The 72,089-nt window shown below is 39.1% G+C and overlaps 2 long non-coding RNA genes across 2 annotated transcripts; both read left to right on the forward strand.

Moving 5' to 3' along the window:
- Positions 1 to 13,805: 13,805 nt before the first annotated feature.
- LOC308188197 lies at positions 13,806 to 15,147 on the forward strand. The gene is made up of 3 exons (XR_013945225.1): positions 13,806 to 13,886; positions 14,603 to 14,705; positions 14,784 to 15,147. It is a non-coding gene; the product is annotated as an uncharacterized lncRNA (long non-coding RNA).
- A 20,155-nt stretch (positions 15,148 to 35,302) lies between these two features.
- LOC308188195 lies at positions 35,303 to 56,459 on the forward strand. Its single transcript, XR_013945223.1, has 6 exons — positions 35,303 to 35,684; positions 41,872 to 41,924; positions 42,031 to 42,103; positions 43,494 to 43,603; positions 49,336 to 49,829; positions 54,057 to 56,459. It is a non-coding gene; the product is annotated as an uncharacterized lncRNA (long non-coding RNA).
- The last annotated feature ends 15,630 nt before the right edge of the window (positions 56,460 to 72,089 follow it).

The raw sequence follows: 72,089 nt of genomic DNA on the forward strand, positions 1-72,089 counted from the left end.
CACGCGAACCTAGGGAATTAAGGAATGGCTAGTGTGGCATGAAAGAAAAGAGAAAATCTTCTTTGGGGACCTGCTGTAAAAAAACATTTTTTCTCAAACATGTTTTTGAGTTTCTTCTCATGTGGTTATAAAATTGAAAAGCATTCTTTAATCAGGAAAAAGTGTCAGAGATCAGAGGATGCCATTTTCCAGGGAGGTTAGCAGCTCTAGTCTGAGCTATGTTACAGTGCCAGCATATAAACTACTGCCAGCATAAAAACTCAGCCACAACATATACTTAGGATGAGGCTGCAATACTGTGCAGCCTGGGCATTCAAAAATCACACCAGTTTTCTTCTCCCACCTCCAGTCATTAGCTTCAGTAAAAATCAGATGAAGTAGCATAAAAATCCTTGCAATTTTTTAATGTATTTATTTGGAGACAAGGCTTGCATTTTCACTTTCTCCTCCCTGTAGTCACAAGAGTAAGAAAATTCCATTATCAACACTGAAATTGAAGAATTTTCTTGAGATTAAGAGCTTCTAAAGATTATGACTTTAAAGAAAAATTCCATATGCTCTAAGAATTAGCAAAACTGAAATCTATTAATTAAAACTGAATAGGCAAAAAAATTCTATGAAGACAACATACTCCAGGCAAAACTGGAGGAATCTTGCAATATTTATATAAAAAAAAACTTCAGGAATAACATTCTCTAATTAACTTACAAGTATATATAATGTCTTAGTATATCTGCTGCTTAACTGTGTATACACACAGGCTGTTTTCTCCTTAAATAGGGATTCTTTGACATTGGCAAGGAGTCAGATCAGCATATGATATTAATTAATTAATAAAATGTACTGCTGATGCCCTAGCTGTGTAAAAACTGTTTTCTGTTTAGAGAGTCAAAATATTTCATGTATCTGAAATTTATTGCAACAAGATAATTCATCTTTTTCTCAAATACTTGGACTCCATAGCTACCTTGAATAGTACATTAAATATGCTTAGAATTGTTTTCTGGTGTTAAGGACATTTGGCATGAACTGACTCAAGTACATTAATACCTCTTAGCCTCCATTGCAGGGTGCCTTGCATCCAAACTGCCTATTGAGAATGATCCTTGGTGCGTGCTAACTCAGTTCCCAGAAAATCTCAGGTGGGAACTCATCAGGCTGGGACCAAAAGCATGGCCAGGGACCGCTGTAGCAGCTTACCTGTATAGATGATTGAATTCCAGTCCCTGAGGACACTTTCTGGTGCTGTTTCATTTATCAGTATAAATGTAACATCTGTTTGGAGCAAGAAGACTGAATCTTATTGCTGATTCTTTTCTTGTGAAGATTTGCATTGCTAGAATGAATGGCATCAGATGAACCAGAGCTGAAAGCAACTGGAGCTGCCAAAAAATCCAGCTTTCTAAGAATTTGGGGGATTTTCTTTTTTATTTTTTTATAAAAAATCACTCTGATTCAAACCCTCATATCTATTTTCTTTGTGTTAACAAGAAGCATGCAGCAATTCCTTGGATTTTGCTCGCTCATGCAGAGCCCTATTAGAGATAAAGCAGGTCAACAGTCCTGGCCTTCTCTATCTCAAATAAAATTTGTAATATCAAGCAGTGTATTCTGGACTAAATGCTAGAGCATCCATAGAGTCTTAGCCAAGCAATCTGACCTCATGTAATTCCTCATGACCCTCAGTACAAGACAGAGTGGGGTACATTGGGTCAATATGTGAAGCTGTAACCTGTGTTTTGCATTACTCGGGGATGATACATCACATATTTAAACAGCAAAATTACTATTTTCTTAAAGCGTTTTCAGTGTGGATGCACTCAAATAGTGTTTAAATAATTGGGCTAAATACATGGATTCCACTTTTTTTTTTTTTTAAACTTTAAAAGAGATTATAACTGAGGTCTGCAAAGGTATGTTGGTGCATAATTTCTTTAGGTGGTAGGCACTTAGTTACTACTGGGAACTAAGAGCCAAAATAACAGTTACAGACATAAATCTGCTCCTTAACAACTTGTAACCAACAACTGGCAATCAAACTGACAAATTCAACGCAACGTGCATAGCAGCAATGGGGTGAAACAAGTCAAAACTGTGATTCTCTGAAAAGGAGCACTGTTATCTAGGTGGTAGTAAATGTTTTTTTCACTGTCCATATATATATATGATGACTTGATGTAAACGCCTTGCCTTTGAGACCTCATTTTTAACTGAATTTGTCATTATATTGTTTCCTGTTGGCTTGATATTCAACATACGGACTTGTTCCCAAGCTGCATGTGTTTTAAATATAAGACTCATGGATGTAAAAAGAAATACGACTTGCTTACAGAATACCCACATTATTCAGGTACAAAATAATTTTTTTTTTTTTGAATGTCACAGAATTTCCATTCAAATAGGACTGTGCAAATTTGAACTTTCAATGCTATGATGTTTTCCCTGGAATACTGAGTTGTCCCATGTGGGTCTCAGCCCAGTGTATAAAGCCAGACAAAGTAATTTTATGTACTGTGACTTATTTAATCTCTTTTAATGGTAACATGGTCATTTATTTTATGTTCCTTCCAAGCCTGTTACATTATGGGTTCTCTTCCCTTAATATAAGTCAGAGATGTACCTGTTAATGATTCAGCAATGCTTTTGCTACAGTTGCTTCAGAGGAAGTAGAAAGATGTGGCTTCTTTTAAGAGTATTTTATGAGTATTTGTCAATTCTCTGGGTTGATCAACACTGTTTTGTGTAGGAATTGAGTTGGCCCAACACTTGAGGTCACATTTTTGCTAATATTTAAATACCGAAAGAGGCAAGCAGGAACCCAGTAAAATTTACACACGGTCAAACTTCATAAAGGACTAGATTCATAGACAGATGAAGACTGATGAAGATTGTGATGTTCTTTAAATCTGCATGCTGTATCAGGGAATGCCTAAGATGGTGGGCAATAGGAATTGCTGAAAAGATGAGAATAATTGAAAGACAGCCTGTGCACTGAATTTCATATAAGTAGTTACCTTTGTAGAATGGACATGGTCCAACAGCCTGCTTGGATTTTACACCTAAATAGTCCTGCTAGCTACAGGCACCGTCTCACATGATTTATATTCTCTATGCAATGATTGAGCTACACCTAAAGTCTGAGAGGTAAATTTGCCCCCTTGTGTTTTATATCTTTTTTTTTCGCTAGTTCTGCTTCTATTCCAAATCAGTTGAAGAATCAATTGAAGTCAATTCATATCTTTGGTATTGACAAGACCACCTTTTGCAAAAGGCAATATCTGTTTCTGGGCACTGTACAAAAACCTGTCCCAGCCAAGGAGCATTAATGCTAAGACTAAGCTGACTGCAAATGTTATTGAACTTTCTAACTTCCAGAAGGTGACTGAAAATAATGTTCATCATTTCCCACAGGTACTGGAGGATATCAAATAAAATTATCAAGTGTCAGTTTAAGAACGCACAACACATAGTTAAACTGTGGAACTTATTGTCACAGGATATTCTGGAAGTCAAAAGTTTACGTACACTTGAAAAGCAACTAGACAAATTTATGGGAGAACAATTCATTCAAGGGCTATTAAACACAAAATGTGTCCGAGCCACAGAGTGCTGGAGGCTGGGAGAGTATGACAGGGAAATATCACTGTATGTAGCCCTCATTATTTTTATTACTGTGTTTTTCTAGCTGTCTGCTTTTGACCACCTTGATAGAGAAAATACTGAGCTGGATTGACTTTTACATTCCACAGCATGGCCATTCTTACATTCTTCTCCTAGGAAGTGAGAAGAAAGCATCACCCAGACTAAGCAAAAGGACGGAATAACAATTTAATCATCAATTTCAGTAGCATTTATAAATAGACTTGGTTCCTAAATCAGTTTTCAGCAAACATCTTGTGCCTCATACAAAGAAAAAGACGTGTTTATTACACCTGTTCTACCTTGAAAGACCTGGATTTTCTCAGATGTGATTAATTCTCAGTCAAGAACAGAGGGAATTTTTGTGTGCTCTGCAGTCCTTTCTCAACATTTCTACCTGGAGAGTGCAAAATTAGGAAAAATGCTGTGCATGTCTTGGGAATAGTTCAGTCATCTGTGCAGGAGCAAGAAGAAAAGGGAAACCGTGAAGGGTAAGTGGCTCTGAAGTAGAGTACAGAGATGAGGGTCAACAGGCTTAAAGGTCTAGAGGGCAAGACATATGAGGAGCAGCTGAGGTCCCTTGGGTTGTTCAGCCCAGAGCAGAGCAGGCCGAGGGGAGGCCTCATGGCGGCCTGCAGCTCCCTCACGAGGGGAGCGGAGGGGCAGGCGCTGAGCTCTGCTCTCTGGGGACCAGCAATAGGACTCAAAGGAACCATCTCTAGCCATGCTAAGAGCTGTCATGGCTGTGGTGTAAATCCATGGGCACCAATGGCCTGGTTCTTGTCAGGGCTGAATTTGGCCTAGTACACTCCTGTACAGAGTTAGGCACATGCCATCCTTTCCTGACTGGGGCTCCATCTCCTACTCGCTATTTTCTTTTATAGATGCTAGATTTATTTGTTAATTATTATTTAAATTGTGAGAATTGTTTAGAAATAGCTTGTTTTCTTTTTATAGCTCATTAAAGTTAAACTTCTGGAAGCAGTATACAGCAGCAATGATAAACAGACTTTAACTGCTGTTTCCTAAGATGGTTTCTTTAATGGGCTCATAAATACAGTTGCTGGTTGTTTATTCTTTCATTACTGGGATCTATGGTTTAACGAAAAACCTCTGGTGAATCTGCAAATATCTACATTTACATTTGTAACGGTTATAGAAAACTTGGGTGTAGATTAACTCCAGGCCAACATTCCTCAAGCTTGAGTCCATAATGCCACACGATGTCTAGAGCTTGGAAGTGCAAATGGAGATGACATAACTCTTCCTCCTTGCATTGCCATGAGGAAATCAGTCTGGAAGCAGGGAGCAGAACAAATCAGGCAGGGGTTTGTTAGGCTCCTTAAGACCCATATGATGGGTGGTATCTGAGGCTCCATCAAGTGCAAGGTCATCATATACTACTAGCTGTCTTCATTTCTAGCACTTAAATCATTTTAAAAGAAGATAAATAACTTACTGTTAATCTTCATGAATACAGTTCTTTTCATTAATATTAATGAGTACATTATCGTAATATGACATTTACTTGTAAGTGGAATGACACCTACTGTGTACAATCAAATGCCATGTTAATGAGAGGTGTGGTCCATTTCATTGTGAAGGAGAAGCAAATTTGCCCATTTCTGTGTGAATGAGAGGGGAACATATTCCAAGACAGACATTAATACGTGCTGTTAACGTGTAATTAAGCTGTGGGCCATGCTATAGGGGAAAAACTTAAGAAGTCCTTCTTTAATGTTGCTTTACACCCTTTAAAGCTGAGTTCATATTGCTGTCCTTTAGGGTAAACAAAAGAATCAAGGAAAGGTGAAGAAAAAGTTAAAAAAAATTGTCTGGCTACTTCTTTTTCTTTCTTAATTTAAGCTTTTGGTGTGCAGGCACTTGCACAGCAAGTATCATGGTTATGTATATATGCATCTGTAGTGCCCAGTAGCACAAAGCCTGCTCCCCTCCTGTGCCTTGAAATTCTCTAGCTATGAAAGCAAAAGTACATCACATAATAAGATAATCACTTTTTTTTTTTTTTTCTGTTTACATTCATTCCACCATTTCCATTTTCCTTTGTGGTCCCTGGCCCCTAGTCTTCATTTTGATGAAGATCTTTTGCAAGAACTTGCAGAGTACATTAAAGCTTTGATATGAAATTCTGCCTTGCTTCCGAAGTGTCTCATTTCTCTTCTCGGAATGAAAGCAAAGCTATAGGCTCTCATGTTGCATGATTATTGAGTACCTCCAAAGGTCTCCACCAGTGGCATCTCCTCCATACAGTTCCTCACATTCTCTATAAGTGATTACATTCACAGTAAGTGCAACACATGGAATCCTATATTCCCTAATCACAGGAGTTTCCTGGAATACAATGTTAAATTTCCACAACTATGGTTATTTTAAGCTTTAAGCCCTCACAACAGCTAAAGCAGGATAATTATACAGAAGTAATTAAGACATTCTGCACACTGTAAATCTCATTGAGCAGCTTGTTTTCACCGTGAGTGTTTTCTTCTGGTGGAAACTTTTCTTGTTGTCTCTCTCTGCCTTTTTTTTTTTTTTTTTCCATTTTGAAAACTGTTTTATATATGCATTTTTAGAAATCTACTTGCAAGTCTATTCATATGCAACTGGTTGTGTAATTTACTTGTAATAAGTACTCAGTATATATGGCATGCAACACTATTTTTTTTTTTTCTGGAGTATTTTATGGATTCCTTCTTTTTCTGGTGTTGAAGCAAATATGTGAAATGCTGTAAAATCTGCAACACCAGTAGAACATCATATAGTAAAGAGACAAATGTCATTGACTTCTGGATGGTTTGTACTGAAGGTTTCTAACTGGTCTCCAGACACTTAAAAAATGCTATCATTGACTTGCACAATTCTGTGGCAGATCTGAGAGAGAGCTCCAAGCTACAGACTTTCCATCAGCACATTCTTTTTCACCTCAGCTGTAAGTTCCCTGTCTCTCTCCTTTTAATAGTTATATTACCTGGTTTTAAAAGTCAGGTAATGAGTTTAATTTAGCAAAGCTCATTATTTCCACAGCAGAGGATGCCATAGAATCAGATAATGATGAAAATACTGTTTCCAGGATTAGTAACAAGATTGCCTCAGTCCAGACATAAGGCTTAATACCTTTTTGCTGGCTTCTTTTTTGTATTGTACAAGCCCAAGGCCTGGAAGGAATGGGAAATATAGGCAAGAAAAACAATGGCAAGCAGCTGGGTTCTGTGTACAAAACACAATGCCAAAATCTCATGTCTTACTATATGAAAGCTCTGACAGCTGCTAGGACCAACTGCTTTGCTACCAGAGCCACACAGGGTAAACAACAGCTAACAGTACTATTTAAAGCTATTGAAAGTATTTAATTTCCCAGATTATCTATGAAAGGCATCAACAACGTATTTTGGGAGCCATCCTACTCACTTGGGCTAGTTCATCATTAAAGGGGAGAAAGACCATTAGTGCTCAGAAGGCTTTTCCCACGTTTATTTTAATATGTTGTTTCCGCAGCAGATCACAAATCATTAAGCACTTTAGAAGAGTTCTGCCAGATGAATAGGCAAAGGTTTGGAGGACAAGAGACAGAGGTTTGTACTCCAATCTATTTTGACTTGCTGGACTACCCGGATAATTCTTTCACTTCTCTTCTGCTCTGTTCCCTTTCTATCTATTGGTATTGAGAAGTCTTAGTGCAAAGGAATGATCTCACTGTGTGTTTGAAAAGTTTCAGATGCAACAGATCTTCAAGTGTGACTTGGGCTTCCAGAAGCTACTTCCGTTTAAATAATAACAACTTCAAACCAGCAATAATTCCATTGCTACAGAATAGACTGAAGGTGCAAGGAAATGCAGGAAATCTTTCCACTCTTTGCCCACATCCAGGGGATGCTGTGGGAAGACCCCTGGGCACAATTACTGCTCCTAGGTTGCCCCAGCATAAAGGAAGGACTGAAGGAAGAATGTCAACTCTTTACCCTGGTTACTTGTGCCAGAGTTCTAGCTGTAGGTTATGTGTAAAGGCAGCCTTTGCACGATCCAAGGAAATGCAGTGTTCCTCTCTGGAAAATGATAAACTTTGTAGTGATCCCATAGGAGCGATTCCATTGCTGACCACACACATAACAACTTCGCGGATTTGGGTATCGCTGTTCCCCCATTTTGCAAGAAGTCTGGGTATCTATAACTGTGTATGAAGAGGAATTTTTTAACCTAGGAGTCTCAATCACAGGAAAAAACATAATTTTCAAAACACTTTTTTTTTTTTTTTTTAATTTTTTTTGGAGTGTGTATTATGGCTGCAGGATAATGCTTTGTCAAATGATCCTTTGTGGCTACAGGGGTAATATTTTATAGTCTGCAGACAGCAGCCTGGACTGAGACCAGGCTAAATTCATGGTACAGTCTTCCCTGTCTGTTCCAAGGAGATGCCATACTGTGTTTTTGTCTGTGTGCCTTTTGGCTATCTGTTCACCACTCACTAGTTCACTAACTCACACCATCCCTATCTGTTAATTAACTCACACCATCCCAGAGATGCCTTGGAAGGCAGCCTTTCAGTACTTGAAAGGAGCTTATAAAAAAAGATGTAGAGCAATTTTTTGCCTGGGTAGACAATGAAAAGACAAAGGGGAATGGTTTTAAACTGAAAGAGGGGAGATTTAGATTAGAGGTTAGGAGGAAATTCTTCACTTAGAGGGTGGTGAGGCACTGGAAGAGGTTGCCCAGAGAAGCTGTGGATGCCCCATCCCTGGAGGTCTTCAAGGACAGGTTGGATGAAGCCTTGGCCAACCTGATCTAGTGGGTGGCATCCCTGCCTATGGCAGGGTGGTTTTGAACTGGATGGGCTTTAAGGTCCCTTCCAACCAAAGCCATTCTACGATTCTATGATTCTGATTCTATGATTCTATGAATGCAAGGCATCTAGCTCACCTTTACAACATCTAATTCATATATTCAACACTATAGCAATGATGCACTTTTCAGCCATGAGAGCATTCAGCAATGGTCAGATGGGTAAGCTCTGTAAAATAACAAAATCGTTGCACGGTGCTTGGATAAAGTCAGGCTAACAGATGTCATCATTACTGATGATCAAGAAAATTGAACCAGCATTCAAGCATCTGTGTGAGGGTGGCATTACTTGCCATAGAGAAAGAGAATTACCTATCCATCAGTGGGGAATATTAATCCAAAGACTATCTCCTTAGGTGTAATTTGCATACGAATCAACTTAGAAAGGGCAAAGGAGAAAGATTGTTTTATTAGCGATAGGCTGGGTGGTATTAATCTGAGAGCTGCAGAGAATTCTTAAACACAGAGCCGTGTTATGTCAGAAAGAAACATAATCAGCTGAAAGGTTATTTGCTGAAGAGGAAGATTTGTCTTTTAAGTGTCCTACATCTGTAAATAATCTAACTGAAATTTCATCCTTACAGATTATGTGGTATTTCTTTATCAGGATGTTCATTTTAAGATGGATCTTTTATAAAACAACGAGAGTTGATATGTTTATTCAAACCTCAATCTCTCAGTTCCTGGTTTTGGTTCAGTCTTTTTATGCCACATTTAAAAATACCTTTAGTATGTGAGACTTTGTTTATCCCAAACGGTTTAGAAACTTTCTGAAAATAATGAGCTAGATATCCAAATATCTTTGCTTGTAGGGGACATATAAAGCTTACATCACCTAAGCGTCGTCACCTTTCTGGATTTTAGTAAGGCCTTTGACACTGTCCCTCACAGTATCCTTCTGGATGAATTGTCCGTCTGTAAGATAAACAGGTTCACGCTATGTTTGGTGATAAACTGACTTGACAGTAGAGCTCAAAGTGGTGTTGTGAATGGGACTACATCTGGCTGGTGGTGAGTCACCAGTGGTATTCCCCAGGGCTCAATTCCAGGGCCAGTCCTGTTCAGCATTTTTATCAGTGATCTGGATGCGGATGTGGAATGCACCCTCAGCAAGTTGCTGATGATACTAAACTGGGAGGTGCTGTTGACTCCCTGGAGGGTTGGAAGGCTTTGCAGAGGGACTTAGATACATTTGAACACTGGGCAATCTTCAACACCATGAAGTTCAACAAAGGAAAGTGCTGGGTTCTGCACCTGGGATGGAGCAATGCTGGACACAGGAACAAACTGGGAGACAAGTGGCTGGAGAGCAACTCAGCAGAAAGGGGTCTGGGGGTGCTAGTGGCAGCAGGCTCAGCTGTCACCTTGATCAGTCTCTTAAAATACTGCTAAGATTTCACTCCCTAGGTTATGAAGCTTTTTTGTGTCCCTCTTCTGTACCTAGTATAAATTTATCTTACCTGTTAAAATAGTTGGAGAAAGGAACCACACACATTTTCTCTTACAGCAACCTATCATGGTAACGTCGGTTCACTCTCCTACTGATTTCTTCATTGTTTATACATAAAAGGAAACATCTCCTTTTTTACTCTCAAGCTTCTAGGAGTTCATGGAGACCTGACTTTGCACCCCATCCTATCAACCCTTTCCAAGTCACTGTTTTCCAAGTTTAGAGATATATTAATTTGCAGGTATGGTTCACATAATACAAATCCAGTAGAATCCTTTCAGAAACACTAAAACACATGATGATGTTTTTTCACTGTCTCTTTCCTGGAGATCAGTAAGCCTGTTCTTAAGTCATTTAGTATGTGCACCACTAATAATGTGTACAGTTAATTTTTTTTTTTTATCTGAATATCATATGGTACTTAGTAAAATGTTTTAATAAATATATTATCAACTGCGTATACATGATTAAGTCACATAAGAAAATCATTTTAGTTTCATGAGCTTTTCTTATAAAAGTATATTGACTGTTATTAATTATATTTCTAACTTTAACTTTCATTAATTGAATCCCATATCAACTTTGGGATTTCTCTGCTGGAGAGTAATATCAGATTAACAGTCCCACAGTTACCTAGATAATCCTTTTTGACTCACTGAATATCATTGAGAATTAAACCTTGCTCCATACTAATGCGTTTCAAGATTTATTTTTAGCAACCATCAGAATTCTGGGGATCTTGAAAATTCCTTTCAGGACTTCTGGTTGCTTCAGATTTAAGTTACTTGAAAATTTGGACTTTCAAGCATTTAGCCAGTTGATTCCCCAGATTTCTTGAAGGCTGTCGCATTCTCTGCCCAACATGACTTCTAGCTCCCTCGGCTGATGAGCGGCTTTTCTCACCTCCACCTGGCAGGCTGCTCTCAGGTGACCTTTCTATTTGGCTGTCTGCCTAGCAGCCTTGGTGGGAAGCCAATCAGTGGGTGAGCCAAGCAGCTGTCTTGCAGGTGGGACTCGTGTAAGTTCCTTGAATGATTTCCTAAAGAACCAGCTAACTGGAATCGTTCTATTTTGCAGGAGAGTAAGTTTGTAACACAGAATTAAATGCCGTGAATTTCTCACCAAATATAAATTCCTTTTTCTGGTCAGGTCATGGCATGTTCTTCGTATGCAGACTGAACAAACAAACAAGCAAACAAACAACAACAAAAAAACAAACCACCCACACCCCCCAAAAAACAAGTCTTTCCAAACATTTCTTTCACATGGAAATTATAAAACAGTAAGCAGAAAAACTTCAGAAAGGAAAGTGTCTGCTTTTCTGATCCCTCAGTACATGCTTTAAGATGTCAGATCTAGGGGGCCAGAATCCTGTCATTTGACTTGGAGCATTATTTCACACATTTCTTGAAATTGTATCTATATAATAGTCAATCTGTTAGGGGGAGGAAAAGAGAGGGAGGGAGGGAAAGAAGGTGGGAAAGAGAGATAGAGATGACATTCAGGCAGTTTCTCTTCTGCCTTCTAAATCCACTAGTAATAAATAGAAGGAAATACTGGATTTCTGTAGGCACCAATTTTTAGATACAACTGAAAGAACAAACACAACAAATAGGAGTCAGCTTAAATGCCTTGTTTTCAATATTTAGGGTTTAACCTGTATCAACCACTTGGAATTTCCTTCGAAAATCTTAAATAAATCCTGATCAGTTTCATTCTGGTTCTATATATCACTTCTGGTCTTCTGGAACTTTTTAAAAAAATGAAGATCCAGTGTTTTTTATCTGAATACATATTCATGTGTTTTATAAAGGAAGGAAACATCATTAAATGTATTTTGCAGAATAGGAAGTGTCTAGAGATGAAATGAAATGATGCATGGACAGCACAACAATAAACTCTGTACTGCTGAACTGGGAGTTATGACTGCAAACTGTGTACATAGTTTTGACCCATCCCAAAGAATCTGTGAGGAGTGTCCTGGCAGAGGACAGAGCTCTGAGGCTTACCTGAGGAAAGTTGTTGTGTTTTACTTTGTTCTGTTTGATGGGGAGAGAAAATCTACACCCCCAGAGAGTCAGCTCAACATTTCTGTTTGCTGGCTGAACATCAAGATGAAAGGTTTCCCTGCTGTGCACTCATCTCTTATTGCAAGACTGGTCCAGAAGACAAGAATAAAACAAAGGGCAAAGCAAATGGCCCAGATGAGGACTGCTACGGGAAGTCAGATACCAAAAAATATAATATCAATAATGATGCCAAAAGAGGAACAGAGAATGAAAGACCAGCTGAGCACAAATGAGGAAACAAAGAAAACAGGAAAATGGAAGAGATAATGACTAGAAGAAAGACAGTTACTGGGATGTATTGAAAATACTTCCCAAGCAGTGCTTAAACTCACGCTGTTGTTTTGAAGAACAGTTTGCTTGGATCACGTGCTCAGAAACTTGTTTTAGGTACCCCTACCACTGTGGGTAGATTTACACAGATAAATGGAACGAATTTAACCTCAGCGTACAGTCACTACTATTTCTGTCCGTTGGGGAAATGTCACCATTTTTTATTTGTCTCATGCCAGTTGCAATTCTTAGATCTGCAGCCAACTTTCTGTATCTTGAGGACAAAAACACACTTGAAAGTTGTCCTAAACATGTTACGCACTCATTTTCCATCTGTACTTTCTTTTACCATGACTGTAAACCATACTGGGAGGGTTACTCATGGTAACAGGTAAAACAGCTCAGGCTTCCTGTGCATGCAGGGGACTATCTCTCTAGCACTGGGGATCCCAGGCTCTTAGAGGCTTCCCCACCAAAGAACTCCAAGAGATCATCTTATGCCTGCTCTTGAATGTACATTTCCATTTAAACATTGCGGTGGAAAATGAAAATGGGCTTTGATCCAAGTCCAGCATATGGACTTGGCTATATGGGCTTAGGTCAGTGATTAAAATCCCCGAGTTCTTAGTCTTTTTTTGTGCCTGTCTTAGCAGGTTTGTCTTCTCCTGAGCTGCATGTTTTTTTTTTTTTTTTTTTTTTTTTTTTTTTTTGACAGAAAGCATTTCCTCTAACGTGAAATGCAGCAAGACTTGCAGGAACAACTGGCCTGATACTCCCTCATCTTTGAAACAGAGGACAGAAAAAGAAAATAGACAGTTGCACAGTAGAGTGTTCATTTGGCCATTAATGACATCCTCCAGAAAACAGCTACACTGTTGATTTAGCCAGCGACGCAGTATCTGCCTCAGATTTGCTTCTTCCCTATTTATTTGATAAATTGGCACTTCCAGCATCCTTCTCCCTTTGGCGGTCCAAAGCCCCAGTGAGTTTGATCACTTTCACTCTTGCTAATTCCATGCTGAATGCAGACAATATTTGTGTGGTTGTTTCTGATACTGTGAAGCTTAGTTGAGCAGCTACATGAATTTTGTTAGTCAGCCCCATGGTAAGTGTCCAGCATGTAGTAAGCATCTTTGCTTGGCTAACAGAGACATGAGCTATGTGCAATACTCCACAGATAGAGTCTCTCCATCATCGTAATTTTGCTGGAAGATAAAGATCTGGTGGTTTAGTTTGGTTGTTTTGTTTTTCATTGCTGCTCTTCACGTCATAATTTAATGTATTGATGCACTTAAATTTGCCTCCCTTTATAAAATACACAAATATGTATTCAGATAAAAAACACCATTTTTTTTAACAAGTTCCAGAATAATTTAGCTGCTGAAGCATTTCATTTCATGACTTCTATGTTTTATGTATTTCTGTGTGTGTGCATGTGTTTGTGGTGCAGTTCTTGTCTTAGTGTTATTGACCCTGAATATCTTTGTTTTTAACATTTGGTTCATTCATTTTAATATTTACCAGGGACGTAGGGCAGAGTGGAAGGGAAGAGGAAACCCTGGCAATAAGAATGACCCCGTTTCGGAGAATTTGTTTATGTGGCAGTAAGTAAAGTTGTGCACTGAGCATATTTTCTGTAAGCATATTCTCAGTTTTCAGTGATGTACCTCGTACCCTAAGCAAGGGAGAGGATAAACAGTAGGTCCAAATATCAGATTAATTTGAATGCTAAATGGATATTCACTGGCCCTCAGTCAATATGGTGTATTTATGCAAATATAACTGAGGTGTCCCAGCCTTCTGCTGTCCAACAGCAAAACAGCTTCTGCAGTGCACCAAGGGCAGATGATCACACAATCACAGAATCATGGGATAACTGTGGCTGGAAGGGGACTCTAGTTAAGTCCCCCTGCTCAAAGCAAGGCCAGTTAAAGAAGTTTGCTCACATCCTTTTCCAATTAGTTTGAATATCTCCAGGGATGGACATTTCACAGCCTCTTTGGGCCCTTTTAAAAAATATGACCATCCTCATGGTGATTTTTTTTTCCCAGTAGCTAATCAGAATTTCTGGTGTTTCAGCATGTGTTCATTGCCTTTAGTGCTATTGCTGTGCTACTCTGAGAAGAGTTTGGCTCCATCTGCGCTACACCCTCTCATTAGGTATTTGTAACACCGCAGTAGGAAAGCAGTAAGATCTCCAGTGAGCCTTCTCCAGGCTGAACAAACACACCTCCCCCAGTTTTCCTTTGCGCTTCAATTGCTCAAGCCCACTGACCATCTTCATGGCCTCATGCTGGACTTGCTGGCCTCGTATTTTCAGGTCAATTGGCTTCAGTGTTCCTGGGCACCTCCAATTAACTGCTGCAGACATGGAGAGTGATTGAGCAGCACGATATGAGGCTAATGTCATCGCAGTGCTCCAGGTTAGTAGGTGGTGTGTGACAAAATGATTCAGAGAAAAAGAAAATCCTTGAATGATGGGAACTACGTTATGCTCATAGGTCTGTGTCCCTCACCTGAAGCATGACCTGGGAAGGAGAGCATGGACTGCTAATCCCATGTGGGATGGGTAGGAATGAACTTGTAGCCATCAAAACTTGATAGTTGCAATCACTGCTTGAAGGTGGAATTATTAATCTGTTGCAACCTTCGGTGATTTCTAAATAAAATGCTTTTTACCCAAATAATTCACACACACATCTCTTTTCTACATTTTGTTCTGGGTAGGGGAACTCAAATGGGATGGTGAATGCAAATAAAAGTTCTCTCCTTTCCGCAATCTCTCTTTAAAGGAAGCCTATAAACCTGCTTTAGTGCACATGTACTCTTGTTTATACTTAATATTTTCTATTTTTTTCTTTGTTTTCTCCCTGCTGTGGTTTAGTTGAGAAAAAACGTAACAAATGTGATTTCAAACAGAACAGAAATTATGCTCTGGCTAAAAACTCCCCAAAGAAATATAAAGCATTAAGGCAAACACACATCTGCTTTTGAATAAAGCCAAATCCTCCAAGCAATGTTGAAAGGTATTGTCAAAGTCATTAGTGTACTAAAAATGAAGTCAGGTAACAAATTGGATTTTTAAGGAAAATAGGTAGAAAAAGTGACTTTTGAAAATCTGAACATAATTCTTCCTTCTAAAATGTTCAAATTTACATGGCAAAAATTAAATGTTGAGTTCCTCAGCATCATTTTAAGGGTTCCCAGTGAATAGTTGTTAAAACAAATCAAATGACAGTGAAAACTGAAGAGCTGGTCTATCTGCACACAAAGTCAATAGTAGTTGTTGGCAGGGTGAGCCCTGCCAGCAGTTGGCAGGGTGAGCCCAAGGAAACAAGGGGTCACAGCTCCTGAGGACGTGCTTGGAGGTTATAAGTAAAAGTCAACCTACGTAGCTTATTTCTGAGTTGCATTTATTGCAATGCCACCGTGATGTGCCAAAGAGGCCTCTGGGGTACCAATTTTATGCCAAATTTATCCTGCTAATGATCAGCTTGTGGAGTTCTGCTGTATTTGCTACATTACAAATAACAGTGAAGTGATGTCAATACTGGAGTAAAAGGGGAATGTTTTTCACATGCTCTCTCTTCTGTTCTCAGCTTCAACATTGTAAAGCAGGAGGTACTTAAATAGCACCAAATAAGTATAAATAAACTGAGTCGCATGATCTGTGCTTCTTTTCTCCTGCTTGTGAACTGTTACTTGGCTCAGCACATCCACTGGAGTATTTAGGAAGCAGGTTTTGATATATCTGGTGGTTGAGGGGGGCGGGGGGGAATAACATTTTCAGCTTGGCTCATGACTGATCTATCCAGCATGACAAAAAGCTAAAATAAATCACATTTAAATCGTTAAATGTTTAAATGTTAAATCCACCAAGAGACCTTGGTGTTACAGAATATGCTCTCTGTATCTGCAGTTGTCCAGTGTGCTTGGATTAAGTATCTACAGTCTCTCTAGCATGTTTGAGGACAGAAACCACTTAAGAAATGAAACCTAAGCATGTAACAGAAGAGTAGTCTAGCAACATTCATATACTTGAACAAAGGCTCTCCTGAGCTTTCTCAGCTGAGAGGAGGAGACTTGAATTTGGCCTGCACTGGGACCTGTGTGTTAGATACTGTGTCGAGGTGAATGCTTCTATACAAGGATGTGGAGGTTCTTAGTTCAATAAGTACTTTGTATTTCGGAAAATTTCCACTGAAAAGAATGAGAAAACCTTTCACCCACATAGTCTGCAGCTGAACACTGAATTGCAAATTTCCTTAGGCACATTATTTACTTGGACCTGGGCCTGACTCATTCTAGGTGACTGCAGACTGACTCTAGATTAAAAAAAAATATATATATATTTTGCTCATGTGTGTGCAGCACTTGGTGTCAGTGAGCAGGAATAGCAAAGCAGTCTTTGCAGATTAATAGTGCAGAGAAAGACCTAATCAGTTATTTGCACAATGCTTTGGTTTGAGATTTTGGTTTCGATGTGCTCAGCATCATGAAGAGTTAAGGAGTGACCATTTTCAGAGATTGCTCAGAAGGAAACCTGAGATACATATGGATGTTTTAGGCACTTCAAGGGTTAAGTTGGAAGCCAAAGAATGTTTGGGAATCTTTCTTTTAGACTTCTGTGCACGAGGTGGAGTAACCGCATGGTTAAGTCTCCTTATCCATTTAACTTGGGCACAGAAAAAAACATATTGCCCTTGAAAGTCACTGTTTGTGCTATTCATCTTGGACTTAGAAGGGCCTCCACGGGGAATGCCAGTGCTGTTAAATACAAGAGGTCAGTGATTGATCAAACCCAAATAGTACAGAGGGGCTCACATCAAATCTGCTGAACAGATCCATCTTAGAGGGCACTAGTCAGAGTGGTCTGAAACAGCCACGGAGTGAGATGATTATTTAAGCCTTGTGGTGAATCAGGGTCCAATGCTCTATCTCCTTCCCTGGCTCTCTTTACTGAAGGGGTGGGTATGTAACCTTGTGGAAACATGCTTGGAAATGTTTGTAGTCAGAGAGGCCAGCAGTCACAGAAAGATCTGAGCAGATAAACTCTCCTGGCTTCAGAAAAATTGTGGCTTCATGCAAGCTGCCTCTTGGAAATGGTTCCCTCCCTGAGTGTCTCAGCAGACAGGCTGTGCTCAGCAACTGTTTGGAAAACTGAGTTAGACTGAGACAAACTCATTCCAGGAATGTTTCGGCAGTTTTGTAATACAGATGGTTGTGTTTCAGTGCCTAGACTGTGCCCTGGGCAGTCTTTAATAGTCCCAGCCTTAGTGACCAACGCAATGTCACAGTGTCTCCAGATCTGGAGCCTGACTGGGTCTCAGCTCCATAATAGCAGACCAGCTTGCATCTCTTGTTCTTGTGCATCCATAAGAGCATCCAGATTTTCTTCCCAAGGTACCCTAAAGAAACCACCCTATCCGCCAACATGGATATCCAGGACACTAGGCTGTGAGCTCTGTGGATCACATCCTTACAGAGTCCACACAAGAAGGACTCGGACAGGGGGACTTTGCCATCTAAGTTTCTTCCCCTTTGCAATGCACTAGGACACAACCTGCAAAAAACAGAGCTTAAACCTGGGCTTAAATGTACCCACATTTACACAGAAAGTATGAGCTGAAATAGGGAAAAGAACCCAGAAACCCCATTTTCTCATGTTAGTACCTAAACACTGAACCATATCCTTCAGATAGCATTAATTCTTCCTGTACTTCCCCACGCAGTGCAGATTTGTTATAGGACAGCCTTTCTGCTACATGCAATTTGGGGGGCAAGAGCAGCCCTCCAAGGCCATCTGCAAACTGCTGAAATTAAATAAGGTTAATCCATTTATGAAAAAGTGAAATGGAAACATAATTTTAATGTGTTCCGTGATATGAAGCAAGTGAGCTTTGAGAACTTGAGCTTTGCTGTTACCTAGAAGAAATAAATTCAGCAAAAACTCAAATCCCATTTCCATATATATTGCTGGTCTTATCAGTGTTTTGTCTAAAATGTTAAAGTAATCTTAATTATCTGAACTACAATCAAAAATAAAAGTCAGCACTGTGCTCCATCTTATTAAAATTCAGGGTTGGGATAATGTTACTTTGGAAAAACCTCTTGTGTATGCCATAAATTAAACTTCGAAGATTCAAATAAATTACTTTCCCAGCCAAATTATTTTCTCATGTGCAAAACAGGAACATTGGAAAACTTTCCTTATAATGGGTACACTTCGAGCTGATCTCTGAAAAGCAGTAATTAATACAAATGAATATACATAGATTTTTCAAAAATAATATCTATGAATTGATGCATGTGGTTCAGAATGCAAAAATCATTCTTAGCCTCCACTGATTGATTTTAAACACTTCATTCAGCTGTACATATACATCAGTTTCTCTGTGATGAAAACAGCTATTGCAGTAAAATGTGAACTTGCAAGGTAAAATAAGTGTACTGAACTAAACTCTTTCTGTCATTCCCCCTGGTGAGGTAGGAAATGTTATAAAATTTCTCCCAACATACTTCTGCATTCCTAAGAATTTTGATTTTGGCTGTTCCAGTGTTTCAAGTGCAGAAGGTAGACATACACCTGGTAATCCACCTGCTCTCAATTTATACACTGCTTTTATCCCTATATGAGTAGTACATGCTTATATTCATGAATTTGCATTACAAGCAAGGCTTCATAGCCTAGATTATGTATGCACAAAAGATGAGAGGTGTTCCTTGTGGTTAGGTTTTTCAATAGGCATTAAGGTGAGAGAAAGGAAGTATCTCTATTTTCTTTCTTTAGACATAGACTTCTGCTTGCAGCAGAGGCAGGAATCAAGCCCAGATCACAAATCCAGTCTTTCACCCCAGGATTACACTTCCATCCTCTCTCTATGCATGGGTAGCATTTCCATATTTCATCACATTAATGATTGCTTACCACAGTAGCATGCTGATTATCCTGTCAGTTAAACAGAAAATCCAGGTTTATATCATTTGCAATGAAATTAAAATGCCTACACTCTTGACAATAGATTGTTGTATTTACATTACCATTCTGATATCCAGCTGCACCTGGATCAAATGAAACCCTATTTAAATTGAATGACAATATTTTCTTAAGACCTATGAGACTATTACTAGGGACTTTAAATGAGTCGATCCAGTTTCTTCTATAATTCTGTAATGGCAAACTGCTTTACAAAGGTTTCCTGTCATTTTTCACTCATTTAGAAGGGCAAAGCTGATGGAAGAATAAGTTACAGATGAACATTAATTAGGGTGAAGCAGCAGGGCTATATAAATTATGAAGGAGGTACTTTTTACTAAGTTACAGATTGATTCTTTTTGTAATCGAATTCCATTTTCACTAAAGATTTTTTTTAAAAATAACATAGGTAGAGAGGAGATAAGCATCTGGTAAAATACCGTACCTGCTGTTTCAGATTCTTATTAGGTGGTTGTCTAGAATGACACAACTCAGATTAAGAAAAAAGAAAAAAATAACAGAAAAAATAGGTCAAGGGTTCTCAGTACCAATTAATTTAGCATTCAAAAAAGAATAGGGATGGTTAAACTTCATAGTACATTGAAACAGTTTGGATATGTGAATAAAATACTGTCTTAAAAAAGATAACAGGAATAATAGTATTTCACATTTTCCTTTCAACCTTTTTATGCTATAGTTCCAAATTGGCCCTTACAGACATCAGATATGTAAAATTCTTAAGCTTTCATGGTTCTGTCAGGCTATTTCAATTAATAGATTTTTTTTTCAGCAGCTAAGAAACACCACTCTGCAACATTCTGCAATTATTTTTATCCATTTCCTTTACCGAGGGCTCTGTGCATCTGTCATATGTGGTATTAATCCCACTGCTAAATTGCCTCTCTGGAAATCCTGTCTTTGTTGATGTTTATAAAAGGAAGGACCAGATTCCTGGTGTTTCCCGATTTGGTGGTGTTTTAGACCAGAAAGTTTTCAGGATGCTCTCTTTTCTTTTTTTTCCCCATCTATCTCTCATACGTGCATGAGAACATAGGACCAGCTCCTCAACGTGGCAGTAGCAGACAGAGAACTGAGTGGATACCACAGGTCACCCTACTGAACATAAGGACTCATTCTCCACCTCATGACCCCATGCAAGGAACAATTCTTTCTCCAAGCAACACAACACAAAGTGTGCTTTCTGTGTCCGCCCGAATGGAGATGAGTAGTACTAATACACTCCAGCTGAAGAGCAGAAGTTTTACTGGGGTGGGGGCTCTTATGGAAAAGGACGCAGCAACTCATATTTCCTCTTTAAGATCAGGTACATCACTTTTTATCTTCCTTTTCTATTATTGCTAATCAGAGTACAGCGAGTATGGCAACTCTGTACATTAACAGAGTTAATGGGCCTAACAACTGTGTGCCATGTAACACAGTCTTTACAGATTTATTTAGAGAAAACCTCATTAACACCTGCTCTTCCTTTCCATCCTTCTTCCTCCTGCCATAGCACTATACAGTGGAATAGTCAGCTCTCAAGGTAGAATTGGTTGGTTCTCTTACAGCTAAACTTTACTGGATATACATATATTTATATATAACCATACAAAATTGAGCATTCATATTTAGCCCTCATTAACAAGACCTCACCAATATGAGTCACAGAATCATAAACTTGCTTGGGCTGGAAGGGATTTCTTGCAATCATCTAGTCCAATGCTACCACAGGGTCAGCTGGAGCAGGTTGTCCAGCACTGTGTCTCAGTTAGGTTACAACAGTTTTGGGAAACTGGAGATGATGAACTTCAGAGGTACATGTGGATTCCACTCCTTAGTACCCAAAGTCTTCACATTTTTTTTTAATTAATATTACTATTTTCTTGAATTGGGTAATGTTTTCACTTGCTTTAGTGGATGTATGTTTTGGATTATTTGTTGTCTTTCCAAAGACACTTTTCTCTTTTTGTCTAAGGAGGGTAAGGTTGTCACTCGATTGTGCTGGAAGTACAGAGCTTGCTGAGGAGAGGTAGCAGCAAGAGAGCCAAGTCTGACCTTCATATTCCTTTTTTTTTTTCTTTTTTTTTTTTTCACTCTAAGGTGTAAGAGGTAAGAATGAAATGCCTAGACCTGCCTTTTCTAGCCCAGTCTTGACTTACATGAAATGTGATTGATCTTCAGCAGCATTTGGGTATCAGTTCCTTGGGAATGGATGGAGACAGACATTAGAAAGAGGGGAGAAGAGGGAAAGAAAAGAGAAAAGACAGAAGGGATTACTCTGATAAAATAGGTATCTCTATTTAAGGCAGTCGCTCAAGGTTTCTGTTACAAACTATGGAGAAAAATGGGAAGAACTTTTTTTTTTCTCATCTTAGAGTTCTCATTTCTGCCTTTTGACTCAAGGAGGCCCTGTCAGGTTACACGTACTACTTCCACAGTGATATTTACTCCATATTTCTTCAGTCTGGAAATATTTTTATTTTTTTTTATCCAGCTCTCCAGGAATATTTACTAGCACTGAATTCTCTAGAAAGGAGAATTCTCCCTTTGGGAGGATGCAATGAGGACGGAACCAGGCTATTTGCAGTGGTGCCCAGTGCCAGGACAAGAGGCAATGTGCACAAACTGGAATACAGGAGGTTCTGTCTGAGCATCAGGAAGCACTTTTGGGTCTGTGCAGGTGATGGAACCCTAGCACAGGCTGCCCAGAGAAGTTGTGGAGTCTCCTCTTTGGAGATCTTTGAAAGCTGTCTGGATGTTGTCTTGGGCAGCCTGCTGTGGGTGTCCCTGCTTGAGCAGGGATGGGACCAAATGGACTCAGAGGTCCCTTCCAACCTCAATCATTCTTTGATTCTGTAATTTGCAGTTACCTTGAGAAATGATGAAACAGTTATGAAAACAGACCCCATATTCTGTTGGGGTCAGTCTGCAGTCCTCTCTTTTTTCAGTTGGTGAAAAGGAGAGGACTCCTCTTTATTTAGTTAATTTATAAATGAATGAAAAAGGACCTTTGAGTAACTGGGCCTGGATCAGATTCTCTACTGAGGTAAACTGAGGTAAATTCATTAGATTTCTTGGCTTTCTGCTCAATATGCTACATAAGTAGATAAAAGCATATTTTAAATTTGTGGTCCTGTAAAAATATTCAACTTGCATACAATAGGCAGTTTTGGTTCCCATTTTTAACTGCTCTGCTCTCATGATAATAGGCTACAGCAAAATCCATGCTAGTAAATTAAATAATGCCAGGGTCTGCTCATGTGTGCTGGAACTCAGTCATCCCTACTGTAGTATTGTGAGAATTGTCCCTGGTATGGTTTTGGCAAGAGGCATCTAGTATTCTGTCAAATGTCTTTCAAGCCAGGTTGGGGAGCTTTCAAAGATGATTCCCAACAGACAGTTTGGATATGGGCATCCTGCACTGGAGGCTGAAAGAGTTCAAAAGCATGGACAAAAACTGTTTTGTGCCATTTCACTTCAGTGTCAGGGAATAGCTCTGTAACATTTTGTTCACTCGTGGCTTGGGATTGCTGCTAGCTAATGGAGAACTTCCATTAACGTACAGGGTAAAGAACTAGGCTTTTGGTACTGAAAGCCATGATGTCAAATCACTTACTTATGAGACATTGTTACAATGACACAGGGTTAACATTTATTCATCTAGCTAGGTAGAAGAATGCAAAAAAACCTGCCACAGGTAGACAGTTTTCTATTCTCTGAACATAATGTATACTGTACATCATTTTCTGGTGGCCTTCTACGATGGGGTTAAAACATTGGTGGATAGGGGAAGAGCAACTGACATCATCTACCTAGACTTCTGCAAAACATTTGATGCTGTCCTTCATGATATCCTTGTCTCTAAATTTGTTTTCAGGATGCTCTTCTTTCCCAACTCACCATCTGCAGTCTCTCATATGTGCATAACATAGAACCAGTTCCTCAACAGGAGAATTGACAGTAGACAGGGAACTGAGCTGATAACACAAACCACCCTACTGAACATGAGGACTCATGGATTTGATGGACGGACCACCCAGTGGGGAAGGGATTGGATGGATGGTCACACTCAAAGGGTTGCAGTCAATGGCTCAATGTCCAGGTGGAGATCAGTAACGAGTGGTGTTTCTCAGGGGTCAGTATTGGGACTGACACTGTTTAACATCTTTGTCAGTGACATGGACAGTGAGATTGAGTGCACCCTCAGCAAGTTTGCTGATGACACCAAGTTGTGTGATGCAGTCAACACCAGGGAAGGGATACCATCCAGAGGGACCTGGACAGGCCTGAGAGGTGGGCCTGTGCGAACCTCATGAGGTTCAACAAGGCCAAATGCAAGGTCCTGCATCTGGGCCAGGGCAATCCCAAGCCCAAATTCAGGCTGGGCAGAGAATGGATTGAGAGCAGCCCTGAGGAGAAGGACCTGGGGGTGTTGTTGGATGAGAAGCTCGACATGAGATGACAATGTACGCTTGCAGCCCAGAAAGCCAACCATATCCTGGGCTGCATCAAAAGCAGCATGGCCAGCAGCGTGAGGGAGGGGATTGTCCTCTTCTGCTCTGCTCTTGAGAGACCCCACCTGGAGCCCTGCATTCAGCTCCTGGCCCCAAGCACAAGAAGGACACTGAAGTATTAGAGCGAGTCCAGAGGAGGGTCACAAAGATGATCAGAGGGCTGGAGCATCCCTTCTAGGAAGACAGGCTGAGGGAGTTGGGGTTGTTCAGCGCAGAGAAGAGAAGGCTCCAGGCATCCCTTATAGTGGCCTTCCAGTACCTAAAGGGGGCCTAGGGGGGGGAAAGCTGGGGAGAGACTCTTTCTCCAGGAGTGTAAGATAGGACAAGGAATAATAGCTTTAAACTGCAAGAGGGTGGGTTTAGATTAGATATAAGGAAAAAATTCTTCACTCAGAGGGTGGTGGGGCAATGGAACAGGCTGCCCGGAGAAGCTGTGGATGCCCCATCCCTGAAGTTGTTCAAGGCCAGACTGGATGGGGCTTTGAGCAACCTGGTGTGGTGGGAGGTGTCCCTGCCCATGGCAGAGGGGGTGGAACTGTATGATCTTTAAGGTCCCTTCCAACCCAAATGATTCTATAATTCTGTCTATATGGGGGGGTACCTGAGCACTAGACTTGACGCAGAGTGGGCTTAGATCATGTGTACATTGTAAAATACGAATAGCACCTTGCACATGCAAGGTATTGCATGCAGTAGTATGTGAGATATAGCAATGACCCACATGTGTGCAAATCAACAAGTCTGGGATTTCCTATAGCCCACCAATCTGGTACAAATGTATTAAGCCATTAGCTTTCACCTGGCAAATACCCTAATCTATAAAAGCTGGAACTAGAGAATATATTGATGCTATCCTTGAAATTACACACCAGATTTGCTTTCTTAATCCTGCATTTACACCTAAATATCTCACAAAATTGCTCAAGCAATATGATAATAACAGTAACAGCACCAAGTATTTGCTAGCTGAAGGGTGAATGGGCACTTTCCTGCAGGTTAAGAAGGACCCAATTACATGCAGATTTTCAGTGTGGACTGAAATTAGTCAAAAAAAAAAAAATGAGAAAAAAAAAACTAAGAAACCCCAGCTTTGGGATTGACACTGGTCTTTAATGGAAGTCTAAAAAAGTAATGTTATTAGCCTGGTAATTTATTCAGGCTGAAGGAAATAGAAGACACTGAACTTCATCTCACATTTTAATGTCGCATCCTATTTCAGAACAGCATCAGACTTCAGAAGTGAAAGTGACATGGGGATGTCTGGAATACAGTATAAACCAGCTAAGTGTTTTTCCGCCAGTGAAGGCTCTCATCATCCATTAAAAAAAATCATCAGTATTTAAGGACTCTCTCTCTGCCCTTTGGCTCCCAAGATAGAGAGGCCAAATTAATTTACAAAAATGCTGAAGTCCTAAAAATTAATGATATCATTACTATTCAATTGTAGTACACTTTTGGACAGAATATCATGTCATGAATAAAGTTCTTTTATCCCATCTTGATCCACTCTAGTTCTTTAAATACATGGCTAGTTATCACTTTAGTACAAGTAAACGTGGCCTATATTCAAGAGGAGCACTTAAACTGCCGTGAAAAATTTGTATTGAGATGAACTCCTTTTAAGGTAAAATTAGTCACATTCTTAACTGCTTACCTGGGCCTAAAAATTAAAACATGAGCTTAAATGCTTTGATGAGGTAAAAACTATCAGGGCCCTGAGGCTGCTACCAGCTCTTACTGTCCCTGCCCACTTCTCTTGGGCACCCTACCCATGGTCAAGGACCCCATTTCAGCCCAGTCTGGGGCCATACCTCCCACATTATGCCTCCTTCAACACGTGGGCCCAATCCTGGCTCTGCTGAGAAAAGGAGTGATGAAGATTTTCAGTGGAACTTCTTTCACAGTGTCTCTAAAAACTGCCAGATATATAACCCATTCATATGGGAGCTGCATACCTCCTCTCAATTTTTAATATTATGTATTTGAAGTAGTTTTTTTTTAAAAGGCTATACCGAGTGATTTACACCTCTTTGTAATTAGATGTAGCAATAAGAATAATGTTTCACATTATACTGGAATGTTCTTTTAAACTTTGTCATGTAATTTTAAAAAACTTAATAGATACAGTGATTGGTATCTTAATTCAATTGTTACTTGACTTGTGGGCTATTTTTGATTTGCTCGAATAAATGGCTAAGTTGTCTGGGACATAATTGTCTTCTGTTAGGGCTTTCTGTGAATGTATTTTTAATTTCTAAGTGGTTCAGTTCCTGCCCTGTCTATTCAGGCACTTATTTTTTTTTTACTTTTTTTTTTATTTTTCCTAGTAGCATTAGTGCCAATAATGCTAGCTGGGTAATACTGATGAATAAATCATACATTCAACGTGTATATTGTAATTTTCTGAGCTCATTCTATCCTTTCAGTCTCATAAGTCAGCATTTTAAAAAGGAAATGAGTATTATTGTCCATATTGTCCATATTTTCCATTGAGAAAACGGGGCACAAAAATGTTATATATTCTCATTCAATTTCTAGCTGTCTCCAGGCAGATGCTTGTGAATCTTGACAGTGCCCATCATTTCTCTGCTGCACTCCAGCATAACAAAAACATGGCTGGACTGCTGAAGAATACCCTCATCAAGCTTTGGTGCTTTGGGTATGTCTGTTCTATTAAATTAAATGTGCATGAGACCCCTGTCTATCTGTGAGACCAACTGGAATAGAATGATCAACGTCTACATGAATAAATTCTCCCAGCCTTCAAAACAGAAGACTGAATGCAACCTGTCTATAGGATAAGAACCATCTATGGTTTATGCTATCACCAGTGCCAGGGAAATGTACTGGACAATGCTAGTTGGCCTTTGCCAAAAGCTATCCTATGAACAAAGATTGTCTTTAAATTTTCACGTGTTGTCTTTTTTTTTTTTTTTTTTTTTTTAATCTGCAATCTAGTCAGGAATTTGGTGATCATCAACACTGAAAGTCATCTCTAGCAAAGATCCTATAGATATGTGGCACATAGATTTGATATATTGGTTCACCATGCTTAGCATAGGCATCAGTCAAGATATTCAGCATTTCCTCCGTGCTTGTGTGAAGACTGTTCAAAAAGTCTTGGTCAGTGCTGCCATAGCACAGAGAAAAATGGTGCTCCCAGCTTTGTGAGGTTTACCAACTAATCCATGCTTCTATCCTGGGTTTCCCTGAGAAGAGTATAGCACACATGATAGATAAGTGTAATTTTCTGTGTGCTCCAATAGCTGCACATCTCACTAAAAACTATGTTAAAGTCTATGCTATGTCATTTATGGATTGAAGTGACGGGTGCATGTGGTTTTGAAGATCCATCTTCCTTTACATTCTGTGAATGGGGAAAGGACTGAAGCTACATGTTGCCCCCTAGACGACAGGCTACAAGAGAGTAGTTATAGTGGCACCATATTATAAGTAGAAGGACTAGACTGTGGACTTTTAGAAAATAATTATCAGTTGGGGGTCATGCATACTGGGCATGGCATCAAAGTGTGGTTTTGGGATATAGTGCTGTTGCCAGATGTAGGAAACCTCAGGCTATGAATCATAGGAAAGCACACAGGGAGACGTTGGAGCAAGGGCTAAGTACTCCTGCAGTTTTGCAGTTGGTGTTTTTCATCAGGTGTTTTCAGTATTCTTCAGAGGACAATCGGAGGGGTTGATAGTGTGGGCAGTCTGGGAATTTAGCTTCACAGGCACAGCCAAAGACCACTGCCAAGGCACTGGAAATACAATGGAGTGTGCAACAATCCGAGTCTGTGTTTGAAGGGGGGATGTAATCTAACCCTTGTGTTGTTGACAGAGGAAGAAAAGAAATGGAGCCTGTTTGTTTTCTGCATGTAAAAGTGGAGAGGATTATTTGTATATGATTTTGTTCATTTGATCAGGTAACTTTTTTCTTCACTTTTTTTTTTTTCAGTTCAACTTGGCTGTCTATGAATGTAAGTACTTTTGTCACAGAGATCTGGAATGATGTCTCACTGTATTACGTACAAAGATAATGAGACCTCTTGTGCTGGAGGGAATAAATCGCAGTGGGTTTGGATTGCCAAACTGCAGATCTCACTGTATTTGTGTGTGCTATAATGACTCACCTCCACCGAAGGCATCTGACCAAGCGGCTACTTAAAGTGAAGTATTTTATTCAGCAGTTAAACAACACATTTGAGAAAACGGAATTGCAAAACAGAGTGCACACTTACTCTTGTCTAATCTTATGCTTTGCTGTAAGCCCCAAAATATAAACCTTCTTCTTGAGGTAGAAGAATTAACACGCCTGCTTCTCTGAGGATGGGGAGGTATGTCTGCACTAGAGACTCTGAGCAAGCTGGCTTAAGAACTGGAGACATTCATGCTGCTAGGATGGAATTTCTCAGCAGGACTAATTAGCCTGGGTGAAACAGAGTTTCAGTGCAGTCCTAGTATCTTGATGCCATGTCGTTAGTAGGATAAACATCATTCTCCCTGCTTGGCCTTGGGGCAGCTAAGTTTTCTAATATCTTCACTCTCCCTGTATGCTCGGAGCCTGACTTCCATAATGCTCTCTTGTTTCTTTGTGTCAAGGCCTGGTTATGAACTCTATTTTTCTGCCTCTGACTTGTAAATTTTTTTCCCATTAGTTTCCAGGCAGGTAATTCAGAAAATGTCCCACTGATGGTGGTGTTGCTAATTAGAAGTTGCTCAGTCTTTACAGCATGTAAGCAGTGCTCTGCATGACATGGCTTGTTGTGAGAAGAGGAAAATGAATTGCTATGCTCTTTTCTTGAGTTTGAGACACCATCAGAGAGGTCCACTGCCAAAATTCCTATCTTACTGATGCCTATTTTTACAGAATATCCCCATATTGCATATACTGGAAGAAACTGCAACCTTGATGCTAGCTTAAAAACACGGGAAAGGCTCATTTCCCACTCATAACCATAAGAGCAGAAATAGAAATCTAATATCTCTTTACTCTTGTACCCAGAACTAAGCTGTGGGCATTTTGCATCATGGAATTAACTTCACCTAACCTTAGGCATCTCAATGTCAGACAACTAATCCAACTAATCTAACATCAGATGCCTTAAAGTTAGGTGAGATGAATCTCAACTTAATGGAGATTTACTGTTCAGTCTCAGTGCTCTGTTGCAGCACAAACACCATGAAACATTCTAGACGTAGATGGATTTTATCTCCAGGTACATACAACACTATTGAGGTCTCAGTCATTCTCATGTGGAGCCTGTGCTAGTGATGTACAGATTTTAAAGACAATCAGTCAAGGCTGATATGCCTTCAGTCCTTGAATCATCGAATTTGTCTTTGTATGATTCAACTGCCAATTTGTAAATTCCTTATTTAGGCACTTTAATAAAAGCAGCCCAATTTATTGATCCCACCTGTAAATGTTTAAAATGCACTGTTTATCTGATAGAATAACACGTTTCTTAATTAAAATTATTAAGTACTTGGGAGATGTTGATCTCATGTGCCATAGCTGTCCTAAGCACACTTGCACATACACACAAATGCACAAACACATTTGCTTCTTCCTTTTATTGTTTTAATTTAGAGAAATACAAATCACCCTGTGACTGAGGCTGAACATTTGATTCCTTTAATTATTACAACAGTCTTTGCCATGTAGCCAAACATTGTACGCATGTTCGTTAATCCAAATACTGTACACATGTTCATTAATTTCCAGGTTGCTCCAACTGAGCTTTAAAGAGTTTTTTTTTTTTTTTTAATCAGTCCCTGTACTTCAATACTTTGGCCCTTACAAAGATTTTCTGAAGTGCTGACAGTGACAACCCCTTTTCTTTATAAAAGGAATCTGTAAGGGTGCTTGTCAAAGAATGAGCATTTTTAGATAGCATGGAGAGCCTCCAGTGAGAGGTGCGAGAGAGCAAAAATATGAGAGAATTTATTGAACATCTACTTTTTAACCCTGTAAAGCTACTAGGAGTGGTGAATCTAAACCTGAACTGTCAATGCCACTATCCATTAGACATTACATTAATGTATTGTTTCTCAAGGTTTTATTAGAGACCAAACCTTCACTATTTTTTTTTTTTTTGTAAAATAATCATTAGACTTTACTTAGTTCAAAATTCTATTAAGACCTTCAGTCATTTGAGGTGCAGTTTTCATCAATACCAGACTGAGCTATGATCTGGAATGTTTGTACCTGCTGTCATTTTAGGGTACTTCTGATAACCCACTGGTTATCAGATGTTGTAATAGTCCTCTTAATGCATCTGGCCCACAGCAAATGTGAGTCAACACGGCCTAGCTTAGAATTTTCCATTTCATTCTCTTTGCCCTTTCAGTGCAGATTCAACCAGCACATATAACCCAGCTCCATTTTCAAAGCATTTTCCACCACAACTGAAACAACTACAGCCTGGTCACACACTATTCTTGTACAGACTGGTGTCAGTACTTAATTTTAAAAAGCCCCTCAGTGAGTTGGAATAATCTCTACAAGTTTGGAAGTGCCTATGGGAGCTAACTATGACTCCGTCATGGTCTATGCATGCTTCTAAAATACAATTCAGATAATCTTCTAACAAACAAATAAAAAAATAAAATTTATTGCTATTGATATGTCTGTTTCATAGAATCATATAATATTCTGAGTTGGAAGGGACCCACAAGGATCATTGAGTCCAATTCCTGGCTCTACAAAGGACCACCCCAAAATCAGACTCTGTGTCTGAGAGCGTTGTCCAAACGCTTCTTGAACTCCAGCAGGCTCAGTGCCGTGACCACTGCCCTGGGGAGCCTGTCCCAGTGCCTGACCACCATCTCGATGAAGAACCTTTCCCTAACACCCAGCCTGACCCTCCCCTGTCCCAGCTCCATGCCGTCCCCTCGGGTCCTGTCGCTGTCCCCAGAGAGCAGAGCTCAGCGCCTGCCCCTCCGCTCCCCTCGTGAGGGAGCTGCAGGCCGCCATGAGGCCTCCCCTCAGCCTGCTCAGCTCTGGGCTGAACAGACCAAGGGACTTCAGCTGCCACTCATGCATCTTCCCCTTTAGACCCTTCACCACCTTTATATCCCTCATTTGGACACTCTCTAATAGTTTTATGCCCTTTTTATACCATGGTGCCCCAAGCTGCACACAGTGCTCGAGGTGAGGTCGCACCAGCGCAGAGCGGGACAATCCCTTTCTGCGACCAGCTAGCAATGCCATGCTTGATGCACCCCAGGGTATAGTTGTCCCTTTTGGCTGCCAGAGCACACTGCTGACTCCTATTGAACATGCTGTTGACCAAAACCCTCATTTCTTCATAGATTATTCTGACGTGCTCATTGTTGTGACAGCTGACTTCTTCATGTCAATGAATTAAAGACAAAAATAAGGTACTTTCAAAGGGCTATAGTGGACAAGCAACTAGCACGAACTCCTAGATGGCTTTATGCCATGTGAAACGCAGATGTCCACAGCTGTAAATATGTGAAAAATTGGAGGGGATGGGGAAGAACCACAAAAATTATCCAAGGGCTGGAAAAAAAAATACTTACAGTGTGAGAGATCTATCTGTATTACATGTCAAATAACAAAGGGGTATGATTATGGTATTTAGGGATAAAATATTGGATAGCAATGGATATTTAATTCTAGCAAAGATGGCTTAATCATAACCTGGACTGGAAATTGAAGCCAGGAAAACTGAAATGAGAAACTAGAAGCAAATAAGGTTTGAACAAACTAGCAGGGAGGAGCAATGGCCTAGTGGCTTTTTCACAGATATAGTGATCTCCTGATATATTTGGATTTGACTTAGATATGTTGCTGAAATTTGATATATTGGGCACAAACTGTTGTACTCCAAAGAGTGTTAAATCTATAACATATAAGAGGTTGGACTAATTATTCTGTTGATCACTGGGACTGTAAACTGTGTGACCTGTTGAGTAGCGGTACTACAGTTTTTATAGATATAGGGCTGCTTTACAGACAGGGTTATGTTAAAGTGTATAAAATCTATGTATGAACAATAGGTAATATGCAGCACTGGTGGGACCACATCCTGAATATTTCATTAAATTTTGCTCCCTCGCTATGAGAAGGATGTTGAGTTGCTCAAGCAGAGAAGAGCAATGAAGCTGGTGAAAGGACTACAAAACAAGAGCTATGAGGAGCAACTGAGGGAACTAAGGTTGTTTAGTCTGGAGAAGAGGAGGCTGAGGGGAGACCTTATCGCTCTCTACAACCACCTGAAAGGCTGCAGTGACGAGGATGTTGGTCTCTTTTCTCAGGTGATAGGACACAAGGAAATGTTCTCAAGTTGCACCAGAGTAGGTTTGGATTGGATGTTAGGAAGAATTTCTTCATGGAGAGGGCAGTTAAGGATTGGAACAGGCTGCCCGGGGAAGTGGTGGAGTCCCCATCCCTGAGGACATGTAGCTGTGGCACTAATGAACATGGTTTAGTGATGGGACTAGGTAGGTCAGGTTGATGGTTGAACTTGGTGATCTTGAAGGCCTTTTCCTACCTAGATGATTCTATGTTTCTATTCTGCAATTCTATGAAATATTTAGTACTTGACTGCTCAGACTGTGAGTACTGTGGAGCAGGTTTTTATTCAAGGTGAGGTTTCAACTGGCTACAGCTGCCACAGGGAAAATTCTGAAGCTCATGTTGGATATATAAAAAAAGTTTTATGTTTAAGGCTTTCATGGTATGACCTAAGAATTATCTGGCAGAAGCAAAGATGGAATGGACAGTTTTAACTGTACTCCTGATGACAGTATCTTTTCTTTTCCTGTAGTCCTATCTCTTATGACTTTATGATGTTCTAACACATTTGTCACTTGAATGCCAGCACATTCTCTGCTCTAAAGAGGCTGGACCTGGTATAAAACTATCATATTTGTGCTTGGAACCCCCAGCACAAGAAAGATGTGGATCTGTTAGAGTGGGTCCAGAGGAGGGCGACGAAGATGAAATTGTGGGGAGCTGGGGATTGGCCTCTTCTTGCAGGTAACCAGTGATAGGACTGGAGGGAGTGGCCTCAAGTTGCTCCAGGGGAGGCTTAGGTTGGAAATTAGGAGACATTTCTTCTCAGAAAGAGGAGTCAGGCATTGGAACGGGTTGCCCAGGGAGGTGGTGGCATCACCATCCCTGTGGGTTTTAAGAAAAGGTTGGATGTGGTGCTTAAGGACATGGTTTAGTGGGTGGTAGTGGTGGTAGGGTGATGTTGGAGAAGAGAACTACTTAAAGGGGGCTTATAAAAAAAATGGAGAGCAACTTTTTGCTTGGGAAGACAACGACAGGACAAGGGGGGGGGGTGGTGGTATTAAACTAAAAGAGTGGAGATTTATATTAGAAGTTAAGAGGAAATTCTTCACTCAGAGGGTAGTGAGGCACTGGCACAGGTTGCCCAGAGAAGCTGGGATGCCCCATCCCTGGAAGTGCCCAAGACCAGGTTGGATGAGGCCCTGGGCAACCTGATCTAGGGGGTGGCATCCCTACCCATGACAGGGGTGTTGGAACTGGATGGTCTTTAAGGTCCCTTCCTACCAAAGCCATTCTATGATTCTATGATTTGTGACAATGTTGCAAAGGATTGTCTTGTGCTAAGAGCCAAATTAACACAGAAACCACAAAAAAATATTTCTAAGTTAGCCAGCATAAGCCACTTTAACTGCCTTGTCTGTTTTAAACAGTACTGCCCCTTTAGGGATAATAACATTTCCTATAGGGACAATTATACTTTTTAGTTTAAATTCATACTGGAAGTTCTTTGGTCTAGGGTATGCTTCATAATATATGTATATGTTCAACTCCCTGCTCATGGAAATGGAATTTATACCCAAAGCACGTGATGCATTTCATTCTTTCGATGTGCCTTCTTCACTTGTTTCTTGGGAGAATCTAAATGACTACCTTATACTAAGCACCTGCTCTAGGAAGATGGGCTGAATAAATCTTACTTGGTTAATCTTACTGCACTTCTTTAACCATAATGCAGATGTTTCTTCCTTTGTGGAGAGGAAAAAAACCAAATCTTTTGAACGGGACTTTGTATCAGTTCTAATTAGTTATTCAGCTCAGATACTGATATGCATAACATTATGAGAACAATAAGCACATGGAAGAACTAAAAAATAATGGAATTTTAAATTCTCTAACACAGAGTTTGACAAAGCAGTGGACAAAAGAATGCAGCAAGAAGAGGATGACTGTGAGCTGAGAATTATAATATGTCTGTGAGCCAAGAAATTATATTGGTATTTAGGGCTGATGCAGCACAAATGATATGAACAAAAAACTCAAGGTGATAAGTAAAGTCGGATTATTCTTCAACAGAGCCACATAGATTATGTAGCAGTGAGAGAAAATAGATCAAGAAATGCTGTTTAAAAAACAAAACAAAACAAAAAAAAACACAACTTGCAAGGTCAGAGGAATTTTAATCACGAAGAATTTTGATTACTCTGATATTGATCAGTATCACAACTCTGAATTCCCTCCCCCTTCCAAACTCCAAACACTGTGCTCTTGAAGGAATGAGTCTGCTTATGCATGCTTTTGAACAGACTGTAGAACATGTGACTAGTTGCTGTTTTGGCCTCTTAAGGAATCATAGGAAATGAGCCAATTACGCTTCTTTCATTGACAAGACATGTTCTTCTGTGGGGTTAAAGAATAGAGGAAAGCAAGGATTCTTTTCTTCTGGAGTACATAATCATTATAATGTAATTAAACATCCTTTATATTATAGAAAATTAGTGGCTTTGCTTAATTGCCCAGTATTACTGATTGAATTTGGTGGGAAAATGGATGATGGAGATAGTCATAATCAGAATTTCTTACACTATTATGATTTACTCGTCATTCTCCTCCTCCTAAATGTGTTACATTGCACGATGTTTTTTGGCTATTGTTAAACAATTTCTAGGAGCAATAGGAAGAATGCCAAAGTTTCTCTTATTGGAAAAAAAACAACCATGTTGCTTTCGAAGATCTTGATGTATGGGTAAAAACAACCTTAATGAAAAAAGATTTATTTGTGTTTATGGAAAAAAAAGGAATGCAACAGAACACCCTAATGAGGTCATGGTTACCACAAACCTCCTGCAGTGCAATAGAAACTGCAAGTCCCACAAGGACTGAATGCATCTTTCAAGTTCATTTAACCTTTGTTTTCAATGATGTAAGAGGGAGTAGAAAATGTACACTATGATGCTGTTTTACAGCAAAGTGTAAATTCACAGAATTGCACTTCAAAATCTATAATACTAACCAAGAATTTTGAAACAACAGCTGTAAAAGTTGTTTTTTTTTTTTTTTATATATAAAAATCATCACTCAAAAGTTAATCTGGTACAGAGGAAGAAACCAAAGACATTTTCCATGTAGTTATCTGAAACTAGTAGTAATGCTTTTTAAATGGGAGCAATTGTAGTCTTTGGTAAACCACTAGTACCATTACTGTAACACTAAACCTGAACATGATCTGAAATGATTCGAAATTCAAGGAGATTATTTTTTCTTAGGTCTTAACAGGAATGTGACAGGAGCCTAAATTATCCCAGATTGTAACAGACATAGCAGGGACTCCTACTGTATTATAGGGATATCATTTAGAATGAAGGACTGTTTAATAAGTATACTATTTTACACTGTATTGGGTTTATGTGGCAAGGTTTTGGTAGCAGGGGGCTGCAAGGGTGGCCTCTGTGAGCAGAGCCCAGCAGCTGCCCCATGTTAGATAAGGGCCACTTTCAGCCAGCTCCAAAGGGACCCACCGCTCAGAGCTGAGCCAATAAATGAAGTTGTTGGCGCCTCTGTGAGAGCAGAGTTAAGATAAGGAAAAAAAAACCTGCTGCTCAACAGCAGCTGGGAGGAAGGAGTGAGAAGCAGCCCTGCAGCCTCCAAGGTGAGTGCAGCAGGAGGGCAGGAGGTGCTCCAGGCACACAGCACAAGTTCCCCTGCTGCCCGTGGAGAGGCCCCTGGTGGAGCAGGCTGTCCCCCTGCAGCCCACGGGTCCCACACGGAGCAGATCTCCACGCTGCAGCCCGTGGAGGAGCCCCCGGTGGAGCAGGTGGATGTGGCCTGGAGGAGGCTGCGGCCCATGGAGAGCCCCCGCAGGAGCAGGCCCCGGGCCGGAGCTGCAGCCCGTGGAGAGGAGCCCACGCAGGAGCAGGGGTCTGGGGGTAGCTGCCGCCCGTGGGGGACCCGTGCTGGAGCAGTTTGCTCCTGGGGGATGGACCCCGTGGTACGGAGCCGTGTGGGAGCAGTTCCTGAAGAGCTGCAGCCTGTGGGCAGCCCCCGCGGGCTCAGTTCGGGAAGGACGGCATCCCGTGGGAGGGACCCCACGGGGAGCAGGGGCAGAGAGGGACCGTGAAGGAGCGGCGGAGACGAAGCGTCAGGGACTGACCACAGCCCCCATTCCCCATTCCCCTGCACCACTTGGGGGGAGGAGGTGGAAGAGGGTGGATGGGGGAAAGTGTTTTTAAGTTGCTCTTAGTTTCTCACTGCTCTAGTGTGCTAGTGATAGGCAATAAATTAATCTCCCTTATGCTGAGTCTGTTTTGCCTGGGATGATAATTGGCGAGTGATCTCCCTGCCCTCATCTCAAAACTTGAGCCCTGTTCCACCGTGTTTTCTCCCCCTCTTCCTTTGAGGAGGGGGAGTGAGAGAGCGGTTGTGGTGGAGCTCAGCTGCCCAGCTGGGTAAAACCACCACAAATTCAGAAAAAAGAATAAACCCATCAGAAGCACGGAATTAGTTTTTTTAACTTCAGTTCCAAGTTTTTTCTTGAAATCACCTATTAAATTTGGTCTGTAATGTTTTGTCCTACCTAAATGTAAATTTACAATGCAGACAGTTTTAGGCCTAAATCAGGCCTGTTATTTTCTAGATATTTCTTGTACTGCTCTTTTCTCTATAACAGGTTGCAGTGTGAGAATCTCTTGTTTATTACTATCATTACGATTGGTAATCTCTGGGGCTAAACCAAACGTGAAAAGGCTTTGTATCAGAAGAGTAGAGCTTTTCAACGTACCTGTCCCCACCTCAAAACCATATGTTGATGAATTAAGTCAATCTGGACAATATAAAACTAATTAAACTTTGGAATAATGACCAGCTTTGGACTACTGTCCAAAGAATAATGAGATGTTGAGAAGGAAGGGGTCATTTGGAGATGATTCAGCCACAGCAGAAGTATTGAAGATGCTTGGTATCAATATCTTGACAAAATTCACTGTCTGTTAAATGTAATGGGCCTTAAGATACATCTCCTATTTCAAAAGTTATTCTCAAAATTTGCCTTTCATTTTTAAAATTTCGGCACAGGCCTTGAGTCTAGTCACTTGTAAATGGATTTTTTTTTTTTTTTTAGCCACAGCAGCAACTTCAGCTTTAGTCCCTATACCTTCAACTGATTGCTTTGATTTTCATTGCTTTTCAGCAGAAAGGGAATATCTATGAATTTAAATGATCTTTTTTCTTCTGTTAGAAAAGTCTGTGTCCAATTCCATGACCAATTCCTATAGATTTATGTTTTGCAACCGTATCTATCTTTCTTTTACAGTAATTTATTTCTTTCTGTGCTCTCATGGCTTTTTTTTTCCCAATATGCCATGTATGGTGTAAGTCTCCCCAGATATTGTTTTTTTCCTTCTATATTCTCTGATGTTCAGCTGGACCCAGTGCCGGGAGAAGAGTCAATAGGCACAAAGTGAAACACAGAAAGTTTCATGTGAACATCAGGAAGCACTTTACTGTGTGGGTAAAGTGCTGGCACAGATTGCCCAGAGAGGTTATGGAATCTCCTTGGAGATCTTTAAAAGCCACCTGGACATGGTCCTGGGCAGCCTGCTCTGGGTGTCCCTGCTTGAGCACGGGAACCGGACCAGATGACATCCAGAGGTCTCCTCCAAGCTTAACCATTTCCTGATTCTGTGGATAAGGAGCAGCAGAGATTTCACCTGTGTATGTGCTAGAAAGTGCTGAATATCTGACCAGTGGTATATGTTGATAGGGCAACCAGAACAGATAATTAATAGATGTCATCTTGGTAATTCTGTACACTTCTCTTAAGGTGAGAGGAAACATATTTTCTTTCTTGACTATAAGACCATGTAGATGACTGGTACAGATGAGAAGATGAATTCTATTCTTAATGGCATTGATATCTCCCTCAAAGTGAACTAAAATAAGCTAATGGGAACTTACATACAGCCAGCATGCTTATATAAGCTTATTTTAATTGGAAACTAAGCTCAAAAAAACAGAAGCCTTTTTTTGTTTTTTTGGAAGCAAATCCTCCTTTAATGTAGGCTGGCGCTGCACCAATATCTGGAGAGTGGGGCAAGTTTATAAATTAGTGTCCAGATTCTCAGGTGAGAATCTGCAAAAGAAATTAGTGCCACAGAGGTACTGAAGCTGATTCATAGTAGATGGTGATCTGTATGATCTGGTGTGTTCATATTCAGACTAAAAGAGGTAAAATAATTTACAGGAGGGACACTTTTTTTTTTTTTTTCTCTCACTTTTTTTTCTCTCATCTTCGTCCCAAAAAAAAGAAATCAATATGTAGACAATGAGCACTACATTCCCAGGAAATAATTTGGATAGCCTTAAACCAGCTCATTTACTTACTGAGTTGTGATTAGAAAGATACATTCCAGGGAGTCCATCTGGATCACTTCATTGTTAGCCAAAGCCTTGTAACAACAAGGAGTAAAATAAACAAATGGAAGCAGGTTACTCAAAACATAATCTTGGCAGAAAGAAAATGATGAAGATACACATATCTAAAGACTCCCTCCTGCAGAAAAAAGTGTATATTAACAGCGCACCTTATTCCAGTGAGTATCACAGATGTACTTTACAGGTTTTAAGGAGACTCCAGTGAATTGCTGAGCAGGAGTAGAGAACATATGGTCAGAGTTAACATGAAATGTAAAAATTGTACTCATTAAGTCAAACAACCTGATGAGATTGCCTTCCCACTTCATCTATTTTTCAGCAGGTCATACGCCAGTTAGGATATTCTGTACTACTGGAAAGCAGACTCCATTAAGTTGGCTATAGAGCAAAGAAACTTCAGAGAGATGGGAGCCTGATAAGGATTCTATCAGATGCAGAATTTGACAAACTTTCACTCTCATCAAGACATTGAACTCCTTCACTTTGTTCTTCCAGGCCAACCTGAACAAATTATAGTTGTTGGTATAACAAATAAAGGCCTTTTCTCCAAACAATAGCAATACTACCTGTCTGTACACTTCATGAACACTAGTGTGCTTTCAGTGCACTTTCAGTACTTTCTGTGGGCGTCTAATTCCATCATATGTTTTTAAATCACAAAATTCCATAGGTGAATTTCAATAATCAAATATTCTTTTGTTCCTGATGACTGTATTTTAGAGATCTCCACAGGTAAAACTGAAGATTTAGTTTTTATCCTGGTTTTACAGTAATATCAAATGCAGAAATTCACATTTAAAAAAAAATGATTTAATTTAATATGGTAAGAAAATTGAAAGGCTTAAAATGAGTCAATTGTAGACAGTAAAAAAATTGGAAGAGTGAAAACATTTTTAATAGCCTTGTTCACATTCAGAAAGGTTGCTGCTGCTGAGTGACAACAGAGGAAATTATACAATTGAATTAGAAACGTAAAATGTTAGAAGGATTGTTATGCTCAGTAATCCAAATACTGTAGATAACGTCTAGTGATTGGTGCTTCAAGCCCTACTCCTTGGAGAGTTCAGGTTGCTTGCAGTTTAGTCTGTAACTTGGTCAGCTAGAGCCAAGTCTCTCAAATAACACCAATGAACCCCCAAGCTGGACACAACACCTAAATGATCCTGTGAATTCTGATAACAAATGTTAACTATTAGATCTAAGAGCTACACACCTTTTAGCCCTGAAAATTCTCTGGCTTGTATTGTGCAAGAGAGAGATTTTGAATAGAGAAAGGAACACAGACCATGCCACGTTTTCTTATCAAGCCTTGCAAAGAAAAAGGTGCTCATTAAGTCAGATGATCGCATTTGCCATTTCAGAAGGAAGAGTATTAGGAAGAGAGGACACCTCATCATTCAGTGAAAATAGAATTGTCATCTGCATATAAATGCATAAAGCTTTGCACAGCCAGCAGCCGGATTTCTAATAAGGAGAAAAGTACAGTAAGAGATATAACACTGACCTTGGTGATAGAGAACATCAAATCGGTTTAGGGAAAAATATCTCTCAGAATGAAGGTCTGCAAGATGAATGCATCTGTGGCAAGGAGAAAGGAGACATACTGGACCAGGACATGAGATTAACATTAGGTTAGGACGCCATATTCAGAATCAGCAAGAACAAACGCTCAAACATGCCCCTGGTTTACTTACTGTTTTTCTGTTTTACGGTAAAGGATGTAATTTTGGAATGAGTTTTCTTTTGGAGTGATGATTCTGGAACAATAATGGGAAACCAAATGTAGGTCACTGAGTGGGAAAAGTCTTAAAAAGAATTTACTGTGGGGGATTGCTGATGAACAATGGTGAACCTGCTGTCTAAGCTGGGCCAACTGAAAGGTGCATGAGGTGCTGCTATCTGTGCGTTATCGTGCTGCTCTGTGGAGAAGGTTCAAGCAGCCCCACGGGCAAACCAGGCCATTTAGAAAATGTTGAGATTTCACATCAATGTCCATTTTAGCCAGAGGAGCAAAGGTTCATTTGACTTTTCACTCAGAAAACCCTGGAAAGTCTTTTCACCATTTTCCATCTGAGTTAACTGTGAATTTCAGAGCGAGGGTGGGTTGGAACAATGCAGAATTTGAATGCATTTCTCCTATGAACTACTTGTCCTTCACTTTATATGAGCTCTTTATTTAGCTAGTGAGCTTCTTGGTATGTAAACAATCTTATAGGAGTTGTTTATAGCTTTGATAGGGCATATACATACATATGCTGGTGAGAGGATCAGTCTTAAAAATAGGCTAAGCTGAAAGATTTACAACTCAAGCTGATGGCACAGACTCTTCCTTTCTCTCATAAGCCACAGAGATGCGGATTTGTGTAGCGTGTTTATCAGAGACTTAAGTCTCCTCACTGCATTTAATGCAATGTGCAGCTTTGGCTTGGTAAAACTTGCTTTAAGCAAGGAAGTTTCTGGGTCAAGAAAAATTCTGTACTGCATTTGTGCTAACACAGGCTTGGATTAATGAAGTTGGGAGGGTAAGGTATGCCAGGAATAGATAAGGTTGAAAACTGAATTAGATTTGAATGTTTGAGAAATGGTGGAGCATGAGGAGAAGATGATGAAAAGAGTGGATCAGTGGGTTACTGAGATTACTGGAGGACATCAGGGTGTTACTGTGAAAGGACAAAGACAAGAAGCACTACAAATCTATGACTACTGGCTTAATAATTTGGCTTAACAGTTATATAATAATTAAAAAAAAAAACAACAAAAAACAGTTTTGATGGGTAGATTCAATTTATCCTATGGCTTTGAACTTACAGTTTGCAGGTGATTCACATTTTCAGACTTTTTTGTTACACTATGTAGAATGTTGTCTTTCATTCCTTAAAAGTTTTTCATCTTAATCCTTAAACTGGTGTTTAAAATAAAATACTGAATATCACTGTAATCAGCACACTGAGAAGAGAGACAATCACCATGGAGGTAGGTCTTACACTCAAGCTCAGCAGCTTTGGGGATCTCTGACATTTGCTTACAGGTTCTCAGAACAAGATTTATCTTCTTTGCCTCTCTTTGACCCAGCTCCACAGATGGGATACAGAAATAGAAACTGTGCTTTGAATATAAAATTCTCCAGAGTTTTTCCCACTTCTCAAGGGTTTCCTTCTTCTCCGGTGGGAGGATTAGATTTTTTTTTTTTTCCCCAACCATATTTAAGAAGTGACAAACCCAAATACTTTTGCATCCAAGAGTATGCATATCACTGCTTTGCAGTTACATTTGCATTACATTTCTGGCATGGTCATGAATGGCTGGCATCAGCTATGACTCATTATTCATTCCTCGAAGGACTTGCCATATCAGCAAGAGGCAAAAAAAATAATGTTCGATTTCATATTGTTTCTTCTGAGACACAGGTACACCACAGGCAGTGTTGCTGGAGGAAACAGCCGGGAATTGGAAAAGAAAGGTGAGGCCTACAAGTCCCAGAAAGCGGGCATATTTCTGTAGCAATTTAACTCATGCAAGGAAAATGACTATCATCAAAAGAACTAAAAATGACAACGTTTATCCAGCTCGTTCAAATAGAAGACAGACAGCTGGTAACCACACTGGACAGTAATTGCCACTGTAATGGAGCCACTTCTGGTGAGTGACAAAACAGCACTGTGACAGAGAAGAGGGGGATAAAGGGAATGATTATACAGATTAGATCAAAAGTAAGTGACACATGAGACGGGAAGTGAATGTGGGTATTACAGACAGAGCCTCAGAGATATTGATGATTTTTTTCTTCTTCTTGGCATCCTTATACCTCTTACTTCCCATTCTGGGGGCCTCTTTAAAAGGAAATTGGTTTATGACTATTAAATGAATCACTATGTTAATTACAGGTGATTGGGATACTTTCTGAGGGCTACCCAAAGAAAGGTCAGGACTGGCTAAAGAGCAGGGCAGGCAGCAGGAAGCACTGTCTTCCTACAAATGGGAATGAAAACTCAGACTCGGCAGGGGCAGCCTGAAGCTTTTGAGCAGACTTTTAGTAAAGAAGTGAGATACCTTCCAGACTCATTAAGCACTGTCATAAGCTCTGCTTTTTTGTTTTCATAAGCCAGTCATACCTTACCATCAGGAACGAGGACTTTCTTGCTCGTCCCCTCTGACATCCCCCAAAGACCGTGTAAGTGTCTGAGGGCCGTGTTTTCATAGTCATGTTTTAATGGTATTCCATCAACCTCCACTGACAACGTTATTGACAAATGCCTTTGTGACATCATGACTAACTAAATTAATAGGATCAAAAGTGTCAATTCATTTTAAAATACAGACAATAACCCCCCTTCCTATTTTAATGATACTAAAAGAGACAAAGACAGGCAGAGTCATTTATCAACCGTTTCTCCTTAATTTGAGACATCTTCAGTGATAAATGTGCGGCTGATTAAAAGGGACAGTCATTTATATTAACTATGGGAGATAAGACTATCAACACTCGGTTGAACATTTAAAGCTTTAGGAAGTAGCTCTGTAAAAGGAATCTTCAAAAGGATTTCTGTCATAGGCAGCTTTGTAAAGCAGGGATGACTGGCCTTTCTCTTACCAGATATCAAATCCTTACTTTAATTCACAACCCACTGGCTCAAGAGGCAGAGGTGAGCCATGCTGCTCCTACAGCAGAGACCAGAGAAGCCTGGAGATCCTTCTGCCAGAAACAGCTACAAAGGGCAGTGTTCAAGCAGAGGACTGTGTGCCTTTGAGTCTTTGCTTCTGCAGAGCAGGATAAGAGAACTGTGGGTGGCAAGGGCTCTCCATGACCACATCTAAAGGGCAAGAAAATGAAGGTATGAGAGGCTGGTAACTATGTGGGACATTACATACTTGCACTACATTAGAAGAGCTCAAAGCCACTCGCTTCAAAGTCAGAATTAAGTTTGCAAGTACAACCTCAATTCAGTGCTGCATGCATATGCTTTAATACTAATTTTTGCATCACAGAATCATATATAATTTCTTACCCGGACCCTTGCTTCATTTCCAGAAAAATGAAATGTGGGTAGTCACCTGACATATACCAACTCAGACCCAGGAGATAAAATTCAGCAAGGTTGGAATCACCTGGGAGCACGACCTTATTATGGGAAATATGAGGTAACTGCAGTAAAAGAAAGGCCCACATTCAGCTATTAAAAATACATGAAATGTTGTCTCCCTCTAGAACATTGCCACTGATGTTTTTTAATTACATTGATTTGAGTTTTAATCAGATTGAAATATGTCTGCATAATTAGCTATAGGGACATTTGAGTGATGTGGCAACATCAGCAGAGAAAAAAAAAACAAAAAACACCAGTAATATCTATAATGCTATGATAATGAACAATTAGAAATAGTAATGTGTTATCTGCATTCTAATAGCTCTTTGTAGTGCACAGAGAGGTTTGATCTTGGATGTGTATTTTGCTTAGTTTTTTTTTTTTCCAAAGTCTATTGACAGCAACAGAAAAAATTATCTTGGCTTTTATAGGCTTTGGGCGAAGTCCTTCTTGCACATCAAGCAAGAAGAGCATGGAAACCAAGGTTAGAATTGCAGTGTCTTTAGAAGAGGAGAAAATCAGAGACCCCTTTCCTATGGCTATAGCTTATACTCGTTTTATTTTCTAGCTGATCCCTGTGGTTCTGAGGCATGGCATGTCTGGAAGCTCCTGCATGTGTTGTGCTATGCTGATGTTTTTTGTTAGCGTTATCTTCACCTGGTTGGCAGGAACATTATGTAAAATGAATCCAGTTCTTCACCTCAAACGTTCTGGAGGCAAGGACTGTAGGATCTTCAGTTTGCTTATAAGGTGATTAACTTCAACTCAGTTCAACCTGCGAAGGAGGCTTATGTGCCCTCTAAGCAGCTGTCGAAGAAAGAAAGGAGCTCATACACTAAGCTCCCTAATCTGTCATTGGCAGAGGTTATGGTAACCTTATAGCAGAGGCAACCCCTATGGATATGCCAGATGGCAAGATAAGAGGGAACAAATTGCTCACTGGAGAAGACGGTCCTATTGTGTTGTTTATTGCCAGGCCCAGGCCCAGCATAGGCCCTGTGAAACATAATTTCCAGAGGTAGTAGATGAAGTTGTGGTTTTAATTCCTGTTGGGATAGCAGGTGTGCAGGCAATCTGGGAACGAAAGGGGTGCTCAAATTGCTGCCAATGAGAGCTGCCTGAATTCACTGAAAGGAAATAGCCCGACTTTCTGTGAGCTTTGACTTGGTGTTCAAGGCCAAAGTGTGAAATGAGGCAGAACCAGAGAACTTCAGTCACCTCCTTCAAGAGGTGCCTCAGGTTACTTCAGTCAAATATATTCCAACCTGCTTTGTTTACAGTTGTTCATTCATACGTATTCATTTGCTCTATCTAAATTCTGCCTCTGTAAACATTTATTTTGCACATTTTTTCTCATTACAAGAGAATGATTTTTGGCAGAAGTCAATAACACTATGTGTGAATTGTCAGAATAAGGGATTGATCACTTTTTGTCCTGTATGAGTTGTCGAACATTTTTTTTCTGTTAACATATTGAATTTAATGTTGCAATTAAACTCCCTAGAGTTGGATTCATCAGTGTTTCAAAAATAACTCCTTATCTTCATAGTGAAGAATTTGGAATTTCAAAACTTCTCTGGTTTTATATTTTATCTACATTAGATACAGCTAAGCTGACAGAAATCCAACCAGATAAAATATTGGCATCTATTTGTATACTTCAGGCCTGTTTAACCAACTCACTCGATTATCCACATTTGTAAGGCTAGCTAGCTAAGTGTGTCATCTGTATTACAGTGACACATCCTATAATCACTAGAAAATAAAACAAATCTCCCATAACGTAGCAGTTCAGTCATCCTGCTACAGGAAATAAAATGAGTGTATGTACCATTTCTCCTTACTTGTTTGTGGTGGATAATTGTTTATTTGTACTTTAATTTCTCCATTACATGTGTTAGGATGTGTTAAGCAGTAAGAATAGCTGTATTGAATTGATTACCTCTTTTAATTAAGTGTTGGTTTTGGGGGACCTCTATGATGAGTTTTTAATTTTGAGAAGTATGTGGGAGGAGGGAAGCATCAATAATTGTTGGAACAATGGATTAGCTAAATGCTTTCAATCTCAATAAAGAGTGCATGGGAAAAAAGCAAAGTAAACCTGAAATAATATCCCCAGAGAAAAATGTTGATTGCAGTCAGGGATAATAGAGGTCATTAAACCATACTTTGCCAAGGTCATGTCTATAATGCGTAATTAACACTGGCATCTTTTGTAGGGTCTTAACATTTAGGTTCGCCTTTGGGCAAACATTTCCACAGGAAAGCTGCTGTCTGCTTTACAATACCTGCATTGTATCTGCCTTCTCCAGGATATTTATACGTATCTGTGCGTGTGAACATAGATGCATGTCCAGTGGTTTGTTGCAATGAGAGATGTCAGGATCCTTTCTTCCTCAGACTTCTCAATATTTCTCACATTTAAGAAGGAAATGTGAGAAAGAATAGGAGATCTATCAGTATTCAGTGATTTTTGCTTATCTCCTTATTACAAAGCAGGCAGTGTACAAGCTGAGATTACAGCAGAGTTTAGGTCTGGGCTGGATGACTTGATCAAATTTATGACTCCAAGCAAGGAATCAGGTTTTACAGTAGGGATGGTAGAGGAGAATGGATTGTAACACAGGATATTAGGTTAATAATGCAGCCATAGAAGTTTTTGTGAGGGACAACCTACCTGTGAACTGGCTTTAATTTAAGATCTCTTTCTGGAAAGAAATAACAGCTTTAGGACCTCTGTGGCAGGCAAGCTCTGAGCTGAAGGAAATCTTTACAGGGATTTTTCTGTCATCAGTGTGAATATAAAGGCCTTTGTTAACAAGGCTTTTGAAATGCCTTAATATCTTTAAAATGCACATGCCAGAATGGATCCCATATTTATCAGTATTATTCAGGAGAGACTTTTTTGTTTTATATGTTCTCCTCTACTTGATATAAAGTGCTGCAAAATGCATCTCTCTAATGATGTTAGAAAAGGATTGTGCCTAAATCTTAGCTTATGAACCTTTTCAGTCCTGGGAAGAATATGCATTTACTGACTATTTGTCTTTTTTTTTTTTTTTTTTTTTTAATAGCTACCTGTGGCATAATGCCTCATGACTGAACTAGTTCTGACTGCTCTGGAAGAGGGGTTTAATTTAATGTGGAATGGAGGATGAAGTCTTGAGGTCCTCTTAGCTCCATCCAGACAATAGAAATGGGCCTAAAACTGTTACAGATGTGGTAGCAGGTTAGCTTTATTAGAAAATAATAGAAGGAAATAACATAAGGAAAATTAGAAGCACTTGGTTACCATTAAGAATCCGCCATGATATTTCACTGACCCAGGAACTGCTAATATATTGCTAACTGCCATGCAATTTCAAATATCATGTAAATAATTAATCCTATTGAAATTTCAATTGAAATTTCTGAATTACAAGTTAGTTGGAAAAGAGAGTATCTATTAGATCCAAACAGAATGTAATAGAATCTTGCGTTTTCTTTGGTGACTCTTAATGGATGTGTGTGGACTCTCAAAAATCTTATTAATAAATCCTTCATATGTTTTATTAATAATATTAAAATAGTCAAGATATTTTATTAATAATATTATTAATAATACAATTCCAGACTTTCAGAATTATGAGATATATTAAAAAGGGAATGCCTATTATTTGTGGGCAAAATAGAATGGTAATTTTTTATTGGGGAATTTACAGGGTGCATATTTCTGCTCTCAAATAAGCCATTATTAATATTCTTCCAGATAATGTTAATCAAAGACATATGAATACTTCGTAGTGATATTTATCATTAATTTTAATTCTGAATGTATTCTGGTTTTGGCTATGTTTACTGGCGGCTTTTCCTCCCACTGCTCACAAAAATGATTGTAAATGTGTTCTTATTTGTCTGTTTGGGGAATAGCTGCCATTGCTGTGTATACCCATGTTTGTATATGAATTCGGGCATTGACAAAATGGAATATTCAACACATTTTACACTTGTTATCCTTCACTGGAAATTATAACCAAATGAGGTGGAGCAGAAAAAAAAAGGCCAGAAAACAACAAGCAAACAAAAAAACCCTGTGGTAGTGGAATGACCAACTGTGCACCACAAGACTCCTGGCTTTCCTGGAATTAGACTGGTGATAGGATGTTGTGCTGGAGAACTGTCAATTTTGCCAACGGTAAATGAAGTTTAGAGCCAGGAAACTATTTGTGAACAACAACTTAAGCTAATGAAATAAGAAATAAAAATATGTTCAGGGATAGTTGGCCAACAAAAAAAGAAAGGCTAATTAATCAGAGTAATTGACTGATTTTATCAGCTCTATTGAGCAGGATCTATTACAAAGGAGTGATAAAGTATTTGCACCCATCCAGGCAATCAATGTACTGCTTATGCACTGAGCCACCAGTAAACTTGAGTATTTGCCATTGCTCAGAGAATTTCAGATTCTCTTGATCTTCTAAATCCCTGGTGTATTTGACTTTCTTTTGTTGTTGTTTTGCTTTAATTGCAGAACAATAATATCATTACTCAATTTGGACATCTCTATTTCCAGAAAGTTGCACATCTGTAACATTCATTCTGTGTTTCCACATCAGTCCTATGACTCCTCAACATTACCTTCTTTTGGGTCAAAATCATTTCAGAAGCATGTCTGCCTGGATTTTTGTCCAATAAAAATGTAAGAGACCCTTCTGAAACACATTGACTACAATCTGTCCAAAAATGCAAAGCAAAGTATTTCACACATGGCTGGGAGATTTTAACTGTCTAGATATTTCTAAATACTGCAAGATAAGTACCAGGCAGTGCAAAAGAATTATCCATGAGAGTTCTCATGGCTTCTCTCAAAACTATGTCACTCTTGAAAATTTTAATTTTTATTATAAAAGAAAATGACTAGTGCTAATTTTGTTTGGTTTGCACTGTTGAACACAGGGTTGTGATTAGATTTTGGAATGATTAATAAAATCTGTTATAATATTAGCCTTTTTATGTTACTTGAGCGAGGAGTTTGTGCTCACTTCCTTAGGCACAAAGCTTAATTTAAATGGTATAAAGATGTCTAAGTGCCTTTTAAGATTTTACACAGGTTTTACTGTCTCTTTGTCCCAGTTACCTATGTATAAAACAGGGGAATGACAGCTTTTTGTTATAGCCATCTGAAGTGTTTGTTAACTATGGAAAGCACCACCTCCCTGTGTGATTTCTAAAGTTCCTAAAAAAAAACGGGCTTTTGGCTTTTAGGGATGTTGCCAAGATATGTGAGTAATAATAAAAGCCAGAGAAGAGAAAAAAAATCAGGACAAAACAAACAAACAAACAAAAAACAGTCCAGAGATGAAGAAAAAGGTGGTGTTTGTATCAGCTGAAGGTGAGACAGTTCAGACAAGTACAAAGAAAAAGTTCTCAGTGTAGTCTGGCAATCTGAAAGCTGGGAGAAACAAAAGCCCTTCAAAACAGAGCCCTTTGCATGGAAATACTGCAAAATGAGGTTAAACAGGAACATGTAGAGTGCTGCTATAAAAAGACATACAAATTCCTATTTTTCTCAAGTGTTACTGCCACTGATTATTTCAATAATTATGAAAGGTGCCACTTTAGCAGAGCTAGTGGCTTTGTAAGGAAAAATATCGCTATGCTAATAAACAGATGTAAAGTCAGCAATCCAAAGCCATATGGAATGACCCTTTAAATGCCTGCAATTCTAGCGGAGACGTAAAGAATATATATAAACATTGTCTCTGTAGCATGTAACAGCCTGACATACTTTTGTTATATGTTTCATAGCAACAACCTATTGTGTGGTGGGCTTACCTTCAGTTATGTGAGGAGAACAATTTGGTCGTGCTGCGGGAGCTGCTATCAATCCTGTGCCACAAGAAATACATCACCCTCTACATGATGGTCTTATTACAGATTCTGTTATGATTCTCCATGATCTGACTCCTTTTTGCACATTTTTCCTTTGTATGAGGAAAGACATACTTATTAAAGGCTGCCTGCATATTGGTGATGAGACAGATGCTTTTCTGATTGTGTGCTGAAGGAAGTATGATAAACTGCAGAACGAGGTGGAAGTTGGGGAAAAAGGCAGGGTTTGAGAAAGGGAAAATCAAGAAGTGGGCTGCTAGAACAATTTAAGTGACTTGTGACCCATTCTTCTGATTTCTGCTGAATTTTCTTTCTCTCTCTGTCTCTCAGTCTCTCTCAGATTGAGCCCATGATCTGGAGAATGTTTGTCTTTGATCTGCTACATTGATACATTCCTGATCAAACTACAGGTAAAATAGTTCCTAATCGGGTAAATCAGATTTTGAGTTTACAGGTTTAAAATGATACAAAGGAGGTGCTCATTCAGATATTCCAGTTATAGCCTGAAGCTAGCATAAATATATCAAATTTAATATTTAATATATATTTAATATATCAAATTGCAAAATTATTTAATAGTTCACCTTGTTAGTCACGTCAAAATCACAACTAGTTCCTTTGTCAGCCTATCTCCATGGTATTGCATTATAAAAATAAATATTGCTCAGGATTAGTGTTGTGGTTTAACCCAGCAGGCATCTCAACACCACGCAGCTGTTTGCTCACTCCCCATCTCGCCCCACAATGGAATGGGGGAGAGAACTGGAAAAAAAGATAAAATTCATGGGTTGAGATAAAGACAGTATAAATGGACAGAAAAAGAAGGGAAATAATGATGATGATAATAGAATGTACAAAGCAAGTGATGCACAATGCAACTGCTCGCTACCCACTGACTGATGCCTAGATGGACCCCAACCAGCACCAACTTCCTCATTCTTATTGTTCAGTATGACACCACAAGGTACATGACATCCCTTTGTCCAGTCTGGGTCAGCTCCTGGCTGTGTCCCCTCCTAGATCCTTGTGCACCCCCAGGGACCTCGCTGTTGGGGCAGCACCAGGAGCTGGAAGTTCTTGGCTCTGTGCAAGCACTTCTCTGCAACAGCTAAACATTGGTGTGCTATCAGCATTATTCTCATCCTAAACCCAAAACACAGCACCATGCCAGGTACTAGGACGAAAATTAACTGTCCCAGCCTAAACCAGGACAAATAGCAATTGCATTAACCTTTGTGAGTTCTGGTGCTTTGTTGACTTAAAGAATTATGGCAACATGTATTTGTTGCCTTATTTGGTACAAAAAAAAAACATTACCAAAAAGCAAAAACAGTGGGACAGCCAAAAATGACAAGAAGTTGTATAAACCTCTAAGCCTTTAAAACATACCAAACTCCTCTTTTTTTTTTTTTTTTTGGGGGGGGGGGAGGGCTAACCAATAGTTCAACTACCTCATGGTTTTGACTCATCTTATTTTTTAGCCAGGTAGTTGGCTTCTTCTCATGTGTTTCAGCTCCAATTCTTTCTTTTCCTCCTTTCCTTTTCTGTATGTTTCAGTTTGCATGTATTCTACATACATATAGCAGACAGTAGTTCCCAGTCTCAGGCACAGCAACCTACAATTCTATGATGTTCCCTGAAAAAGATGAATACATTAAGCATTCCTCATCTGATCCCAAAACACTGCCGTAGCAATTGTTCTCACAGGATGCTTCCTGAAAAACTCAGTGACAGCTGCAGTTACTCTTGCAAAAAATCCCAAGTCCAGCAGCTGGACTCAAATTTGATAAATCCCCAGCATTATGGCAGTCCTATATAGCTTGCTTTTTCCTTTGAGTACTTTGACTCAGTAACTTTTTTTTTTGTTTGTTTTGTTTTGTTACAAGTAATGTTCGATAGTCCATACCAAAACGTCTCACTGAACAGCCACAGCCATATTTCTCTAAAGCTTGTATGCTAAACCAAGAAACAAATTCCAGCTAGCTGACAGTTTAATCAGAAGACACATTAGGAAGGCTTTGAAATGAGAACATGAATGTCTAAGAAGACATTCTCTTGCATGAGTTAAAGCAGTTGTTTTTTCAGGACAGAATATCAGAAGGCAGCAGTGCTAAATGCTGAAAAGGTGATACAGTGCGGCACATTATACATGAGTTTGCTGTTTGAAATAGATTTAGAAAAGTTCAGTCAGACATATTTAAACATAAGAAAAAAGAAGAAATTACTGTGGGGTGGCTGAATAATGAAACAGCCTGCCCAGAGAAGTTGTAGCGTCCCTGTCCTTGGAGACAGACAAAATCTGATGGGACACAGCCCTGAGAAACCAGCTCTAGATGACCCTGCTTGAGTAGGAAGGGTGAACTAGATAATAACAACTATTCTGTGCTTTTATATTAAGGGGAGCCAGTACTAGCATTTTGCTCCGATTCATGAAAATTTCTCTATATACTTTGTGCAGAGCCCCATAATTTAGTGGCACTGGACCGCAGAGGGTCACCTCCCTTGACAGCAGACATCATTCCAGGCACAGCCCCAAAGTTAGGCAGCTAGAGTGAACAATATAAATATGGATTTCCTAACACTTAATGTAATGCAGGAATGTAATACAGTTAGGTGGATGAGCTAATTCGGTATTTTCAGAACTCAGGGAGAGTCTTTCTGTTGAATTGGTTTAGGTTATAGCTACAAAGCTACAATCAGTTCTAAGCATCGCATCACTAAAAAGATACGGAGAATTTAGAAGGTACTCAAAGAACAGTAGCAATGATGAAGCATCTGGAAGGCATGACTTTGAAGGGAATATTAAAGCTCATTATTAAATCCTGTGCTGTAACTGTGAACACAAAAGTTGACATTACCAAAACATGAGTAGTTTCTGAACCAGTTAATTGATTGGTGAACTTGTGTGGATTACAATATTGACCAAAAAAGTCATTCTGCTGTGAGCATTGAATAGTAGAAGATAGGCCTTGCATTTCTAAATATTAGCATTAATAATAATTTTTCATTTAGTGGTTTAATAATGGGGCATGGGAGAGTGAGGTGCATAGCAAGAAACCTGAAAAAAACATGTAGGCAAAAAGTAATAGAAGACAGGTAATTTATCTTTTAGAGTAGACATCTCTCAGGACGAGTAATAGATAAAATGAATGCTTCAGTCCTTCAGCCAAAAAAAGGAACAGAAATCATATGCCAGTGAACAATCCCACCAATACGAGGGAGACTTTAGATAATCTAATTATTCTTCCCATATAGCTTTTAGGAGTCTGTTGTTCTGTAATTATGAAGAAAACTATGAGGAAGACATAGTACCTGATAAGTATGCAGACTGTTAGGTTGCACTCACTGGCACTCCGTTAGTTACCTGGCAGTGTCTAATCCAAAATGGATACTGCAATTTAAATATTGATGTAAAGGGGAGTAAGACAAAGTTGGTAACAATGATTTTTTCATATGCACATTTTAAAACAAACTGCAACCTCAATACAGTAAGAAGTGCAAAAGTTTGCTGTCTTCTGGGGTCTTCTTAGTTCATCACACTGGTCAGGATGACAGTAGATACTGATGGGAGCTCTTGAGTGCTCAACTACGTATCTCTAGGGAAATGTGTCAGGCCAAATGTCGGAGTCTTATAGGCCAAGTAGATAACCAGTTGGCCCATAAGATTCTTGTTTTGGAGGTGGTTTTACTTTCCCTAGGGATATGATGTTGGCACAAATGGGAAATAATCTCGAGGTTTTCTCAGCCTTCCTTGAATACGTTTCTATTATTTTAAACACAACTGTTCTTGCAATGAGGGACAGTATCCACAAATAACTACCACACAGATAGCCTTTGTTGGTTTGTATGTCAGTGTGTTAATGAGGACACTGGTTTTCTAAGATTCCTCCCACACCTTCTTCTGCCTTGCCAGAAAAGAAGTTGACCTTGTTAATTTACAATATTTATTTGCATGCTAAGACTGAATCTGTAGGTTGTGCAGAGAATTCCAAGGGCATTACTGTCAGCTCCTTCTAGAACTGATGAAGTTGGAAAGCCAGGTCTTTCCCTGTATATTCTCAGTAGTGGGAGAATTATAGTATAACTCATTTGGAAGGAACATGCATTGCTTAACTGTGACAGCAAATGGTGCATTTAGAACATGATATATTTATGTATCATGTACAACATGAAAAGGGGGACCCTTTTAATGTGAATATAGTTAATAGAAATCATATAGCTTGTCATCAAGTTAGCTCAATGAGTATGTAGGACTTTTTTTCAAGAGCAACGTGTTTAGAGAATGTAGCTGTGCAGCCAAGTACTGTGGTGTTGCCATTGCTAATAACAGGTTGCAGGGTTTGCACTGAGCTTGCAAGGCTGCAGCACTGTGGTTTGTCAGGCTTGATCTGTCTGAACTTAACTTGACCTGCCTGCAGCTTTGTATTAATGGGGTTTAGCTGTAACAGCAATTTTTCTTCTAACCAGGTGTCTACTGCTATTTTGTTTTACTTCTGCCTATCTTTACATGGTAAACACATTTTATATAAAGAGTAGTAACAATACAATATAATACAATAACTACAATAGTAGTTATTTTGTGTGAAATTAAATAATTCTGGCTGTAACAGATGATAAATCTGAACTTGCTATGACAGCTGAGTCCTTAAGAAGATGGAGACATAGGATGTGGTGTAGAGGAATACAGCTGGAAGCCCCAAGGTTATAAACAGCTCAACTATGATCAGTTAAAGAAATTTTGATCAGGAGTGGGACCAAACTGGATTAAAGGATAGCAAAGGTAACATTCATAAAACAGCTTATATGTGTGAAATTCACATGTGATGTGAACATGTAAACCAATGAAGAAAGGGCAAGGTGTAAAAGTGAGTTAGCAAACATAAAACTCTCGAAGCAGGAAAAAGAAGCCATCACCATCAACTTTATACTTCTTCCGATGAAGGACATGTGAAGCTGTCAACTTGTAGAAGCCCACTTACCTGCTCCCCAGCCCCAACCAGATGGGAGCCATGAACTCAAGGGCCTGGATGTCATTGGAATGGTGAATAATACCAGAAAAAAAGGCTAGAAGACAGGGATTGTTTGTGTAACAATCTGAACCATTTTATTTTTATTGACTGCCTTTTCTGTACGGTAGTATTCTTTAGTTTATTGTTTATTTATTTATTTTTTATTTTTTTTTTCCCCGTAATAATTGGATTTGGACTAAAAATAACTCTTGGATTAGCCTGTTAAAATTTCAATTACACTAACAACAAATTCTTGCCTTTACATATTGATGTGTTTCCTTTTTCCCATAATAGAATTTTGAATGTACCAAGAAATCATACTCTAATTTTCTCCTGCATAACTTAAACCAGTTTATAGTCCTCCACCCTCAACAATCCCCCAATAAACAAACTAAGAGGGCTGCATGGTACTTCTATGCACCTTATGGCCTCTATCTGCCTTACAGTCAACAAAGAAAAAAAGGCATTTTCTGAGACCAAATCATCTAATCAATTTTATCTGTCTATAATGGTAGGATGAACCACACACAAGTCTTTTACTGACCTACCTTCACAGACACCTGATGACTTTCCGTCTTCTGTTGGGAGCCATTGGCTCCAGCATCCCCCAGTTAGTCTTTCAGGCATGGCTGGGCACTTAAGTCTTCACTTTCAGGTTGCTAATATCACTGCAACTCCATATGACATTATAAAAGAAATTACATCTCTACATTTGACAGAAGAGGCTCCAGTGTCAGACAGATAGCACGAAGAAACTATAAAAGACAGGACAAAGAAGTCTTTTACTGTACCTCATCTTAGTTTGTTCGTTCATTTGCTCATCCATATATTCATTCGTTCGTTCATCCTGCCTTATAAGTGCAGCAGGAGGGCAGGAGGTGCTCCAGGCACGCAGCACAAGTTCCCCTACAGCCTGTGGAGAGGCCCCTGGTGGAGCAGGCTGTCCCCCTGCAGCCCACGGGTCCCACACGGAGCAGATCTCCACGCTGCAGCCCGTGGAGGAGCCCCCGGTGGAGCAGGTGGATGTGGCCTGGAGGAGGCTGCGGCCCATGGAGAGCCCCCGCAGGAGCAGGCCCCGGGCCGGAGCTGCAGCCCGTGGAGAGGAGCCCACGCAGGAGCAGGGGGTCTGGGGGGAGCTGCCGCCCGTGGGGGACCCGTGCTGGAGCAGTTTGCTCCTGGGGGATGGACTCCGTGGTACGGAGCCGTGTGGGAGCAGTTCTGGAAGAGCTGCAGCCTGTGGGCAACCCCAGAGGATCAGTTCGGGAAGGTGGTTTTAGTTTGCATTTAGTTCTCACTGCTCTAGTGATGGGCAATAAATTGCATTATTCTCCCTTATGCTGAGTCTGTTTTGCCTGTGACAGTAACTGGTGAGTGATCTGCCTGTCCTTATCTCACAGCTTACCTGTGCGCTTTCTTTTCATGCTATTCTCTCCTGATATTCTGTTGAGGAGGAGTAGTGAGAAAGTGGCATTGTGGTGTTTAGCTGCCCATTAGTGTGAAACCACCAAAGGTAAACATAATGCCCAGGCTTTGACACCTAGGTTGATGTTTCAAAGTGTGTAGGAATCCATGGACTGACAAGGTTGTGCTTGTAAAGCCGGCCATGCTAAATCAATCAGATCTTCACCTAGCCTTCTTGGTTGTATAGTTCTTATATGTGCAGCAAAGGAATACTGACAAGTCAAACTGAAAGAGTACAGCTCTGTGTGGTATTTCTTTGCAGTTTAAGCATATGCTCTAGCATGGGAAATTATTTGGCACGATCTCTGTTCCTGGCACTGAACCTCACACTTCAGTTCTACTTCCAGGGAGAAAGAAGAGGAAAAAAATCCCCAAACACAAACCCTGCACAGTTATCAATGGGAGAGGTTTGCAGCCAGGGATATTTATTTTTAGACCCACATCTGTGCTGTATGACACTCCTACACTGACATTTGAAGAGAACAATAATAAAAATATCTCTGTGTGGTTGATTGCTGTTGGCTCTCCCTGGGAGCTGAGGGCACTCAGCTTCTTTGTGCAGTCAGAGCAGTCCAAGACACCCCAGGAATGCAGAGTTTTTAAATTTACAGTCTTCTACTATTGCAAATAAGCTCAGAAATGATGTAGGGAACTGAAAATAGGCATAAAAAGAAAGGATATTACTGTGCCAGACTAAATCAAGGCAAAGTGATAGCAGAACAGTAAGATAGTTGTTTGAGATGCAGTCTCAAGTGGGAGCAAATAATGGGAGAAATATGGAACACCAGGCCCAGACTTCCAGACTTTAAATTTTCCAGTGGATTCAAATTCCAAAGGTCTCAGGAGCCGCTAGCCTCCTGCTAGTGGAGGCAAAATTCAAGAGGGCTGATAGCTGGGGGAGACTTCACATAAAAATCCTACTTCAGGAGCCAAAATGTCTTTTGTTGTCAGAAGCAGAATCATCTTAGTGAAATGCAGCCAGGCAATTCTGAAGGACTTTGCAATGATGCAAATACAAGTACAACATTTCTAGACTCAAAAAGGATGCAGTTTCAAGGGCACACATACACACTTTGGGAAGCAAAATAAACAACCAGATACTCGGATACTCCAAAGCTTTTCCTTTGTCATTTTTGGTGGTGATATTCATAAGAAAATATTCGCCTTACCAGATGAACAAGAGAAACTTGGAATCAGATTTTTTACATCCTGAACCAGATTATCAAAAGTTCCTACGAAAGCTAGATGCATTTGAAAGCTGCTTCTTTATATATTTTTATTTTATATGTTTATTTTATGTGTTTATTATTTTATTTTATTTTATCTATTTTATTATTTATTTTATTTTATCTTATTTTATTTATTTTATTATTTATTTTATTTTATTTTAATTTAATTTAATTTTATTTTATTTTATTTCTGGTTGCAGTTTAAGCCCTTAATTTATGTCCTATCCATCATGGACAGGTGATTCCCTGTACTTATGTAGGACTTCGAGGCTTTGCGCACAGTTATGATGTTACCTGTCAGCCTTCTCTGTTCTAGAATAAAAATCCCTATTCCTTCAATATTTCCTTACAGGTCATGATTTCCAGGCCACTAATAACTCCATGTGTTCCTCTTGGCAGTTTATAATTCACCTGTACTTCTCCTGATGGTCAGTATTCAGAACTGAACCCAACAATTCATTATAAACCTTTAACAGCAGCGATGCAGTGGAAGGCTTAACTCATGTATGTTATATACTACACAAGAGAATGTAGGAATTTTACTACCCTATTCACATGTATACAACTGGTGGTGGTCACTCCAAAACTTTTCCTTAGTTACCTAGGCCATCTTCTTGCAATTTGTTTTTATTTGGTAGGTTATAATGAAGTCCTCTAATTGTTTTTATTAAATTGCATCAGGACTTTTTTTTTCTTTCTCCCTTTGGAATTTTAATCCTGCCATCCATTGTGTTTGCAGCTTAACGTCATGTGTGTTTGATAAACACAGTCTGTGTTCCTTCAAGCAGATAAGTAAGAGTGTTAGGCTAAATACAAACTCCTTGAGAACATTACCTGCTGCATCATTCCACTTTAAAGTCAAACCATTAATAGCTACTCTCTGAACACAACTTTCCAGATACCTTTATACCCAAGCTGCAGGCCTTTCCTAAGCTTCCTTCTGAGAACACTGTATCAAACAGCATGAAAGCTGGGCTAGAATCACTAGAATCAAGATATAGGTTATCTGTTGCTTTCTGCCTCTCTGTAAAGCCTGTTACCCTGCCAGGGAAGAAAATTCAATTTATTTGACATGATTAATTCTTGAGAAAGTCATGTTGGCTGCAATTTTTCTTCCTGCTCTCGTCTAAGTATTTACAAACAGTTTTATTTATGATGGTACTTTCCTGTGACTTAAAGTTCCCCTAATAATCCTTTTCTTCTTTAAAGATGGTCACTACATTTTTCTTTTTTTCAGTCTTAGAGAATTTTGCTCATTTTCTTTGAGATCTCAGAGTGGCTCTCTGAAGACAGCAGATAGTTTTGCACGTACTGAAGGGAGGAGATCACTGGGTCCAGCACCCTTGAAAGCAGCTAATTTTCAAGAAACATTAAATTTATTTTCTTCATTGACGTCTGAGTTCTTATCCCTTTGTCCCTGCTTGTGTTAAATGTCTGACCACATTTAACCTTTTAATAGAAGACTGATGCAAGAAAGATATCAGATATTTCTCCCTTGTGGTGATAAATTCATTGTACAGTAGACATTGAATAGCTGTTTCTTGGTTTATCCTCTTACTGAAAATGTACTTGCCAAGATTCTGTGTATATTTTGATCATTTGTTCTTTCTGATATCATTGCTAAAATTCTGCTGCCATTCCATTTCTATTTATTCATTAAGTCCAACTTTGTTTTCACTTCCCATTTGCTGTGGGGAAAGAGTCCCCGATGCAACTAAATGGATGTCTCATTGCACTTCCTCTGCGATGCAATCATTTTCATGTCTGGGTTTAATGTTTTCTCTACAAAGAGCTGCCAGTATTACAAAGCCTCAACCACTTGTCTTTCTTTGTGATATTTACAGTCATTTCCTGGATTACAGTTTGTGGATTTGTTTCCTTTTTCCTGGATCTGCTTATTGACCAAGACACTCACCCCAGCAAGTCACTTGCCTCAGTTTTCCCATCTACAAAAAGGGAATTATAATATTTGCTCATTTACAGAGCCATTTCATATCCACTGATACCACACTGTGAACATTATTAATTAGCAGAATTACTGACATTTCCTAATGTGTTTTGGAAAATAAAATACTATCGAAAGCAAAGAATCATTTGGTTTGTGTTAGTTTTGAATTGCAAAGATGCCACTTTGCCTATTTCAAGTGTTTTGATGGTCTGTGTTTAAGAAAGTGAATTGTTTAGGGGAAAAGAGAGCTGTGCAGTCTTGCTTTTAAAAATGTTCTTCGAGTTCTTTAGCAGTTTCTTCTGAAGCTTGCAATAATATAGCTAAAGCATCTATATTAGCAATATTTTCTCAAATATCTGGTTCCTTAAGCTGGTAACAATACTTGTTAATAATTAACTGGAAATTCTAGAAACTTCAAAACTGTGAGGTGTCTGTCATTCTAAAATGAACTCAATTTTCTACCTTTTGCTTGAAAGCAAAGCTGTTCAGACTAACAAACCTGTTACTGTCACCTATAATTTAGTCTTTTTGCAAATGTTAGCTACTGACAGAGGAATACAGTAGAGTGTAAGTGAACTGTAGAGCAGACCATTCCACGTTTGATGCATTGCTTTAGTCATTTGATTGTGCCAGCCAGCATGTTAAATTCTTAATACTAGTCAAATTTATTTACTGTATAATCCTTTTCTCCCCTTGCTTTCCTTTTTATCTCTGGTTCAGAGCCTTGAGGGCTTACAGAGAGAACTATTGATGACCACAGTACTCTCTGTACATCTGGGCTAGTTCATTGTTTAACAGTGACATTTTCAAGTCTGTGTTGAGATTGGTTTATGAAGAAAACAGTGTGCTGATTCTCCAGGGACTGCAGAGGGGAAAAAAGAAAAAGGACATGAAAAAGAAGTTATAATGTGGCTTTTATGGAAGAAGATGAAAGGTTTGTTTTGTTCTCTCTCTTTTTGCCTACATCAAAAATGCTGTTTATTGTGCAAAAGAAGGGACGATACAGACTTTAAGAACTGATTGCTTTTACATTTGCTCAGCTTTCAGAATAATATTGGCAGGTGGAATAGGGACAAGCAGATTCAGAGAACATCAGGGACCTGTATCCTTATAAGAGGTGAACCAGCAATGTGGCTCCCACACAGGACAGAATGGTTTGCACAGGGATACATCATTCTCATAAGCTTTCAGATTTGTTTTCTTCTTTTGAAACTGACAACTGGCTCTGTTGGGGAACTGCAAAAGAAGCATCTGCCGTGCTTTTGTTGGGCCCTCTGCTGCTCCCTTCAGGTACGTGAAGGTGACTCTAACGGTTTATTTAGGGGGTTATTTTCCAGTGATAGCTTGTTTTCAAAACGATCTTCTTTTAATCATCCTAGCTGCATGGAGCTCTTGGGAAGAAAGAGTCTGAAGAAGAAGTTGGAACAGGAACTACAGCTGGGAAGGCTGTACTATCTTTCCATCAGGTGTTGTAGAATGGAAGAGCAGCAGTCCAGATTTTTAGCATTATTGGATAGCTTTTTTTTTTTAAAAAAAAAAACAACACAGAACAAAAGAAGACAGAACAACATTAGAACACTGTCACAAAATTCAAGTCTAGAAGAGACCTCCATTTGTCAAAAACCATTTTTTTTCATCCAGCTTCCCTAGCTCAAAGCTACAGTTAAACCAAACTTCAGTTTGGTCAAATATAAACCACATGTACAGAACACGAGGCACCAACTGATGGTAATGCCAAAAAGACCTGTTAAGGATACAAACTCAGTTAAGTTAAAAATATCCATTTTCTTTAGACAAACCATATCCCTCGAAGCAGATTAAAGTAAACGTCTCTATCAACATTTGCACTATGTAGACCCAATGGCAAATACTTTGAGTTATGATGAAGCTGATACTTCAGAAGTCCCAGAGTAAGGAGTTGCTAATTGCAGGAGAGCATAACACTTGAAGAGCACTATTTCTTTGCCTTGTTCTTGCATTCATACCTATATAGGTAATTTTGGGAAGGACTAACAACATAATTGGGCAAGATGGACTCTCCATTGATGTGGTATGATGTGGTATGGTTTTGAGATCTAAGTGAAAAATGGTAACAATGAACATAGCCCCCCTGACTCCTCCAGGAATGAAATTATGCACTGAGGGAAATATCCCTGTTACACCTGCAGAAAGTGCCTAGCACTGAGGTCATTTTGTAACTCCTGTCTTAGTCTAGTCTCACAGGCTTTGAGAAGATAGCCCAGGCAGTGCAGATAGCAAACCTGGGGGCTGTGAGCTATAGGCACTGGGCCAGAACAATGACAGGCTCAGGCCAAATACTGTCTCCCAAATTATGGGTCAACTTTTTAGAAATAATTTCCTCTCTGAGATCTGAGGGGACAGGAGCTAAGAGATTCTGAAGTACGTAGGATCAGGATCATTTCCCTTCTATTTCTTTAGCCCTTCCAACAAATCATTCCTATGTTTCCCTGCCATCAGTGGTAGCAAATTGCATCTTATTTCAATGTTGAATTTGTCAGAGTTCAACTTCCAGCTCTTGCTGTGGTAATAAAATATAGAGATGGTTGTATAGTCTTGGTATAGTAATACAATAAAATTTTATGAAGCTATCATCATGCCTTATAAAGTAGCAGGAAAGGACACAACCTTTTTTTTTTCTTTTTTTTTTTTTCTTCCCTTCTTCTTTGCAGATCATCTACTACAATGACAAGAACAATTATGGAAACAATTATCACAGGGAGGAACAGTGATACTGAGGCCTGAGTTGCTCTGCATGAGCCTAGTTTTACAGTAGTTTAACTTCAATAAAATCAACCACAGTAACAGGAAAGGGAAATTGAGTGAAGAGGATCCTAAAATCTATCTTGATGACCTGAATGGAATCCCAACTGCTTATCAGGCTTGACTGGGTTCAATAATATTATCTTTGTAATTATGTGTTAACTCAGTTGCTGCTGTCAGTGATCAGAATCTCTGTACACATTACTGACTGTTTATTTTTTTTTTCTTTTTCCTGGGGTCTGTTGCTTCTCCCAGATATCAACAAATAAATTAAGGTGCTGGGGTGTTGTGCTCTGCAAATATATATATATATATATATATTTATATATATATATTTTTTTTTTCTCTGCTTCAGGAATCTACTTCTTTTTCAAGAATAATATTATTATTATTATTTAAGCTTTATCTTATGATAAAATTCTATTTAGAATTAGGCTTTCTACAGAAAACCTATTCCAGTACTTTCAACTGCACAGATGAATTTCTTTCAGTATCGTAGCATAAGTTTCTGTGTAATGTTGTTATGCATTTCTGGAGACATGAAAGAAAAGTAGAGAGCTGTCTATCAAGCACTGGTCATGAGCATAAAATCTTTTAAAAAAATTATTTTGAAACTAAAGAAAATGAAGAACAGGGTGGGAAGCAATTTTTATTGGGTAAGAAAACAATTAACCGTACCTAATAGGTTTTGCATATCTTTGTGAAAATTGCTAATTTGGTTAACTTCATTGAAGTTTAGCTGCCTCTGAAACAGAAGTTACAAAATAAAAAAATATTTCATTAAGCCAACAAAACCAACAGCTGTGTTAGACTGGTTGACCACACGTGTCTCAGTGGACTCTGACATAAGTTGTGCATGCTCAACCCCTCAGTGAATCTGACTACAATCAGCTCTGCTTAGAATTGAAATGGAGGAATTATGAGTCACTGAAGATCTTCTGTGTGTATTTGTATAGGAGAAGGCACTCTGTGAGCTTATAAAAAGAGCACAACCTATCGTCCCCAATTCACTGTTTGCTTAGTGTTTGCTGCCTGAATGCAAATAACAATCCTTCACGTTACTTGCATGTCAATGGGAGATAAGGTACAGATTCTCTACAGTATGCTAAAGCTCTGAGTTACCCTGAAACTGCCAGACACAGCTTTTACAATATGCTCCTTTTCTTTCTTCCAGAAATGATTAACCTTAGAAGGAAGCAGGGTCAGTACTTGGGGATGACTGAAAATTCAACCTGGCATTTAACTCATAAATTGAACTATAACGTTGCTCCTGTACCTGATCTCCCTCATTTTAGTTCTCAAAGTCATGTGAGTCCTGATCTTTCACTGTGTCAGAAATTTAGACTTAAACACCTGTTCAGGTTATAATACTGCAAACCACAAATATCAAGCCCTAAGTTGTCACACAACCAACTTTTCACAGCTATGTTCTACTTTTCTATCCATAGAACCATGGAATGGTTTGGGTTGGAAGGGACCTTAATGATCATCTAATTTCATCCAAGAGAAGAGTAAGGAAGAATTATCTGCTAGCCCTATGGAGTCATCTTGGATATCACAGGTCATTTCAAAAGGCATTAGGTGTCACTGTGTAGGCAGAAGAATAAAGATGTTTCTTTTGTGTCATATTTACAACACAGGCACTATTCCATAGGTCTGTCTAGGAAATGCTTAAAAGAAATATGGGAGCCTTAAGTCCTCGATTTCTGTCTTCCTCTGATATACATTTTCTTCCCTTTTCCTCTAGTTTCTCATTAGATTCCTAGGTCCCAACAGTCACTGTGACCTAAACAAAGCTCAACCTTTTTGCAGGTCTACTACAAGCTAGTCCACTGAAATTAGCTAGACTTATTTTCTTGCCTACAGTTAACAATTTTTATTGGTTTTCCTCTTTCCCTCTGCCAGTGACTCCTTCGTATAAATCCTATCCTCAGGAATACTAAAGTGCTCCTACTTTTTATTGTCTAGGTTGTGCAGTTTAGTGCTAGTCTCCAGAAATTAGAAAAAGTCTCTTTCTCGATCAATTTCAGAACTGTATAGTCGTTATAATCCCCACTTTGAGATTTTTTTCCAAACAAAAGCCCTAATGAGCTGGTATTCAGGTGACCAGATACATTCTGGACATTTTAGCAGGATGTGGAGATAACCTCAATTTCCTCTGTGCGTAGGCTGCAAAAATGTGATCCTGGACATAAGCCATGAAACTTTTACTTCCTATTGAAGTACTGCCAAATTGTATCATATGTATTACAATGGGAGGGCAACTGATTAGCTCTATTAATTTACATACAGAATACTCTTCCTTTCACATGTTTATTAATAGAAAGAGTGCTAGTATAATTGACCAAATCCACTCTGAACAATTAAAATGGATTTTAAGGGCTTTGATGTACATCACTGTAAGCGAAGGAAGCAACAGTTAAATCCCCAATTAACACAAAGAAAATATGAGACAGGATTTTGTATCATTTCATTGCAAGCAAACAGAAAGAGAACAAATCCCTCCTCTGTCATGTAGTTTACACCCTATGACAAGCAAAACCAATTTAAAGCTATTGTAAATCTTAAATTATTCATTTCATTCTCAATAGGTCATTAAATAGCCTCTTCTAACATTTGAGTACAGTACTTGGTTTATGGCAAAACAAGCATAATAGAAAGAAAGCAGAGGAAACCCCAAGGGAATCTAAAAGTAGGAAACAGAACAAGCAAAACAAAGTTGAAGGTCTTGTTATCCTTGTGATTTTCAATGTACAAAGTGGTTTGGGAGGATTTGCTGAGTGTATTAGACTCCCTTACTTTTAATTGGTTGAAAAGCTATCTAAAGGATCAACAATGTGCTGGATAATGCCTTAGATCAAGCAACCCAAAGACTGAGAGGATGTAAGTAACATGCATCCTGCTATGACTACCCTGGTAGGAGAAGGAAAACAGATTAGCACTCGCAGAGCACAGTACTGATGTGATTATCTTGTTTCTGTTGACCAAGCTTGTTTATGCATTTCTGTAAATCACTCCGCTTCTCTCTAAATACAGATATGAACATACTCTGTGAAATCATGCAGCTTCTGGAGCTGGGCTTGAACACAGACGCCCAGCTGATTAGTCCAACCTGCAAACGAACTTGTTTCCTACAACCCTTGCTGACCATAAGCCGTAGGAATTGGTGTAGCATCAAACTCTTCACCCTGATGCCTGAGAGTCCCACAGAACCATCCTGGTACATGTGTTCATGTGTGAGTACTTCCATCAGATGTTAGCAAACAGAACATGTACTTTCAGTCTTAAGAGAGTTATGAACTGCATCCTTTGACTACCCTGGTTATAAACAGTATATGGGATGCCATCAGCCTTCATAGCTCAACTTAGTGTCTCCTGTGATAGTCCTAAGATAGTGTCATGTCTGTCATATTTTCATCTTCAAACGGATTCTTAATGGTTTATAGGTGCTGTATCATTTGTTACTTATTGTGAATGCGTTGATTTGTGAGTGTGGTATTCATTGAATGTAGGGACCCTGTTACTATACATGTACTAGGCTAGATAAAAGGCTAAGAAGAATTGGAAGAAAAATACTTGTAGTAGCAGTACTAGAATTTATCCTGTAATAGGATCAGTGTGAAGCTTCTCTGCTTTTGAAAATCTGTGAGGAGCACCTGTCCAGGATCAGGAGTTTAGCACCTTGTCTTTAATAGGATAAAATCTGATTCAGGTTGTGCTTATATGGAAAACATCCTGGAAGAGATTTTTTATTATTATTTTTTATTTAATTTTAAAGGCTGAAATGTGTGTTCCTGGTTATTAATTCAACTGAAAGTAAATGAATCAGGCATTCTTGTAGGTCTTTTCCTTGCTTTAGCAGAGACTCACCATGTTTCTTTGGCCATTAGTACTGAGGCAGGGAAACCTCTGACCACAGGTGATTATCTGCATATGAACTAGTCACCTGGACCAAATCTCCAATGTATTCAGTGGAGAGAAATAAACTATTTTAAGCAGCAATTCTGTTTTTCCTAACACAGATACCTAATAACCTAATATGGTTCAGTTGAATTGCAACCCAAAAATATCTCTGTCTCTTCCGGTTGTAATAAAAGGAACCTGGCATGAGTACCACTGGTGTGAATATTTACACTGTTTGGAATTAGGTGAAGTTAGATCCAAGCTGTGTGTCAGTGTACTATGGAGTCCTCAGTGGCTAAATCCCACTCTAAAAAAAATTTGAAGCTATCTACACTCTCCATTCTCTTTGTAACACTTTATTCTTTCTCTTTTGTCTCCAACATCCAGATAAAAGAACTAGGATAAATGTTCATGACTGGCTAGACAGCTCTAGAACATCAGCTGTTCTAGAGGTCTAGAACAGCTGATGAACTTTGTGAAGGGTTTGCCCCTTTGTACAGGAATAAAACTAATTCTAAACTAAAACTCTAGTTACAAAATGAGAGTGTTCTCACAAGGAGTTAATCAGGAAGTATTATTCCATTTTTAATTCATAATCTACTTGAATTCACATTAAATTGCAAGGAAAGATTCAACTCTAGATAAAAACATCTACATTTGCATTTACCTCTGGGTATCTTCATGTGTCTTAGGTGACAAAGCTGGCATTGCTGTCAGTGAAGTCTGGAAAGTAATTCAACTGACCAGCCTATCCATGTATGCTATAGTGAGCTAAATTTCTTTTGAGATATTACTCATTACTTTGACTAAAGGATAAACTAGAATGTAAGAAGAGATGAGAAACCCAGATTACTGGCAGATACCTACACAGAGCTAATGCTTATCTCTTAATGTACAACTGAATTTCCTAGTATCTGCAAACCCTCAGCTAAAAGGAGCTAATATGCCCGTGAAGGCAAGATTTTAATGCACATTTACAGATCAAAACAGAGGTGATGAAGGCGTTCAAGGATACCCCTCAGTTCAAGAAGATGCACATAATAAGTTGATGCTGCTCCTGGGTATGTTACAAACGAACACATTTTTAAGTAGGCGGTTTATTAAAGAAGAGTGAATCATTTTGTTGCCCATAAAAAAACAGCACAGAAAATAGAAGGGTGGGAGTCTGGGAAATTTAATTGTGATTTAAGTGGATTATGCAGAAATGTTTGTTGTTCAGTCAATTACTTAGTGAAGGTAGATGCAATTTCCTTCAGCTTTCTTATTCCCTGGTAGCATTTCTGATTGAATCGAATGCAGAATGAATTCTTCTGAATTGCTGACTAATTCTGCAATATAGATTGGATACTAGCACTCTGGGATTCTTCAGCAGTGAATTTTCAAGATGGACTGTGTGGAACAGAGCTTTAAATACCATTATTCAGCATGGGTTTTAACTTTTGTCTTTACCATGCTACTAGGCACCTAGTCAATGAATAACTTCATGGGTTTTGGCAAAAAGTATTTGCTGTGGGTCATCCTGCTTTCAAACAGACAAGTAGTAAAAAAAAAAAAAAAAAAAAAGTGTTCATAAGCATATCGCAAATGAAAAAGAGGGAGGAAAACATAGTTTCTTCCAGATTTCAAAGTGTTTGTAGAAGGAATATAAGATTTCTATAAGATTTCTTATTTTATAACATAGCATTTTATTTTCTAATTTCTGGATCACCATGATTCACAATTATGATGTTGTCTTTATTACAGCTATGTTAAATATTTAGCATGAGCCTTTGTTGCATTTTAAAGACATAGTAGTCCTAAGTGAAACTGTTAATAGTTGGTTAATATAATCTGCATTCAAATTTAAGATTATCTGTTAATGACATTGCACTTGGCACATGAGATCTATTGCTCCTGCAACCATTAAGCTACCCTGAGTGATCTGTTTGTATCATTGAATTAATCTTCAAGCAGCAATTTTCAATATCTATGAATAAAGCATAAATATGACAACCTCATTGTGATCTGCACAAATTTATGTCATTTGTATGCTTCCATGAATGCTACTCAAATTTACCCCAAATGAGCATATAGCTGTAAAAGTTTGCTACTAAAATCAAAATTGCCCTGTATTATGTGCTGGTATAATAAGAAAATGTGTGACTAGGGCAGGAAAACATTATGTCTCTATCTGAAATTGCTGTTCTTTGCTATATTTTGTGTAATATAATTCTCGTTGATGTGTCCTATTAGGTTGTTGGCATCAAGCAATAGCTGAACACTGGCATTTTGAAAAGTAGAGTTATTGACAAAGAGTCAGTGAGAAATTTAGAGGTTAAAGCCTTATAATCAGAAAAAGTTCCCCTCCATTTCCTCGACATATATTTTTTTAATTTTCTTCTCCTGTTTTATCAAGTTCTATTCTCACATTGTAGTCAAGTAGGACACCATGTCAAACCGTATTTTCACCATAAGTGCTTCAGTTAAGCAGGTAATGGAATCATTTATCAAATTTTGCTATTTATAAAAGGTCTCCAAATGACTGTGAACTCTCAGATGGATTTATTGTCTAAAATCCTTTCTATATTTCCTCAGATAAGGCATCAGAGTACTATAGATCCCCTTTAGCTCCTTATTAGCCATAGTACTGAATTTCAGATGTTGTCTAAAAAGCCCTGCATGAGTGAAGTAATAATTATTTTGAAAATCAGCTTTCTACCAGCTGCCAACTATGGCAGGGGAAGTAGGAAGTAGTAGTATACTTTCTCCTGAATGTGATTTATTTTGAATGTGTTTGTGCCGTTTTCATTGCTGGGGCCACCGTGTTTCTTATGGTGTGATACAATCCACATGAACAAGTTCAGAGAATGATTACAGAGGTGAACAAAGGAGCCGTGATCATCCAAGAGCAAGCTTACCTCAAAAAAGGTGGTGCTGTTCAACCCCGTATGCAAGGGACCCACTGTAAAATTAGTCATTCCTGGGTGGTGCCTAATGCAGGTGAGGGTTCCAACCTTTAGTTTGCTGGCAGTTGAGTCAATGTGGAGCCTTGGTGGACTAGAGCTACCTAATATTCACCTGGATAAATTAATATTCCCGTTTATCTAAAACTCTAGGAAAGAAAAGTGATCACATACTAAATAAGGCTTGTAAAAAAAAAAAAAAAAGTCATTTTTAGGAGAAATGGTAATGTTAATGTGAAAACAGGAATAAGGATAAGATAGGAATTAAAGGTTAAAAAAAAATCTTGGGGATCATGAAGAACATAGCCATGAATAAAAAAAAAATCAAAAAAATCACAGCAGTAGTCAGGCCCTCCCCGTGACAATTTCACATCTAATAACCATAAGTCATGAGACCGACAGGACATGCTGTTTGCCACAGTGCTGTAAGGGTAGCCTGCAACGTGATATGCTGGAACTCTATAGTGACAGCAGAATGTGGAAAAAAAAATAAAATCAACAGAGTGCATTACCTGCTCGTTGTGCATTTCCCCCATTACTCACGTACAGCTCTGGATGTACTCTGCTATTCCCACTCCCTGATTAGTGTCCTCTGCCATTCCTCTTCTGCAAGGCAAATGTCTCATTGCATGGGATTGTGAACCTTTGAGATGCCCAGACCTGGACTTAACCTTGATTTGTGGAAGAAGGAAGACCAGTCTTGCCAACAGAGACTACAGCACAACCTTCTCCATACTGTGTCACGGTTGTCATAGTTGCACAGGGACCAGCTGCTCTCAATGCATCTTTTTAGTTGTAGATAGCCGAGAGCTGGGGCTCTTTGAAAAGTCAGCGCTTCTAAGATACAAGATGGAAATTTGTTTTCAATATATGATCCTTTTTTATCTCTGTCTCTGCCCTGTTCACCCAGATGCTAAGTGACCACACACACCTCCTTCCTGCTGGTGCTGTAGGTCTCCTTTCCAAACATGGGCTGTAGAAGCAACTTTATTCAGCACCTCCCAGTTCTCCCTTTCTGTGTGGGTGGCTTCTTTGCACTAGTTTTTCAAGTTTTGTCTTTTTACTATATGCATCCTCTGTGCAGGATTAAGGGCTACAATTTCAAACCCTCGTTGGAGAAGTCATTCAGCTATTCTTGGATTAACTTCCAATTCCAAACAACCTGATTTTACTCCTGTCCTTCCAATACTTTTGATATGGTTGCTTTATTATTATTTTATTATTGCTGTTTTCCACTTAACAGAGATGACAAACTCGGTACCTTGCTTATGATAGCATAATCTCTCCCTTATTACCTCAGGACAATTTAAGAACTTAACTGGTTTCAAAGCAGTCTTAGGTGAAACGGGGGAATAGAGAAAAGAAAAATAACAACCCATGCTCAAATGCATGACTGATAAAGAATTTTGAACAGCAGCATCTCCAATCATTCACTCCAGAGTGCCTGAGATTTTGCAGCACATATGTCCCTCTGTCAGGGGATTCCACAACAGCAGGCAATTATTAACAAATAGCTTGCCATCCGGTGGCATAAATGATGCAAAACTCAGAACCATTGTCATTGCATACCACCATGAGCTAATTGTTTTCAGTGATAAAAACAATATATATATATATATATTGCATACCACCATGAGCTAATTGTTTTCAGAGATAAAAACAATATATATATATATGTATGTTCTGATTTTAAAAAAATAATTTAAAGATGTTTTGGAATGCTTTGTTAATTGTATAGACAGTGTAGATTTTCCTGCATTCTTAACCTGAGATTTAGATGGGACTCATCTTTTAGGGTGATTTCATAAATGTGTCTTCTCCTATACACTCACACCTTGTCCAATCTACTGGAAATGGAAAAGATGTTCCTTATTAATCACTTTGACCATATCCTTTTGAGCCAATACAATGCTGTTTTGATCATTAGTCTTTTCTCTTGTCCCATCTGGTTTAATTTCAGTGGAGCTCAATGACAGTCTGTATTTCTCTAGGGATTTTCACTTATGGCATAAATGTGCTTTGCAGATTCTGGGTTATGAAGGCCTAATGCAGTCCTGTGAGGTAGGTAAGTATTATTATCCCCCTTTGAAAAGGGATGAGAAAATGAGGCCTAATCTGTGACCTGACAAAGATCACAGTGGAGGTCCACAGAATAATTTATAATAAAAAAAAGTCTTACAGGCTATAAGTTCTTTATCTTTACCGCATAGATGGATCTTTGACAGATGCAAATAACTCCCTAATGAGCTGAGGATCATTCTAGCTTTTGAAACAGAGAAAGTGTCCTGGCAAATCAGGCTAGTCCTCCATCTCATTCAGCAGCCTGTTTCTAAAAAAATATTGTATTTGAAGAGCTAATTCAGAAGCAGACAATCTGCAGTAGGACTTTTCCTTATCCCCTCCCAAAACAAACAAACAAACAAAACAAAAAAAAACCAACAAACCAAACCAAACCAAAAAGCTCCTTAATTCTCTAAAGTTTTGTGATCAATAAAGATCTGAAGCATGAACATTTGTTTCCAGAATTCTTGTTGGCTTTTAAGACAGTGCTACAGAGCTGTTTTTTCCTGCTAACAGGTCATATTGAACCAAAACATTCCTGCAACTACCATTAGTGGGAACTATGAACAGGTGAACAGATGTCTTAAAGATCTAACAATGGATTGGAATTCCTAAGTTTTACAAACAATTCTTCATAGGATCCACTAATTTATAGCTTTTCCCTCTCATAAGGCTCAGGTGAGGACATACTACTAACTCAAATTCTCTGTACTCTTCCAGGCTTCCCATTGGAAGTTGAATCAAATTCAAAGGAAATCTGCACAGCTATGGTCTGTCTACAGTTTAACTAAAATGTCACTGGAGGTTCCAGAAAAGCTCAATTTCTCAGGCACAGTGCAACATTTTATTTTCCAGAAAAAGCTCCCCTGTGCAAGAAGCATTTTTCTTAGGGCAAGGCTAAAACTGTGCAGGGAGCTGTTATAGGACACAAAGATTTTTTTCTGCTCCCAGTGCCAGGTGCATTTGTTCACTCATCAATCTTTAATGTGAACCAAGAGAAATGCACACCTGAAAACAGTAACAAACTCCTGCCAGTGATAACCTCTCCTCTGCATACATTTCTCTGACTAGATAGTAGCAGTGAGAATAAACTCTTCCTAGTCGTGCTGTTTAATGCAGTGCTGGTACGTACTCAGCTATTCTAAAAATGTACAGAGCAAAAGGTTGTTTCTACCTTCTGTTCAAGCTAATGCCTTTTCATATTACACAGCTCAGGAAGGACCACTCTGACAGTTGGACCTAATCAATAGCTATGCATACATTTTGTCTCAATTAAGAAATACCACGTTACGACCTCCTGAGGACTCTGGTTATTAATATATTAAAAGTTATATGA

The sequence above is a fragment of the Anser brachyrhynchus genome, assembly GCF_964034855.1.
Source record: "Anser brachyrhynchus genome assembly, chromosome: 1".
In the NCBI taxonomy this organism is placed as follows: Eukaryota; Metazoa; Chordata; class Aves; order Anseriformes; family Anatidae; genus Anser; species Anser brachyrhynchus.